Here is a 70,835-nt window from a genome sequence, read left to right as displayed (position 1 = left end):
CCTATAACGTCAAATTCAGTCATATAGCGGATGTCACCTCTGGTGACATCAATGCCCAAAGAGGACATATATGCTGTCAGAATGTGACAGTAGGGCATATGAACTCGCCCACTCGTCACGTATCCGGCTGAGTAAATAATGGTAGAAAATATATGCAGGCTAATGTTAATATCTAACCTATGACACAGGGCATAGAGGAGAAAAGAGTGGAATGGGCGCATCATCGCGATGTCGTGAGTGCTCAGTGGTAGAATGCAAAAGACTAAGACCCTATAAAGGGTGTAGTCCTCGACTCGAAGGGCAACTGACCTAAACTAGGTCACAGTGGGTACTCGCACGCCACAAAAAAAATACGCATAAATTGTATCAAGAGTAATATGCGAGTAGGAATCTCCAAATGGTAGCTCCTTGGGAGGATAGCACTGAAAGGGACAGGTGGATGACCGTACCTCCAAAAAGTCCCGGATGGTACTAGGGGACAACGTGATATCAGTGCCAACTGCCCTAGTAGTATAGGTGAGGTCGTCTACTTTCACTAGGTTGTTATAAAATTCGGCACACAAACTTATGTTTACTGGGCTAGTACATTCAACAAGGTTCTACAAGTTATAGTGGTTTATTGCCTCTATAGCTGGAATACAAGAGCATAAAAAGAATGCTCTATCTATACATTTAGTCCTAATGACCATGTAGATGGTTGAGTCAAACTTAATCCTAAGCTCATCAGTAGGAAACCTAGGGTCAATACTAGGAATAGAGGGCCCAACACCAGATTTAGAACGATTCCTAAATTATGAAACAAAATTATACTAATTAAAGAAAACAAACATGCAACAAAATTCTAAAAATTTAAACAGGAGACAAGAGTTTTACCGAGGAGCCATTGCCAAAATATTTTTAGAACTGACGACCTCAGTTGATTCGCAACTGCGTATTAACCGTAGAACGAGGAAAAATTTATTTTTGAACACTTTTGTAGTAAAGCTCGAAAGAAGCTTGGACGAAAGCGAATGGAGGAGGTGCAAGCGGAGGGGGCACCCCTGCCCCCCTATATATAGGGGACTCTGGGCGCCCGGGCTCAAGTGGGGCGGGGCGCCCGGATCCATTCCGAGCAGCCCGAGTCCGTATACCAGGGGTGCCCGCCCCTGGTTTTTGACTTCAATTTTGATTTTTTTTTTAAAGATAAAAATTTTTAAGTTAGAAAAATTTTAAATTTAATTTTTAAGATTTTTTTTAAGTAAAAAAAATTTGGTTTAATTTTTGAAATAATTTTTAAGAAAAAAATTTAAGTTTTAAATAAATTTTTAAGTTTAAAAAAATTTAAGTTTTAATTTTTAAAATAAATTTTTAAGATAAAAAATTTTAAGTTTTAATTTTTAAAATAAATCTTTAAGTTAAAAAAAAATTAAGTTTTAAAATAAATTTAAGTTTTAAATAAATTTTTAAGTTTAAAAAAATTTAAGTTTTAATTTTTAAAATAAATTTTTAAGTTAAAAAATTTTAAGTTTTAATTTTTAAAATAAATCTTTAAGTTAAAAAAAAATTAAGTTTTAAAATAAATTTTTAAGTTTAAAAAAAAAATAAGTTTTAATTTTTAAAATAAAAATTTTTAAGTAAAAAAAATTTAAGTTTTTAAAATAAATTTTTAAGTTAAAAAAATAAATTTTTAAGTTAAAGAAATAAGTTTTAATTTAAAAAAAATTTAAGTTTAAGTTTTAAAATAATTTTTAAGTTAAAGAAAAATATAAGTTTAATTTTTAAAACAATTTTTAAATAAAAAATTAAGTTTAATAATTTTTAAGTTAAAGAAAAATTTAAGTTTACTTTTTTTAAAACAATTTTTAAATAAAAAAATTAAGTTTAATTTTTAAAATAATTTTTAAGTTAAAAGATTTAAGTTTTAAAATAAATTTTTAAGTTAAAAAAAATTAAGTTTTAATTTTTATAATAAATTTTTAAGTTAAAAAAAAATTAAGTTTTAATTCTTAAAATAATTTTTTAAGAAAAAATTTTAAGTTTTAAAATAAATTTTTAAGAAAAAATATTTAAGTTTTAAAATAAAATTTTAATTTAAAAAAAATTAAGTTTTAATTTTTAAAGTAATATTTTAAGTTAAAAAAAATTTAAGTTTTAATTTTTTTAAAAAAATTAAGTTTTAAAATAATTTTTTAAGTTAAAAAAATAAATTTTTAAGTTAAAAAAAAATTTAAGTTTTAATTTTTAAAATAAATTTTTAAGTTAAGAAAAATTTAAGTTTTACTTTTAAAATAAATTTTTAGGTTAAAAATAATTTAAATTTTAATTCTTAAAATAATTTTTTAAGTTAAAAAAAAATTAAGTTTTAATTTTTAAAATAAATTTTTAAATTAAAAAATTTAACTTTTAATTTTTAAAATAATTTTTTTTTAAAAAAAATTAAGTTTTAAAATAAATTTTTAAGTTAATAAAAATTAAATTTTAATTTTTAAAGTTAAAAAAAATTTAAGTTTTAATTTTTAAAATATTTTTTTTAAAAAAAATTAAGAAATAAATTTTTAAGTTAAAAAGAATAAGTTTAATAATTTTTTTTAAAAGAATAAAGTTTAATTTTTAAAACTAATTTAAAAAGAATTTACGATTAATTTTAATTTTATTTTATTTTAATTTTAATTTATTTTAATTTAATTTTAAAGTTAATTTTAATTTTAATTTTAATTTTATTTTAATTTTAATTTAATTTTAATTTTAATTTAAAGTTCTTAGTCATCTCACCTGATCTATGTTTTCAATCAAGGAATCCTATAATTTTGTGATATGAATTAGGTTCAATTTTAGGGTTTGTTTTTAACTTGTGTTAGATTCAGGTTTAACTTTGAGTTCAACAAATAGGAGTTCTCTGGATAAACTTTTGGGCTATGGTGAGTCACTTGGACATCATTAAAGTAACCATGCCTTCGAGGTTTTCCAAATAGTCCTAAACTTAGTACAAGACCTTGGTCTAACTGGTTAGGGTCCATAAAGGGTAGCTTCGGTCAGTTCCACTTAGCCAAATGCACCAGGTCGAAGTCATATCTTCCTAGACATGCATAGACTAAGCTTCCCTAACGTACTATCATCCAAAATTTCACCAGTACCATTTTTCAAGTTAAACTTGAACCCTTTTAAATTAATCCTAATTACCCTATCGGGTAGGTTGGTTAGGGTTACCCTGCCGGGTAGGTTAGTTTTGGGGGTGCCAGCTATTCTGGAGCCTCCCCCTAAATTAATGGCCATTAATTTAATTTTTAGTTCTCGGTTTATGTCTAATTCACAGAAAAGCTCATCTAGTTCTAATTTTGATAGATTTTTAGAGATCTTGTAGGCATCTACGATTGATGCCCACAAGTTGTTGCGTGGAAAAGCGTTTAAGGCATACCTTATTAAGTCCCGGTTCTCCATCTGGTGTCCTATTGCGTGGAGTCCGTTGAGAATATCTTTGATTCTTGCGTGGAGTTGGCTGGCCGTTTCTCCTTCCTGCATTTTTATGTTAAATATTCTATTTAGAAGCAAGTCTCGTTTCGTTACCTTAGCGTCGCTCGTTCCTTCGTGCAGTTCGATCAGTTTATCCCACAGCTCCTTAGCATTTTTATGTGGTCCGACCCGGTTCAGTTCTTCTCTTGTTAATCCACACTGTAATGTGTTGATTGCCTTGTTCTCTGTTGATGCCTTCTTCTTTAAGTCTGTTGTCCATTCTTCAGGATCCAGTAGATTCCCCGAGTTGTCTACTGGTATTTTGTAGGCTCTTGTGGCGCTCAGCCACTAGTCGAAATCTGTCTTGAGATATACTTCCATCCACTTCTTCTAGTACAGGAAATCATCCCCATTGAAAAGGGAAGGTCACACTGTGCTGAAGCCCTCGATCTACGACATTTTTAATCTACACAAAAAAAAACAAATAGAGAGGTTCCAAGACTTGGTCTTGGATTAGTAGTACGGGAAGAATTACAAAAAATAACTAAATTGATGTTGCACCAATTTAGATGTAATTACGACGGAAGGAGATTTCCAAAAAAGGTAATTGTACCAATTTGGAATTTTATGAAAAAACTGAAATTCGAAAATAGAAAAGAAAATTTTTAAAACAAATCACCCCCTTGCTTGATTGGTGGTTGCACCAAATCAGAGCGGTACCTGCTCTGATACCACTTGTTGTATCATAGACGTTCGATAGAGGGGGGGGGGGGTGAATATCGATTATAAAAAAATTCGTCGATAAGAGTAAGCGCAGTGGAAGAATAAAACAATGCAATGCTAACACAAGAACCAATTTTACTTGGTTCGGAGCCTTTGACGACTCCTACTCCAAGGCCCGCACACGAGGGTGCTTTCGATGGACAATTCACTAGCAGTTCGAAAGATATTACAAACTAAGTACAAAAAATGCTAATGAAATAATTAAAGCAATACCGACAAAATAAGAGACTTAAAGAGAGAAGCAGCGCGTTTGTCGGAGCTTTGCAGCGTCGCAGGAGCACAAGAGAGCGATTTCTTCAATTCAAAGTTGTTGAGGCTACACCCCTGCCCCTTCTTGTATATTAAGCTCGGGGCGCCCCGGATCCCTTCCGGGCGCCCTAGTGTAACGTAGCAGGTCCAACCAGCGAGCTCCACGTGTCGACGCCGCGATCAGGATAGAATTCACCTCCGGGCGCCCGGACCACCTTTCTCCAGGGAACCTCTTTCCTATAAGACAAGGTTAGTCCGAGGCAAATAGATAATGTATATCCTGCAAAACAAAGTGTTAGCACAGTTTATAAGTTCAATATAAAAAGTATGCCTTAGATTCCGTCTTTCCGAGACCGGAATCTAGTCACGATCTCGACTTAGATATCAGAAATGGATCTAAGCCGGATCGACGCCTAATGTTCCCTTCCCGGGAACGCGTCCTCACAGTCACTCTCTTCCAGTAACTTACCTTTACTCACCTGCCAGACATCCGGCCAGCCCTTCGACCCGTCTGGACTTCTCGTTAGCTATCCGGTCAGCCCGTCGACCTAGCTAGACTTATTGCCAAATGTCCGATCAGCCCTTCGACCCATTTGGACTTCGTGTCAAGCGTCCGGTCAGCCCGTCGACCCGCTTGGACTTCTCGCCAAGCATCCGGTCAGCCCGTCGACCCGCTTGGACTTCGTGCCAGACATCCGGTCAGCCCGTCGACCTATCTGGACTTAGCCTGCACACTCGTTCAGAGTGTTAGATAATGACAAACCTAACTTAACCTGATTTGTCATTCATCAAAACCTGAGTTAGACCGTTAGTGCTAACAGCACCAACAATGTATAGAGTCCTCACTGCATGCATACTACCCATCACATCTCAGGACGTCCCGAAGATGCGACCGTTTCGTTCCTTCTTCTTGTACGCATTATGTCATCATTTAGAGATAGACATTGCATTACATATGTTCTTAAACATAGTTCATGCAGCTAGTCTTGTCACATCCAGAGTAGTTCATATGCCCTACCACCATATACTGACATCCATATTTTCGACAATTGAGGGCATAGATGTGACACGGGGGACGGTCCTTCCCCTTACTCGTTATGATGAGTTTGGGCTGGGTTATCTTAGGCTAGCGCATATAGATGTCACTGCTCAGGGGGTCCTAGCATGGCTGGGCAAGCCTCCGCCAGCCGACCCAGCCGAGGATGAGCCAGTTGCTTCGAGAGGGCCCGAGGCAGACGCCGAGTTCTTTGCCTTCTTTGCTCCAGCCGAGGGAGAGGACGTGTTAGAGTTCACAGCCAAGGATTTTCATGGACAGCCCTCTAGTTCGGCAGGGCCCTCGACCTCGACTCGACGATCCACCTCCTTATCTGTCGAGGACCGACTCACACGTCTCGAGGCTTACTCCGCTTAGACACGACGGCTTATGTTGGATGAGTTCCGCATGCTTCGCACAGACATAGCTTCTGGCTTTGCCTCTCTTCATTAGGGGCAGCCTGCTCCCGAGCAGCCTCTTGCACCACCTCCAGCTGACGACCCTCCAGCTGATGATCCTACTTATTGATACTATCGTTTCATGCGTTGTACTTTGGACTTTGGACACAGACACTTTCATCTGCTACTATTATCTAGTTAAACTTTTGTCGATTAGAGTTTAGTTACACAACCTAACTTTCTGCTTACTAGTTTTTTATTATAAGTTACTTAGTTCTGCACATCTAGTTAAACTCTTGCTTAGTTTCTTTTATAAAGTTTCTAGGAAAAATGTTGATTTCAAAATTCCAACTTTATTAGATTTTCAAAATTGGACTTAGCCTAGGAACTTACCTTTAGATATCATGTTCCCCTAGGTTTTAGCCAGAGCATCTCACAAGCACACTAGGCATAACTTGTTTGTGTTTGTAAAACTTAGAACGGCGTGAGATGCATAGGGTACAGCCTAGACTTCAGAATGCTTATTTTTGTGCATCGCAAGAAGTCTGGGCGTTAAATACCAAAAATACAGTAATCAAGTTAAGTGATCCTGACTTAGTCAAATCTAACTGAATTGTCAATTTAACTTGACTAGCCAAGTGAAAGCTGTTACCTTCTAGGTAAACAGTTAGTAGCTAATGGTTAGACATTAGACCCAGGAGATTAAATAAATACTCATGCTTGGACTTTAGGGCTACTTGAATTTAGATGAACAACCTTAATTCAAACTTTTACAAGTTAAGCTCCTCCCTCTATGGAGCTAAACTTAACTAAGTCTTTCAAACCAAATATTTCAACTTTCACTATATCTTCTAATAACTTCTCAAAGCTATTTTTCAAAAGGCCTATTAAAACTTAAGCCATTTTCAAATATTCTTGTAAATGCCTTTAAACTTAGCCAATTTTGAGAAAAATTCTATAAAGTTTTCCGAATCTAACTAACTTTTCTCAAAAAGGTTTTTCCTTCAAAAGTTACCTAAATACTTTTTCGAATTTTGCTTTTCAAAATAACCTTTCAAGATATCTTAAAAAAGATCCTCTCTGAATCCTTAAACATTTACTTAGCTAAATGTTTTACAAAAACCATTCTCTTAGTTAAATACTTCTAAATTTAACTAAGTATTTTATTTTTTCAAAGTATTCTGATTAGCTAAGTTATTTCTCAAAGTTGAAATAATTTATGACTTAGCTAAAAGTCTTACAAGAATATTTCCTCTAAAAAGCTAAGTATTTTTTCAAGGTATACCTAAACACTTTTTCAAAATACTTTTCAGATATACCTAAGTTCTATATTTTTCCTCTCCTTATTTTGATATATGGCAAAGGGGGAGAGTAGCATAAAATTCAAAATTCAAAATTTAAGCTCTAATTAAGGGGGAGCCTTACACTTTAAAGTGTTAGCTTAAGCCTAGATTGCGTCCAAAATTGTGTTCTTATGCTTACACTAAAACTTTAAAAAATTGTTGTTACTTATACATCTGTTTAATTATGCCTATTTTTTAGGGGTGAGCATTCGGTTAATTTGGTTAATTTGATATTAAGTTTGTATAAATTCTTTTTATTATTATTTTAAACAAATTTAGTTAATTCGGTGTTAATTGAAATAACTAATTCGGTTAATTCAATTTTAGTAAAACTTTGATTTGATTCGGTTAGCCAACACTAAATCGGTTTTCGGTTAATTCGGTTAATTTATGGACTGAATTAACCGAATGCTCACCCCTACTGTTTTTTACTTAACTTTGAATTTGAGTTGCTATAATCAAAAAGGGGGAGATTGTTGGTGCCGAAAGTATTCGACGATTGAACCTGTATTTTGATAATGGCAAAGGGTTCAAAGTTAAGTTGATTTGTGATCTAATAGTTTGAATAAGCTTGTAGGAAAGTCCTAAGTGTATTTAGGCAAAAGTCCTAACTGCGGTTAGGCAGGTGGAAACCCCTAGGGGGTGGTAACCCTAGGTCATATGGGGCGGTAACCTTATGCGGAAAGTCTTGGCGGGTCAAGAGCTCCAGGCAAAAGCCCTAGGGGTGGTAACCCTAGATGGAAAGTCCTGGTGTCACGAACCAGGTGGAAGACTGGATGGGTCAGGGAGCGGGCGTCCAGCAGAAAGTCCGGAAGCATCGAGCGTCAAGCAAAAGTCCAGTCGATCTGGAGGATCATGTTGGCATCAGGTAAATCTCCTGAGTGGAGTAGGTGAGGGCGCGCTCCCCGCAGAGGGAACAGTAGGCATCGGATCGACCTAAGGTTTTCGGTTGGAAATATGAAGTCAGACCCGGACAGTCCGAAGACTGTCAATATCTCATTTACTATGACTATTATGTGCTAACTTTGTTTTGTATGGTATGTGTTTGGGACTAATACATTTTGCAGGAACAAAGGAGCAAGTCACACCTCGGATGAACAGTGTCCGAGGCGCCTCCATGGAGGTTGGAGGCGCCTCGAGTGCAGAGGGTGAGCTGGCTGCACAGCAGGCTTGGAGGAGCCTCAGACGGAGATGGAGGCGCCTTAGACTAGAGCTTGGAGGCACCTTGGAGTGGCCATGAAGGCACCTCAAGCAGGATAAGAGGTGAACATTTCAGCACCGATCCACGCGGTTGACTCGGCGTATTGGAGGCACCCTGGATGGTGTTGGAGGTGCCTCCGCAGTGCATAAAAGGGGGTCTCGAGGCAGCAGTCAAGACAACAATTCCTAAGTGCTTCTACTACAACGTGCTGCTCCAAAAGACGCCCTGAAGTGCTGTTACAAGCCGCCGACGACCCGGAGCTCCGAGATTTTGATTCTGTCGTTGGTATAATAGTTCTTTATTGCACTTATTGTAATACAAATTTGTACTCTTTTCTAAGCTTATAGTCGTTGCCCACCGGAAGCGATGAACGATCGCGGGCCTTGGAGTAGGAGTCGTCACAGGCTTCGAACCAAGTAAATCCCTGGTGCCTTTCTATGTTTGTTGTCTTTTACTTTATTTCGCTGCTTTAACTCGATAGTTTTACGAATCCGAAATGCGAAATAGTCACGAGTGCTATTCCCCCCCCCCCCCCCTCTAGCGCTTCTCGATCCAACAATATCCAGTCTGGGTCTGGTAGGGCTTCGTCTATAGTTTTGGGTTCAATTTTGAAAATAAGGGCTATTTGACTTAGGTTTCTATAAGATGATCTAGTTCTGACTCCTAGAGTTGGGTCACCCAAAATTTGGTCGGATGGGTGATTAGTACTTGTTCTTGTTGGTCTTATATTTGGGTCAGTAACTGGTTCTTATAATTCTCTAGGTTTAAGTTGATTTCTTCATCATCTTCTATGTTTCTTGAGTTAATATTTTCTGTATTAATATTTTCATGTATTACATTGGAAAGATTATTGTCTTCATCGAAAATTGCATTTATTGTTTCTTCAACTTTTAGGGTGTTTTTGTTATAAACTCTAGATGCTCTACTGGTTGTAGAGTGCCCTAAAAAGATTCCTGTGGTTGATTTTGAAGTAAATTTCCCTAAGTAGTCTTTGGTGTTTAAAATGAAAATTTACACCCAAACACCTTTAAATAGTTTAAGTTAGGAATTTTATTATAATATATTTCATATGGTGTTTTATTTTGAATTTTATTAATTAAAATTATATTTTGTATATTACTGACTATATTAATTGTTTCAACCCAGAATTGATTAGATAGATTATATTCATTCAACATGGTTCTAGCAGTTTCTTGTAGGGTTCTATTTTTACGTTCTACTAGACCATTTTGTTGGGGGTTCTAGGGCATGAATATTCGTGTTTACATCCATTTATTTCATAAAATTCAATAAATTTGTGGTTTTCAAATTCTCCCCCATGGTCACTTCTAATTCTTTTTATTTGAGTGTTTTTTTTCATTTTCTATTAATTTACAAAAGATTTTAAAGATTTCGTAGATTTCATCTTTAGTTTTTAGAAATTTTACCCAAGTAAATCTTGAGTAGTCATCGATTATCACTAAACAATATCGGTTTTTGCTTAGTGACTTGGCTCTATGTAAATCAAACAGGTCTAAGTGTAGGAGCTCAAGTATTGAATTAGTTCTATTTAAGTTGGTTAACTTGTGGGTTGACTTGGTATGTTTACCCTGTTGACAAGCATTACAAATTGAACTTTCTATAAATTTTAGTTTGGGCAGACCTCTAACCAAGCCATTTTGACTCATTTTTGAAATAAGTCTAGTATGAGTGTGACCCAATCTTCTGTGTCACAACTTAGTTTCCTCTTGTTGTGTCAATAGACACTTTAGTGAAGAGGATTGTAAGTCAATTGTATAAATATTTTTTTTCCTAATTCCCTTAAGTGTGATTTCAGGATTTTTAATGTTTTTAATTAAGCATTCAGATTTTGAAAATGTGACTAAGTATCCTGAGTCACACAACTAACTAATACTAAGTAAATTAAAATTGAATTGATCAACCAGTAGAACCTTTCGAATATAGAAATTGGAACTTAATTGAATATTACTAAGGGTTCTATTGTTGCCGAATGCAACTGACCCTAGGTTCTTGAGTTTCAACTTAGTGAATTTCAATCTATTTCTAGTCATGTGCCTGGAGTATCCACTATCTAGCATCCATTGATCCAAATCTTTATGTTCCTACACATAAATATTTGATTTTGGTCAATTTAATGGATTCAAGAGATAGTTTGATTGAAATCAACTCCTTAATGTTCCATCTCACCTAGTCTAGATGATCAAACATGGTATTTCTATGGGTGATTGTGAGATGATTTATTAAGTTATTTAGGTTTAAATTATGAATTAGATTTAGTTAAATTAACTAGGTTAAGTTAGTTAATTTGATTAAGTTAATTAATTAGTTAATTTGATTCAGTTAATTAATTAGGTTAAGTTAGTTAATTTGATTAAGTTAATTAATTAGTTAATTTGATTAAGTTAATTAATTAGGTTAAGTTAGTTAATTTGATTAAGTTAATTAATTAGTTAATTTGATTAAGTAGTTGTAAAGTAATTTTAATTAAGTTATGTTTAATTAAGTTAAATTTGTTAGGTTTAATTAAGTTGATTAAATTGAATTAAGATTTAAATGGTATTGAATTGAAAGTTTAAATTGAATTGAATTAGGTTTAATTAAATTCGATTAAGTTCATCCTAGATCCATCTCACCCAATTCTAAGTTATCAATCAAGGAACCTTATGTATTCTTGTAAGATTGTTAACTTTAATTTTAGATCATATTTAAGGATTAATTTACATTTGAGTTAGACTTGAGTTTTTCAATCGATTAATTAAATACACATTTCGAAGATTGGCTTTCAGGTTGTGGCGAGACACTAGGCCTTCTTGGGTATGGGATCATCCACCATTTCTAGACAACCTTTCAAAGAAATTATATATTTAATTTTCGTTTTGAAACTCCTAGGATTAACCAATCAAGTGTAAGTTACGCCTGAGTCCTTAATCTAGCCTAATCTAAGCATATAATAAAAGCAGATTATAAAGAAAAGAAAATAACAATCATCAAACAATTCTATTTATTTATAAAGATAGTTTTTCTATTGGCTCCCCCTGGATCATAGCCTCGATATAGTCTATCAAGGTAATGTATCTGATCCTTGGGGACCCAATAATATCCAAGTCCAACTTGATTAATCAAGTTAGACTTGGATACCCATGCTTGGACTACCTTTCTATTTAGTCTGTTAACAAGTGATAGATATGAATGATATTTCCTTTTTGTCTTAAATCCTAGCCCGGATCGATTATATACGGCCTTCTGTTTTCCAATAATCAAATCAAGATTCTTGGAATCCAGTGTAAACCGTTCCAACGTGATCTTCAAATCCTTGACTTGAGTTTTCAGGCTGGAATTCTCTTCCTCAAGCTTTTGGACTTGAGTTGAGATTTCAGTCTGAATAGGGTCAGTCAAGGATTCGGAGTCAGTCACTTCTTTAAGAGTTGTTACCTCCTTTAGAAGTGATTTGATTCGAACATTGGATTTAGCTAATTTGTGCATAAGATAATTAACTAGATTATATAACCGAGAAGGACTTACAGCGGAGTTAGGCCCTTCAGAAACGGATACAGATCTGTGGCTTCTTTCTGATTCTGCTTCCGATTCGCTCTCGCTTCCGGATTCACGCTTCCGGATTCGTTGATTTGGTCCCGAGCCGTCAGTGCAAGGAAGCTCGTCTGTTCGAGCTCTTCATCAGACTCTTCTAATGAAGACTCGTCCCAAGTTGCCTTCAGGGCTTTCTTCTTTCTTTACTTCTTATCATCTTTTGTATTTGGACAGTTGGCTTTGATATGGCCCTTTTGGTTGCAGCCATAGTAGGTTACTTCGAACTTTACCTTTGAACTTGGTTGGACCTCCTTGGATTGGACTACCTTCTTGATATCCTTCTTGTTGAAGCCCTTCTTCTTTTTGTAGAGCTTTCTTACCAGATTGACGAGTTCGGCGACGATCTCGTCGTTGTCATCGTTTGAGTCAGATTCTTCTTCTGACTCCGGTTCGGTTCTACGTCTTGCTTTTGGTTCGCGTGCTTTACTTGTACCTGCAATCAAAGTCATACCCTTCTCAGTTGATCGAGCGTTAATTTGTTCATGTAATTCAAATTCAACAAACAATTCATCTAGTTTAATTAAAGATAGATCCTTAGATACCTTGTAAACATCTACCATGGATGCCCACAAGGTATTCCTCGGAAAGACATTTAGGGTGTACCTTAGGATGTCGCGGTTCTCCACTTTCTGTCCGATTGCGTGGAGTCCGTTGAGCAAATCTTGTATACAGGCATGAAGTTGGTTAGCCGTTTCACCTTCCTGTATTTTAATATTATATAATTTATTAAGTAGTAAGTCATGCTTACTTACTTTTGTGTCGGGCGTGCCCTCGTGCAACTCGATCAACTTTTGCCACAATTCTTTGGCGCTCGAGAACGGGTCGACGCAGTTCAGCTCCTCCTTGGTTAGGCCACACTAAAGTGTACAGGTTGTTTTGGCATTTGCTTCTACCTTCTGTATCAGAGTTGCATCCCAGTTCTCGCATGATATCAGTTTTTCGTTGTCGTCAGTTGGGAGTTCAAGGCCAGTCTTGACGATCATCCATACTTCAAAATGAGTCTAAAGGTACGATTCCATTCAGCCCTTCTAGTAGCCGAAGTCTTCTCCGGTGAAGAGCGGTGGGTAGGCGGTGTTGTAGCCTTCTTGGAGAGCCATAAAAACGAAATCTCGCACACAAAGAAAAACAGGAAAGCTTGTCCCAAGACTTGATCCTGGATTAGTAGTGTGGGTTAAAAGAAGAATAAACACGCGATCTCGAGTGGTGTTACACCAACTTTGAGGAAAAATTCGATTACGAAAAATAGATTGGAAGGCGACAATAATACCGATTCCGATCAACTCCCAAAAACTGAAAATCACCACGAAAAAATTGATTGACTGGTGGTTGCATCAAATCGAAGCGACCCCGCTCTGATATCAATTGTTGGATCGAGACGTGCTAGAGGGGGAGGCGTGAATAACGCTCGTGACTTTCACTTTTCGTTTCGGAAAATCAACAAGTAATGCAGAGGAAATAAAGTAAACAAGAACAATCACAAACACCAACGATTTACTTGGTTCGGAACCTGTGGCGACTCCTACTCCAAGGCTCATGCTCGTTGAGCGTTTAATTTGGGCAACAATTATAATCGCGCAAATATTACAAGAAGAATATTACAATTTAACTGAACTAAAATTATACCGACAATAGGAATTTGAAATTCGCAGCTTCGGATCATTGGGGTCTTGTTATGGCTCAGCCGGATCGTCTCGTTAGCAGCAAATAGTTGAAAGATGCTCAGAAAGTGATATGTCCATGCTACTGGTCGAGACAGGTATATAAAGCCTGTTGAGGGCGCCTTCAACCTCCTTGAGGGCGCCCTCAACTCCGCCGATTTCGTAGTGAAGATAAGGGTTGAAGGAGTTGCCGCTCATCCTCTTGAAGGAACCTCTAATGCCATGGATGGCGCCTTCAAGCCCATCCGAGGCGCCTCAACACTCCTTGAGGGCGCCTCAAGCTTGACTTCGTGTGCTCCTTCTTCCAAAGCATCCGAGGCATCTCTAAGCTCTATGGAGGCGCCCCGGGCACTCATTTGGGAATTTGAGCTCTTTCTTCATCCTGCAAGCTACGTTAGTCCACAAAACAACAATATATCCTGCAAAACAAAGTTAGCACATAATAAACATGATAACAATAGTATTTGGCAATCTCCGGACTGTGCGGTTCTGACTTCGGATTTCCGACCGGAAATCCTAGGTCGAATCGACGCCTACTATTCCCTCTCCGGGGAATGCGTCCTCACCTACTCCACTCAGGAGAGTATACCTGTTGTCAGTTTGATCCTCCAGATCGACTGGACTTTTGCTCAATGCCCGAGTTTTCAAGTCTTTCTGTTGGATGTTTGCTCCACGACCCGTCCAAACTTTCCACTTGGTTCGCGACACCAAGACTTTCCACCTAGGATTACCACCCCCTAGGATTTTTGCCCGAAGCTTCGACCCGTCAAGACTTTTCGCCTAGGGTTACCACCCCCTAGGACATAGGATTATCACCCCTTAGGGTTTTCTATCTGCCTAACCACAATTAGAACTTTTGCCTAAGATACCTTAGTGTTTTCCCTACAAACTCATTCAAACACATTAGATCACAAATAAACTTAACTTTGAATCTTTTGCCATTATCAACACTTAGGTTCGATCGTCAGATGCTTCCCACACCAACATATATTTGTCTATATTTTTTATAAATAAAGTGTAAAATCTATAAATTCAATATCAAAACTATTAGTTTTTTATTTAAAAGTTGATTCATGAGCTTACCAACGAGCATACTCATTAACTAACGGGTATTTATTTTAATAGATTTCATTAAACGAGTTCAAATAAATTTTTATCGAATCGAATTTTGAATATTCCTAATCAACCTGCTAAAACAGAAAATTAAAACACGGTACTATTTGAAACAGCGAAGTTTTAGGGTGCATTTGGTACGCGCATTTTTCATTTCTATTTTCTGAAAAACGCGCGTTTTCTAGAAAACAGAAAATGATTTTTTGTCATTCTCTATTTTTTTAGAAAATGCTATCTATTTTTTTAGAAAATAGGCACGAAAAATACAAACCAAACACCATTTTTCAGAAAATACACGTTTTTTAGAAAATGAAAATGAAAAACACGCATACTAAACGCACCCTTATGGTCTGTTTGGGAGGAGGTGAGAGAAGGGGAAGGGGAAATAAGGAGAAGGGAAACTTTGAACCTTGTTTGGGAAGGAGTGAAGAAAGGGAAGGAAAGGTAAGGAAGGGTAAGCTTTAACCTTCGTTACCCATGGAAAGAGAGATTTTCTTACACCCCGAATTGGGGTGCAAGGAAGGGGAAGAGAAAACAAAAAAAATTTTATTCCAATTTTATCCCTGTTCTTAATAGTTTAATAAATGTTCCAATTTCTAATTTTTCTATATCGTCGGAGTCCAATTTCCTCGCCTTTTTCATAGCTCTCTTGCTGCCAGATCATTAGAGGGGATTTGACACATCTTCTAACTGAATTGAAAAGAGAAATCATTTTTATCGTCAAAATTTAAAAGGATATCTACTATTTTTTAATTTTTTCATCAAAAATTAATAAATTTTTAAAGAATAAGAATTCTCGTCGTTATCTTTCAAATTTTTTTATTTAAGATTTTTAAAATTATTATTTTCATTATTTCTCATTTAATTATTTGATTATCGATAATTCATTATTTTATTATGAATAGTATAAAAAGATTAATTTTTTTTATTAAAAAATAACTAATTTAAATGATAATATAAAAAAATTAATTTTATTATTAAAAATATCTAATTTATATTTATAAAAAATAATAATATTATGAAAAATGTCTAATTTAAAAAGTGAGGATATTTTTATAACTTTATCTATTTATTTAAAAAGTGATAAGCGAATACCATGTTAAATTAGACATTTTTCATAAAAATATCTAGTTTATGACTATAGGCCCCTTGAAAAGTGATAAGCGAATACCATGTTCATAACAAAATAATGAATTACCATGTCTAATTTAAAAAATTTAATAACTTTATCTATTCATAAAAATATCTAGTTTATGACTATAGGCCCCTTGAAAAGTGATAAGCGAATACCATGTTCATTCGCTTTCCTTTCCTCCCCAATAAAGTAACACATGTTACGTTAATGAACCTTCCCTTCCTCCCAAACAAGGAGAAGTTAAATACTTTACTTCCCCTCACTTTCCTTTCCTTCCCCTCCCTTCCCCTTCCGTTATGAACCTTCCCTCACTCCATCTAAAAATAGAAAATAATTTTTCGTCATTCTCTATTTTTCTAAAAAAATATTATATATTTCTTTAAAAAATAAACATGAAAAATATAAATCAAACATCATTTTTTGTTTTTTTTTTAGGAACACGTATTTTAAAAAAAATAAAAATGAATAACGTGCAAAACGCACCCTTAGCTTTCCAAACCTGGACTTATCTGAAGCCAAGTTTTATCGCCTGCAAACAATTACCGCGTTAGATACCATGCAAGCGACCTTCCATCCACTATGGATCTGACGGCTCCTGCATCGTCATGGCTCCTTCAAGTCACCTTCAGTGTCCGGTTGGACGGTTGGCTGCTGCAATTGCTCCTTGCCGGAGTTGTCTGCTGAGGCAGTCCGTGACGAGGGCGACGAAGCGAGCGAGGGAGAGGATCCTCCGGTTTGTTGATCGCCGACGCATCCATGGAGCCGTAGAGGGCAGAAAGAGGAAGAAAGAGAGTCGATTTTTTGTGGAGTCTTTATTATATTCTTTGCGATCGCTTGATCTGGCCTAGATTTGGTCTGGCTTGTATAATCCAGTTGAAGGCTGTCAATTTTGTGCTTTCGTTCCAGCAGTTCGGAGTGTCGATCGCTTTCGCAGCTGGCTGTCCAGGTATGGTTTTCCTCCTTGCTTTCTTTTGGATGGGGATTTGTGATCCATAGCTAGGGTTTTCATTTTAATTGATCCGTGGTTACATATTTCATCGATTTTATGAATTTTGAACTTCTGTATGGTAGCAGATTCGTGTTGTCTTTAGGATCTGTGGTTCTGCTAATGGTAGTAGTTTTGTACCATTTGGGGATAATTGGAGCTCGAAATACCGCTTTTGGCGAAACAGGAAAAATAAAGCCTACGTTTTACCTGCTTATCACTTTTCAAGGGGCCTATAGTCATAAACTAGGTTAGGGGCATCTACTTAGTTACCTACTGTTAGATCTCCATAATAGGTCGTTTATCATGCTTCTTGTCAACCTTTGGCTTTCATGTTCATGTAAGGAGCTTAACTGTTCTCTGCTAAGAGAGAGTTAACACATTGACGGCTACTGATGCAAGCTGTTTCTTTGAGAGGAACTCCGTACCATGTAATTTACATGGTATTCCTTGAGCAGTATCCCTTTTGAGCTTGTTCCAAGAATTTTTTGGTTGAGCCTGTTATTATTGGAAAGAAGGCCCTTGTTCTCTGGAGTTGACGTAATTATATTGTAGATGTAGGTAAGTTGGAAGCTTCGACGAATTCTTTTATGATTTGTAGAGTTTGAATTGCCTTATACAAATTATGATGCTGCTAATAATGATTTTGAACCGTTAAAATGCTTGTTGATTATATTTGTCATATCTGGTCCCTGTACAAGGATATTATTAATTTGCAAATTAGGTCTAACAACTATCCCAAAATGCTAAACCTAAGTTAGAAGTAGATTACTCATCTAAAACATATAAATCTCTTTCTTTAGTCCATATTTGATGTAAGACTAAACTAAGATGTTGTGTCTCCCTCATGTTTTTGTGAAGATCTAAGGTTGATTTCATAGTTCAAAATCATCCATAATTGGTAGCATATACTGATGGTGGTCTTGACCATCATGATGGCTTCCCTTTCCAAACTCGTCAATATGCTGCCAAACTATCACAACTTGCATAGACAAGAGAACTAACCATAAACTTGTTAAGCTTGACCGTTAATAAGGTTGTAATGCTCATGAATAAACTCGGTGCTCAACTTGATAAGAGCTTGTTTATGTTTCTAATATTAAAAATAAATTAAATGAACAAGCTTGAACCCTAGCGAGCTCAATTCATTAAAATAAAGCTCGTAAACAATTCATAATAAATTTATTTATTAAGTTGTATAAAGTTTGATTACATTCTTGTTTAATATGCTCGCAAGAATGAAACTCAAAGGATAAGTTTTATATTTAAATATATTAAATATAATGCATATCTTATAAATTTTATGCTTTTATGGTATTTATAAAATACTACAAATGAGAAAATAACATGTTTCACTTATTAGAGATCATTCTTTGAACTTAATTATAAATATAGTAATGTCTCTTTTGAAGCTCAATAAAAATACTCTTTTACGAAGCTCGACAAAAAACTTGAGTTTGGTTTGAGTTTTGTTACATTTTTAACAAACAATCTTAAACAAGCTCGGTAAGATAAGTGAACAAGCTTGAACATAGTCAAGCTCTACACTTTTGAATCCCTACCACTAATTTAAAATGCTTATGATCAAATGAGTAGAGTTCATTCATCTAAGCCTTAAGACCCCTTTCATTAGCTAACAATTCTTTTTGTGGAACCAAATTATGATGTGTTAATATTATTTTCTAGTAAATGACCCATGCTAAGCATGAATGAATTACTAAAAATGCTGATCAAATGAATAGTAGTTCATTTATCTAAGCTTTAAGACCCCTTTCATTAGCTCACAATTCTTTATGTGGAACTAAATTAGAATGTGCCAATATTATTGTCTAGGAAATGACCGATGCTAAGCATGAATGAATTACTAAAAATCATTCAGTCAATCAGATTACATCTTAATGATGGTGTTGAAGTCGTGGTTTACCTACTCATTCTGAAAAGGAAAGAAAAAAAATGAATTAGTGGTTCCAAAAATGATAATATCAATTCTTTATGAGAAATTTAAACATAGAAGGAAGGCTATATAAAAAGGTTTGAACTTTGTACTTTAGAATTGAGACATTAACAAATAGTAGCTATTGTCTGTATAGAATTTAAATGACAATGACATGTTCAGTCCAATGTAAAAGAGTAAAAGAATTTCAATATTTTGTCATACTGATAACCGTCGAACTATTTTGAGATGACACAATGCGTCAATAAAATTTCCACCGGTATTATTTGGGATCTAAAGTAATTCTAGCAATTACTATAGTAGGAACAACATCAAGTGTGCTTTCATATATTATCCACTTCTCTTTATGTAATAATTGCTTATTTTGTATGTCAGATAACAAAAACAAATATGATAACTTGATCGTATGTGATTTTTGAATTGTTTTGTAGATATGGGATATCGATATAATTGCCATATCTGAATTGCATATTACACTACTTGATTATGAGGATTATTCTTTTCCACTTTTTTGCATTAGTAGTGACAAATGCATCAACTAATGTCTTTCTCAAGTATAGAGTTGGATTGATAGCAATTGGGTCTCTCAGGACCAACAATTAGAATCAAGTAACAGAACTATGGGGCCTATCACTGGTGTGAACAACCCCAATAATTTAGCTTCAAGGCAACGTTTAAGGTGGACAAATGAACTGCATGATCGTTCCGTGGATGCTGTGGCACAACTTGGTGGTCCAGATAGTAATTGCCTTCTAGACATTTTAATAAGATAATAACTGCAAGATTGATTTACCAGACTGAAGGTATATTAGAATTTTCCTTTCAGAAATTACTTGGCTTTGAATTGTTATATCAATGTTCTCAATATCCAGTTTTCTCTCAATGTTCTTATGTAAGTTCTTTTTGCATAGGCATTCTGAATTGCTAGATGTGGTTAATAGGCAAAATCAGGGAAGAAAAATTCTTCTACATAAATCACCTAGTTTAGGCACAACTGGGATATCCGCCTGCCATCTAGTCGGCCGTAGTATTGGCGTAGGGAGTCGAATGAAGAAGTATTTGTCTTTCCAGTCCATATTATGAGAGGGCATTTTATCGAAAAATGTAGTCCTCGGGCTGGATTGGAAGCGAAAAACCCAACTAGCTAGTTGTTTGCGGTAGTAGAAGTAATGGAACACCTAGGGAGTCAGAGGAATTTCACACAAACGAAACAACTTCACATAAAAGACAAATGGAGTTTGGGACTAATTGATGGAGTGGGATACGAAAATACTAGCTTAGTTTGAAGAAAAAAGTCGGAATGGGGAAATGAAGGCCATCTCAGACTTGGTCCTTTAAAAAGTCACATAACCGGTGGGGGGAAGATGGGGACGATCCTGATCACTTGGAATAATCATGTGCAAAGAGATGGGAACTTCATAGGTGAAGCAGACATGGTTCAGGTCTACCTCGTCAAACTCCAAGGTAATCAACGTGTACCACACCCCAGGAATATTCATGGTTGATTCGGAGAGTAGGATCCAAGGGGAACGAAGAAATAAGGAGGGAGTCTACAGGAGCTTATGGGAACAAGGAATCAGCTGACATCGTAGAAACAAGGAACGTAATGAGGATGAGTGGCGTCGTTAGGGCTTCTTAAAAAGAAACTCTACATACCTCTTTAAAATAGATCGTTTGATCGTGTGCGTAAAAAGGCGGGCTAATTGCTGATTAAAAGAGAAATGGACTATCATCCGTAAAGTCGTGCGTCAATTGTCACGTTTGGGAAAAGGAAGTTGATGGACATGTGGCAATAGTAGGAGAAGGGCCTTTACGATGAATGTAACAGGCAAATCATTATCTTGATGTGTCATCGCGCATATCAAATATCAATAAAAATCTCTCCCCTCGTTTATGGCGTCCGACGATCATCTAAGGCCGACCAACCCAAGAGTCGGTTGGACCACCGGGGCTACGCTTCCCATTTCTCATTGGATAACTCCTAACGTGCATCCAATCAGCCCAAGAGTCGGTCGGACACCTGGGAAGGGCTCCCAACATGCCACCTCAACTGATCGGATATAGGTTGGTCAAGTTCTTAACGGGACACAGTCGTCCACTATAGCGGTAGCATCACTACTTGATTTACCGTCTGATTAACCGTAATAATTTGTTGCTCGACACATAGGGGCTGCTATTCGTTAAGTATTTATGAAAATTGCCGCCTGTTCAGAGCGTGCCGCCACTCGCGAGGGTATGTCTGATTTTATTATCTACCCGACACAGAAAGGGACAAAAACTAGGCCATTTCTTCGCACATACACGCGAGTACTCACAAAGACTTAAATAAAAAAAAGCACAAAATGATAAGGACATAGAATGGGAGCTAATAAAATTTAGTGAACTTAAGTACATGTCCAAGGAAGTTTGTTGACCGCATTAGGGTTAAAATACAAGATTGAGTGAGCCGGGAAGTATTACTTAAAATTTGGGACGACGTCTTCAGAGAGCTCGTCCAAAAGCTTCTACCGGTGTAGGAAGTGGGTTGGGGGTTCAGATGCTAAGTAATCGGACTCCCGAACACAGGGGACAAGTTGCAGGTAGAAATCACGGGACTGAAGGTAGGCCACTCTCTTAGCTTCGAAGCACTTGTCCTCCCCTGTCTTATAATCCGCTAGCTTGGCCTGGGATGCCATCAGTTCATATACGATTCCTGGTTGCTCAGACTTACAGGCCATTAACTCGGACCTCGTGGCCTTTAACTCGGATCGCAGGGACTCCAATTCAGCTTTCTGAGCTTTATACACCAGCAGAAACTTGGCTGCCAACTGTGCATCTTTTGCAACCAACTCTGCATCTTTTGCAACCAACTCTAAGGCATGGGCAACTTCCAACTCCTTTAACTTGTCGAAGAGGCCTTGTGCTTCGATAGTCTTCTCATCTAAATCAGCTACTGCCTGGACCCTCCTTGTTATTTCCGATTGGAGTTTGGCTTCGCTTGTTTTCAGGGCGGCTTCCAGTTTTTACGCCTTTACCACCTTAGCGCTAGATAGTTCTCGAGCCTCTTGTACCTTCCTCTCCAGCTCACTCAGCAGGTCAGCTTGCGTCTAATCCCCTTGTTGGGTTGTCGCGTTGGGGATTCGGGCGGGAGCCGGAGAAGATTCCAATTCTATTATTCGCCTCCTCAGCGCCTAGTTTGCGTGTTCAAGCCCCACTATGGTTCGGGATGCGTTCATCCCAACCCCCCAAAGTTGAAGAGAAGTAGTATTAGTAGTGTTCCAGTTAAAAGGATAAGCCAGACAAAACTTACCGCCGTTAGTTCTTGGGCAAACTCATCTGCTAGCCTCATTATAGTACGGTCTTCCGTCCGGGTCATCGAGTCCTCCTAGTCCTCTGCTAACAAGCCCTATAGTTGTATCTGCCCGTAGATTGGAGAGGGATCCAAAGACGAGGTTACACCCTGAACGGATGACACATCCAACATAGCCAAGAATGGAAGAGACTTTGTGACTGGTGGGACGGGGTAGGTTCGGAGGAAGCTCTTGTAGGCAAGATGGTTGGACAAGGGGATGACGTTCGAGGAGTCAGGGCTATAGGAGACCCGGTCAGCTGCGAAACCATCTCCTCTTGGACCGGGCTGCGGGAGGGCAAAGCCGAGGGCGTTTAATCGGAAGATCAGGCCGGAGCGCCTTCCCTAGCTGGCATACGCTCGGAAGTTGATTGTTTGGTAGTGCCCAAGTGACATCTGTTATGCCTGACCCACAGTTGTGTTTCAGACTCAAGGAAGGAATTTCCTCCACTCTTGTTGTCATGAATATATGGCCTGTTTGGCTACTAGAATCCTGGTCGACTGATCTTCATGCTCGACCAAAAGGGCTTGGCCTCGCCAATCTAGCTCAGCCTCTTCCAATCGCAGAACCTTAGAAGTTAGCGCCTTGAACAAGGCTTCCGCTACACAAAATAGAAAAGATCTCAGTTAGTGATAACATAGAAACTAAGTTAATAATTCTTACCCAAAGAGAAGGGAAGCACAGCTCAAACTGGACTCAGTCCGAACATATAGAAGAGGCCCTCCTGTAACAGTTGGGGATGTTGAATTGTTGGCCAGCCAATTTTTCTGACACAGAAACGAAGGCGGTAATCTCCTAACTCAGGGAGGGGAGAGAGATTCGCCTGCCAATTAGTCAGCCAAGACACGGTATTGGACACTTGGATGAAGAAGAAATGGGATTTTCATCCCTTATTAGACGAAGACAGTTTCTTGAAGAAGACAGCTGATACGGGGCGTTAGATATGGACCCCAGGGGGGCGTTAAGGTTAAAGTCAAGGTGAGAGAGCGGTCAAAGTCAAGGGGAGAGCAAGCTCGCTTATAACTAAGCCCATCGACATGAGAGTTTGGTACATAAGTGCAAGAGCAAGGACTCTTATAACTCGGTCGAACCGCTCGAGAGTCCGGGACATAGGTGTCAGGGCAAGCACGCTTATAACTCGGTCGAACGCCTCGAGAGTCTGGGACGTGGGTGCGAGAGCAAACTCCCTTATAACTCGGTCGAGCAACACGAGAGTCTGGAATATAGGTATGAGGGCAAGCTAGCTTATAACTCGGCCGAGTGACACGAGAGTCTGGAATATGGGCGCGAGAGCAAGCTCGCTTATAACTTGGCCGAGCGGCACGAGAGTCTGTAATATGAGCGCGAGATCAAGCTCGCTCGCTTATAACTCAGTCGAGCGGCACAAGAGATTGGAATATGAGCGCGAGGGTAAGCTCGCTTATAACTCGGTCGAGCGGCGCGAGAGTCTGGATTATTGGCGTGAGGGCAACTTTACTTATAACTCGGTTGAGCGGCTTGAGAGCATGGAATATGGACGCAAGAGTAAGTTTGCTTATAACTCGGTCGAGCAACACAAGAGCTTGGAATATGGACGTGAGAGCAAATTCGTTTATAACTCGGCCGAATGGCACGAGAGTCTGGATTAGGACACGAGAGTTTGGAATATGGGCGCAAGAACAAGCTCGCTTATAACTCGGCCAAGTGACACGAGAGTTTGGAATACGGGGCGAGAGCAAGCTCGCTTATAATTCAGCCGAGCGGCACGAGAGTTTGGAATTTAGGGCTCTTGAGCTAAGTTTGCCTACATTTCCATTAAATGTAAATATTCAACGGTATATAAAAGCACGTCATTGGCATACTCTCAGGTTCGATAAGGTTGTAGATAATTTGCTCCCCACGACCGCTCCAAGTCTTCTTGCTACAAAGTAACTATAGTAGATTGTCTAATCTCCTCCATCTTCGCATTTTAGATTCAGGCAAAGTTCCCACAGACGGCGCCAAATTTGATTCTGTCTGAAATCGAGGAAGATGGGGCTCTGGGTAGGTGGCTCTGGTGTCGACCGTGAGAAGACTTTGAGCTAGAAGAAGATAACGCTGAGCGATCCTCTCTGCACACACCACAGAGAGAACAAATAAGAACGTTAGAGCGAGAACCAGGAAGGACCCAGTTGGAACCGTAGCAGAAATGAAGAAGATGAACAGTAGTGTTGATGAGTGTGCGAGTGTGCGTGCGCGTGAGAGCGTAATGGAGAGGACCCCTTTTTATACTGACCACATAATCTCCGCAATAATAAGGCGTCAGAGAATGTCTGGTGTCAAAATATGTTGGGTAACGGAGGGTGTACTACAACCTTCCCCCATAAGGTTTCATTGCCGGTATATGTCAGAATAGCAGAATATTGCTTGGTGAGTAGTTGTTATTCTCTGACGGGTAGTTGCGATTGTATGATGATGTTATCTTTTAAAAGGAGTTCAACCAACTTTGGAGCCGACTGGATGTATACTGGGGGGTCGTGCCCATTAAAAGTAGGGAGCTAAGTCTCAAAGGTTTGACCGGCTCTAGGGCCGATCGACTGTGTGCTGGGCGCCTTGCCCTCGAAGAGTAGGAAGCTAAGTCCTGAAGGTTTGACTAGCTCCAGGGCCAATCGGCTGTATGCTAGGTGCTTTGCCCTCGAAGAGTGGGGAGCTAAGTCCCGAAGATTCGACCTGCCCTAGGGTTAATCGACTGTATGCTGGGCGCTTTGTCCCTTAAGAGTGGGAAACTAAGTCCCGAAGCTCTTACCAACTCTGGGCCGACTAGCTATATACTGGGGCCGATATGCTAGGGCCACAACCACGAGGAATGAGGAGCTAAGTTCCGAAAGTCCGACTGGCTCTGGGGCGACCAACTGTATGTTGGGGCCATGACCACGAGGAGTGGGGAGCTAAGTCTCAAAGGTCTGACCGACCCTGAGGCCAATCGGTTGTATACTGGGGGCCACGACCAAGAGGAGTGGGGAGCTAAGTCCCTAAGGCCCGACCAGTTCTGGGGCCGATCGGCTATATGCCCTTTGAAGAGTGGAGAGCTAAGTTCCGAAGGTCCAACCAGCCTTGGGCCCAACCGGCTATATGCTGGGCACCTTGCCCTTAAAGAGTGTGGAGCTAAGCCTCACCTTCGAAGGTGAGTGGTTTGTCCGGCTACGTACACCTTGACCATTACCTCATCTTGATTTTGACTGTCACCTTACCACCTTACCTTGACTTTGACTATCATATCATCTTGACTATCAACCCCATGTTACCCTTTGTGCCACTCATAACGCGCCATATCATATGGTTTTGTTAGATTATTCACACGATTCATTCAACCCATTTGAATAGTTTAAATTGTTTCTTGGTCATGTTGATTTTGCAAGATTGCTCGACCTCCTATTTTCTGGTACTTAACATGAGAAACAGAAAAAGGAATAGGGCCATAATAGGCTGGAGTTTATGACATTGAGCTGAGAAGAAATTCCAGCATTCATAGGAGCATCAAGATTTTTTTTCCTCTTCACAGATGCTCTTCGATGCTCTCCTAATCCTTCCCTAGCATTGGGAATCTTGAAAGATGGCTGGAGAGTGTGAGAATGCATAGTTCTATTTAATTGATTGTGCCTAGGTTTGGTAATTGTATGTTGAGCATATCTTAGTGTTCTCATTTATCTAAAACTGCCACAGGTATGGATGATGACCTGGTTAGGACACCTATGTTTAATGACTCGAGTCAGTTTGATGACTTGAAGTTCATATCTAGACTCAGCACGATTCTGGTGGCCTCCATTCAAGAAATTAAAGATCGGGTGTCTCAAATAGAATTTGTCTTCTGTAGCCAGCTATTTCCAGGCTTCCAAATGACATCAAGAGTTCTACAGAAAAAAATAGCTGATATCAGGAAACTTGCTGAAGATGAATGGAAGGAAAAAGAACAATCTCTCTTACAGCAAGTAAAAGAGCTACAAACTGAAAGGCAACAATTTCAAGAAGAAGTCCAGCAATTGAATAATGCTCTAGAACAAACTAAGACGAGGTTGATGAGTGCTGAACAATCAGTAGACAGACATGAACTAGAGAAGGAAGTTCTTTCGACCAGGCTTGAATGCTTAATGAGGAACGAGGACATGCATGCTAAGCTGAAAATGCAGTTTGATCAGGAAAAAAGTGAATTGTCTGAGGCGAAGAAAATGCAGAAAAAATTATCAGAAGAAATTGAATTGAACAATCAGAAACTGCTGAATGAGCAAGCTAAAGGAAAAGATTTGCTTATGGAATTAGATAAAATGACAGCAATGTACAAGCAATTAAAGTCACAATATATGTTTGCTGTGGGGAAGTTCAATCACAAATCAGGAAATGAATGCTACTTGGACAGGGTAGATGTGGTGAACAATTCACCGTCGTCTCATCTAAAAAAGAGAAGACTTCAAGGTAACCTTCTCTTAGCATCATGAAAATATTGGTCTTACCAATCTGCAAGTCTTTTAATATTCTTGTTAATGTTGCTTTTACTAAATTGGAGTAAAATTGATGAATTTTTATTTGTTTCCTGTAGGATTAGTTTTGGTTTCACCTTTGAGAGTGTGATTCTATTCTACTCTTTTTTTATAGCATACTAAGGTACTGTGAATGAAATGTACAGATTCTGAAGAAAAAGAAGAAGAGGAAGTCACTGACATCGCTTCTCAGGTAGATGAATCAAAGACTGGGAGCGGTGCTCATGAAAATCCTGTGCTCCATCAAGATGTTGATGTCTTCAAAAGATCAAGAAATGGCTCCCACACTAATCCAGCCTTTCTCGACTCCATTTTACCAAAGCATGATGTAGGCACTTCCAAATTAGAATCAATAGCCTGCAGGAAGAAGTCTAGTTCATCCTGGAGGGATACTCGGGCTCATGAAACTAATGGAGGGGATCCACACGACAACTTTCTTGACACTCCTTTGGAGATTGCAAGAAACTTAAACAAGTTACCTTTTGAACCAGCTCAAGATCTTGCAGCACCTCCCCCACAAGATTTGTATTTCCACAATTCTGACGATGAAACACAAGATATGAACACCAAAACTATTCCACTCGAGCAGCATAACTCTGCTGGTCCAGCAAACAAGGGCGTCCGATACTGTGAACCCGTGAGGAAAAAGGCCGAGCGGGAGAATCTTGAAGGAGTGGAGTGCATGCAATGCAAGAAGTTCTATGATGCAGTTCTTCCAGGCGATGACAATAATCCGAATGAAAAGATTAGGCGCTGTGAACATCATGATGGCGTCTCAAGGCATCGTTACAGATATGCTCCTCCATTGACTCCTGAAGGTTTCTGGAATATTGGGTTCGATTCAGGTATGTAGTAGCTTCCTAAAACGATGAAGCTCAAGTAGCAACTGCACATTGTCAGCTGCTTTCAGTTGCCTTTTATTCTATTACAGAAGATTACCTCGAATGGATGAATCAACAGTTGTCTTTACAATTAAGCAGGCTCCTAATGGAGACATGACAAAAATCTTGCAAAGAGAAAAATCCACATCGTCAAAGTATTCTTTTTTCAGCAGATTTGAAAGGTTTGTTCCCATGTTTGACAAAAAACAGCAAGAATAATATTGTCCACTCTATTATATAATTAAATGGATGAAACATGCATACTGGCTACTGCAATCCTTAGGTACAAAGCAAGCATAGATATTAGAACGTCCTTTGTAAAATGGAAAACAATTCTTTAATTAAATTTTTGAATAAAGTTGAACCTACTCAACATTTTATTAAACGTGGGGCTTAACAAGTGAAAACAATCATTCACAGGAAAGGTAATTAATTATAACAGAACACCAAGGCACTGTTACTCAAATCAAAGTCAATTGTTGTTTGTTATGGCAATTTATGATACATATTTATTTTATCTATTTAATCTTTACATTAATTTTAAAAAATAAAATCTAATTTTATTTTATTTATACATTCTCACGAAAAAAATAGTTAAAATCCTTAAAAAATTTTTGGATTGCCATGTTAGGTAGGATTGATTTAGGGTGATGAATCGGGATTGGATCATACAATGATCTTCTGAAAATATTTTTTACAATGATTTTATGAAAAAATTTTAAAGTTTAATTTAGTACGAGAAGAGACAGAGAGAAGCGAGAAATGTAAAGCAGTTGAATGACACATTATTTTCAGTGCACACGTTATATGTGTAATATAATATATAATACGTGTAGGGCAACACTCAGAATCCCGTAGTAAACTTCTGACTTTTCCTCGTAAAAAAATTATCTTGATCTTAGCTAAAAAATCAACAAAAATATACTTTTTAATGTCGTCGGTCTATTTTAAGATGTGAGACTAAAGATAATCATGACAGTGTATATTTTTTTATATAAAACAATTAAAAAAATTATTAATAAATTTTAAAATTATATTCAATGGGAAAATAAAAAGAATATTAAAATAATTTAATTTTAGATTTCACCCAAATTAATTATTAAAGAGTCTAGATTCTTAATAAAATAATAAGACAATGTATTTATAAAAAGTTCTCTACTTACGGCGGTGTTATCAATCCAAAAATATAGAATTAAGAGAATCATGACATATTTTTTATACCAAAAGAATCAGAGAAAATTATTACTAAAAATACTTTTTAATTTTAGAATTCATCAAAATTAATTATTAAATAATCCAGATTATTAATAAAATAGTAAGATAATAAAATTTAATAGGATGATAAAATTAATTAATAAAGACTAAATTAATTTGATATTTAATTATTATTTAAAATAAATTAAATTAATAATAATAATATTAACATAAATACTAAATTAAAATTATATATAATAAATAAATAAAATTTATTTATAATTTAAAATAAATTTATATATATATATATATATATATATATATATATATATATATTAATGAGATATTGATTATGATTTAATTATGTTTATTTAAATTATTTTATAGTAAGAAATTAATTTAATTAATTAATTAAAATTTCAATTAAAAATTTAAAGTTCCTCCAACCTCACCAGCGCACCTTTGTTGCTTCCCTCACCTGCTGCTACTAGCCGTCGGTTATCTTTCTCTCTTCCCTGTCACGAGCATACGATTCTAGCGATCCTATTCTAATTTCATTGCAAAATTCGATTCAACTCATTACTTTTGGAATTGGAATCACTATAAAAAAAAACAAATAGATAAATGATAAGATCAATTTATAATAAAATTATCTTACTCTAATTAATTAGGTATCGGACAGATTTTCTGATTCAGATCGCGCTTTTACAAACACGGATAACTTAAAATTATTTTCACTGCTTCTTATTAAACTAACTGAGTAATTTTAATAATTTAAAAAATTTACTTCTATTGTTTTTTAACCGGTCGGTCTAGTCGGTATCGGATTGGGATGGCGCCATCGCGCAAAGCCTGGCACGTGCCGAATGGAATCCGCTTATGGTAGAGTCAAGATCGACGTGCGCTGCCAAACCTGACCTAGCGAAACCTGCTCCTTTGCTCTTCTAAACCACCAAGAGGATCGGCGAAGAACACCCTGCGATGATACTTGCGGGCCGCGTGCTTCGACTACCGTTGGCGAGCAGCATCTAAGCTGCAGGTGCTTCTCCGTTTCAAATTTTTTTTTTTTGCCTATACATATTGGTTGCAGATTCATGGGCTTTCTGATCTTTTTTTGCCCTTTTTTTATTTTACTTATTCAGCGTTTTTATATAGAAGATCTTTCCATCCATCGGAAATTTGGAATGTTTACATTTTGTCTTTAGGTTTATCGATTAATATGTGCGCTAAAGTTATATCTGTTCCTGCCATCGCACGCTAAATATGCAGGTTCTTGATTCAAATTGGGCCAGAAGATTTCACTCTGATCTTCAAGATCTATCTTCGATGTGATGGCCTCACTTTAATTTTCAAAATTATGTTAACTTCGTTTTGAACTTTCGGTGACTCCATTTTTGTGCGTGTTGACTTTTTTTCTTCTCCTCTGTGACTACTAACTTTTATTGCAGTTTTTATCCTTGAAATTGTAGTCGAAGCACGTCGTCTAACTCTTTAGTTTGTTGTTCGAGAAGTTGTTTAGTGTTAGGGTTACGAATGACTAGCTGCATAATAATATTATGATCTTGATATCGATCTAGATTGTCATGATTCCTGTCTTCACCATTTCCTTTTGTTTACTAAAGCCCAGCCATAATATGTTGTGTTTGCCTAAACATTAATGGCTTGCCAAAAGCTGTACCATTTTGGCAGTGATTGTGGTATTGAGTATCGGTATGAATTGGTACAGGTGGGCACCAATTAAAGAAGCGGGGAAAGAAGAAGTAGACGTGAAGCAGAAGAACTAATAAGCTTACTTGGTAAGGTTTTCTTGAAGACGAGAATCTGATTCCTAGTCAGAATGGTGCGTACCATTCCCCTTTGGGTGGCACATAATAAACTTTTGATCCATGATGAAAATACATGATATTTTACTACAACATTAATATCAATAAGTAGTGTCAACTAGGGTAAAGATTGCATGTTTTACTAATCAAACAAAATTTCACATTTCTTGGCTTGACTATTCAAAATTGCTCCAATTTTAATATAATAAACACACTTTCATGTTTTTCAGAGCTTGGAAAAAAAATCTATTCCCATTAGTGTTTTAAATAGCAGTTTAAATATCCATATAAGAAGTCACATTTGTTTTTTGGAAGGAGACCTCTTACACGACTCACATAACTGCATATGCCATCAAGTATTTGCACCTTTTCTAAAATGCCTGTAAATTGTTCAGGCTGTTTACTATGAAAACTGTCACATAGTTAATTCACTATTATACATATGTTAGGCATTTTTATACATATAAATGTTTGCAAACATAGATTGCATATTGATCAACATATTGCATACACATTCAGATAACACATATGCCATACTACATGTGCACATGCAATGAGTCCACAGTATACACTGTCAAAATCACAAATTTTGTTTCTAAATTCTTCACTAAACAAGATACTAGAGTTTCAAATTATATTTCTTAAAAATATTTTGGAAACAAGTGCAGTATTAATGTTGGGCTAGCTGTTGGCTCTTAAAAGTAGACCAAGACATCAATTTACAGATGCGACTATGAGAAACATAAGAGGTGTTATGCTTGTGGTAGCTTTCCTTTGCTCTAACCCTAAGATAAAAACAAAGTTGATTCTTGCATTTCTCTTTCATCTTGTTTGATCTGTTTCTCAGATCTTCTTATTCTTTCTTTATGGTAGTTGTGCAGGGTCTTGTTCTTAGGTATCTTGTGAATTGTAATGCTCTTTTAAGACAAGGAAAAAAGCATAAAAAAACTTCGAGATGGTTGATTCCTCTGATTTCACCTTTTGCCAGGTGAGACATTCATTGTTTGATGAAATATGCTCTGCAACCCTCAAAGCTTGTTCTACTGCTATGCCTATAACCTAATACTTCATTTTTCATAAAATGGATAAGTTCAGAATTTGAATTTCCAATCCTTCTGAATTAACGAAAGTTGTACAAAAATTTCTAAGCATCTTACCTGTTTCTCATTTGTAGGTTGGTTTAGAAGTTCAAGACGACAACATAGAGTCTCCTAAAGCAATTCCTGATATTAATAAGATTGTTCTTGAAGACAATCCTTCATGTGGTTTGAGAACAGACAGAAATCCAGTGCCAGGTGATACTTCTCGAGACAATGCAACTTTACAAGAGAAATCTGATGTGTCTTCATCTCATAATTCAAGTAAAACAGCAATTGCAAATGACAAGCTAACTAAACTAATGATACCGGAACAAGTTAGAGGGGCAAAAGATTTGGAACATGCATCACAGGAACAGAAACCAGTAGTGAAAAAACCTGTAGCGAGAGCTAAGGTTCCATTTGAAAAGGGGTACAGCCAAATGGATTGGTTAAAGATTACTCGTAGACATCCTGATCTTGCAGGTATTTCTTTCCCTTATTTTTTTTTATGTCTGTGCAGATCGTTATCCACAAAGCACTAGTGAGGGGATGTGAGAAGACAAAATCTTGGTGGAAAAAGATTGAAAAACCTATCATAGCTAGAGAAAAATACAAGAACAAATGGTCTTAATAATGCATTTCTTATTGCTAACTTTTTAGGCATGTTCATAGGCTAAAGTCATTTCAATGATTGCTACAGTCAGGGAACGAATGATACAGACACTCTGGACTCCTTGTCTGTAAGGAATATGAAGTGCCTTCCTTAAGTTGGAGTAAAAGGGCTTATACATCCTTAAGGTGGGATTTGCTTGCATTATCTCAATACCACTCATACTCCTTCCCCTAAGGAGCACTTGTTTGTTGTAACCATAATGAGCATACATTCCCTACTTCTTTGCCTAAGGACTAGGAAGTGTCTGTCTATTAAGTGCATCCTCTTAACAACCAGTTAGTAACCAAAGAAATTAAAAATATATTCTCATTTCTATTTGGAGGTGAATGGAAGGGAGAGAAGCCTCGCGCTGCCTTAATAGCATAAATGACTAGTAATATAAAGAGTGAGTAATGCTTATGGAATTTCCTACTTTGGTTTCAGGATATGCATTAAACTTTTTACAATGTAAAGATTTACTGAAGAATTTCTAAATAAAATTTTCTAGGAAGATTTTTGATGATAGATGACGCATTTACTACTCTTTTCTCACCATATAGCTCAATTTAAATCTAAACGATTTCAATTTCCAATCAGCTGGTGTCATCCATTGGCATGGATGCCTGTGCTTATAAGATAATTTCCGAGGCAAGATATATAATGGATTGAGACACCCTCCACCTCGGGAGGAGGCGAGCTATCTAGTTTCCTTTTGTCTTTTTGGATATTAGAGTTTTTGGTGATTTGGCCATGTCTTCCTTGATACAGGTGCCCTGCCCTCAAATACCATGCCTTACCAAGCATGTCATGCCACCCTTTATTGAATCAACACCATTGATTTTAGAACATCATGATCATCCTAATATCTTATCGTTCTTTGCTCTTCTCTCATTCTATTTATATTTTTTTATAGTTACTGGTGTTGAATTATTGGAACATAGGTGCTACCTTTTGGTGTATGCTCATAATTTGATACTACATATATTTGGTTAGATTTTGTTTTAATTAGCTATTTTCCATTGTCTTCCATTATTGTAATTTATGCAGCCCGTCATCTTCTATTCTTTGGCTGCACTATCTTCATATATTCTTGTTGTATATTCATCTATAACAAAAGAGTGAAAGGATCTTTTAGCACATTTTTGTTTTTTTAATCGGTTTTAACATGTCACTATCTGTTTAATTTTAATCTAATTCCGAAATCATGATCTGTTTTAATTCAATCAAATCTGTGTAGATGATAGGTAGCATACCTTTTCTTGTTGATCCAGTTCCATGATAAGTTGTTTTGAGGTACTTTAGGATGTTTGCCAACATTGTTAGACCACTATGTCTGTAGACTTTTGCTCGTGTAGTGTTTAGTTCGGTTCAGAATGATGATTGATGTTGTATCAATTTTCATCCCCCCATTTTGATATGCCAAACTAAGGATGAAAATCAGCCGAATCGAGCCGAACAGTATTAGGCTCGAGCTCGGCTCGTTTAAGTTATATTCGGGCTCGAGCTAGCTCGGCTTGAGCTCGAATCGAACTTTTATTACAAGGCTCGAGCTTGGCTCGTTTTAGAATTATCAAGCTTGCGAACAGTTCGAGCTTGGCTCGTTATTAACTCGATTATCATAGTTAACGAGCCTAATTCGTTAAGTGAGCTCGGGCTCGTTTTCAGACTCATTTTAGAGCTCGTTTTTTTTGGCTCGTTTTAAAGTTCGTTTTAAGGTTTGTTTTAGAACTCATTTTTTGATTCGTTTTAGAGCTCATTTTTGGCTCGATTTAAGACTCATTTTTTTTGGCTCGTGAGCCTACAAACGAACATGTTCGCGAGCTCACGAGCCGAATATCCTTAAGCTCGAGCTTAGCTCGATAAGATAAACGAACGAACTTGAACGAGTTTTTTACCGAACCGAGCTCCGAATAACTCACGAACTGTTTGGTTCATTTACATCCCTACGCCAAACAATAGCTGTTTGTTACTATTTAATGTACATTAATTGCAGATAGTCAGAGTCATATGGGCTTTGGTCAAGTCCAGATTCTAGTTTCCATGTTAAGTTGTAATAAGAGTAAAGGATATTGTTATGTTTAGGGAAAAATATTGTATTGTTTTCATTAAAGATACCTATTGTGTATATATGTATGGAGTTGATGATAAATTTCTAAATCTAGAAGTACCAATTTGGAATTAAACCCACTATACCTAATAATCTATTAACTCTGCATGTTTTCGACGAGGAAAGTTATCTAAGAAAGAAATAAGACTATAGAAACTCTTTTCCTAGTTTTATATTGCTTCCACCATATTTGGACGGAAAAGTCACTTTTGCCTGCAATGGGTGTGGAATGGTGCTCAAATTTCAACTTAAAAAAATTAAAATTATTTTTTTCTTTTCAAATCATTTTTTATTAATATTTTTATACGACTGAACCAATTTGGGGTTAAAAGGATTACATTTAGTCTGGGAAATTGCAGATAATATAATGGCCGAGTAATCAATTTTTGCACATGGATCAATATAGGCACGTGGATCAATACATTTCTATCAAAATGATGAACCAATAGAAAAGAATGGGATGATATCTCTCCTGAACAAAAAACACGAACATTATTAGAATTCATCCATAATGTTGCAGTGAATCTAATATGTATTGCACTTTGTAATTTAATGTTAACAGATACTGCTTGTTATGCATGCATAACCAATCTATGAAGTTGTTCTTTCATTTCTCACTTAAAATGGTTCCTCTACTGGTACAATTTCAGGCAAGCTTTCCTGGATGTTTGATCATGATAAATTAATCAGTCATATCCTTCTTTACTATGCTTGGGGGTATACTTGGGCAACTCTCCCTAGCATATTAGTTACTAGATAGCTTAGTTCATAGTTCACTACACAGTATATATATCTTTCTACTTTTCTCCCTAAAATGTTGGTTCTGAAATTTTGAAGTTGCACATATACTTTTATATGTATCTCTGCTCTGATGATTTTCATTCTTTTCTCTTAATTTATTTGTCATTATGACCATTTTAGGGCTTAAGGGACGATCAAACTGCAGGCTAATTACTCTGGATGAAGTTAAGCAGCATAAAACTGGTGGTTCTATTTGGACAGTTCTAAAAGGCCGTGTTTACAATATTTCCCCATACATGAAGTTTCATCCTGGTGGTATGCAACATTACTTGATTCTGCAACTTGTTATGAGATCATTTTTGTGTAATCTTATGTGAAATAGGTAGCACAGAACATCCTTATAGTAATTTAACATTATATTGCAGATTCTCTCAGAATTTCTCTCCAAGTTTTACTTCTTTGGGATGGATGCCTATTGATTATGACTTATCATGCACATATATAATATATTTAACTTCTACATTCTTCTTGCCATTTTTCAATCACTAAGTCTATGAAAATTGCACCATCTTGGTTTATGCCGATCTTCTTGAGGCTATATATTGGAGTAACTACTGACTGTTTGTCAGGACAAATTTGGAAACTAAAATGACTTGGAGATATTTACAGATTTACATACTGCATCCAAGTTAGGCCCAATAAGTTTACAAGTTCAACTCATGTTGAGTTAACTGAGTACTCTCCTAATAGTCATATACAATTTACACGAATCAACTATATTTTCTTCCCCCTTTTTCTTATTAAGTAGTAATAGATTTAGCTTATCATTTCTTTTGACAGGTGAGGATATGATTATGAAGGCAGCTGGCAAAGACTGTACTGCTTTATTCAGTATCCTTAGTTTTTATCACGTGTTTACTGGCTTTTTTTTTATCTAAATGAATTTAGACAACGCCATCAAGATCAATAAACTAGGAAGTAAACAAAGAAACAAGTACAAGTGTGACCGTGTTGCAAAATTTTCTTTTAGCCTAACCAGCACAAAGGTTGTAGCTAGAAGATACTTTAACAAATCCCAAAACAAAGAAACAAGTACGAGTATCACTATCTAATAATTTTTTTTTTTAGTCTAATTGACACAAAGTTTAATCCTAGCAATAAGTTATCTAAAGTAATCCCACCTTAGCAACAATTCAGTCTTCACCTTCCAGTGTGTCAAGCATAGGTCTTCACCATTCTATTTAGCACCAAAATAACATTTCTTACTCTTCATTTACTTATTCATCAGTCCACCGCAGGTTGATTTGCCTTAACTGTTATATTAGACAAATATCATGCATGGGTTAATGCGGAATTCTTACTGGAGAAGTGCCTTGTGGGAATTCTAGATCCTAACTGAAAACTCAAGCACAGATAAAAAGGTCATGCACTTCGGTGTTGCTTGTGTCTGACAGTTACAAGTAAATTTATTTCTTTAAGAAAATAAGAGCAGACGATGCTCTCAGCGCTTCTTGAAGTGGACCATGTTGCTTATGTACATTTCCTTTCATGTACCACTTAATTGATGATTCTGATGCGTTGTTAAGATTTATATATTTAGATTGCCATTGTGTAAATTCCTAGTGTATCATTGTACCTACACTGCGCAGCTAAAAGCATAGTTACTTGGATGAATATTCAAGCAAAGATTTTGTTCTACAGAAGCCAAAGATATTGTCTCCTCCATTAATATGTTCGAGGCGGTTTATATGGGCTGGGGGTCACCGGCGCCACAGATTTTACCTTTTGCAACATGGGTGATTTATGCGGGCCCGTAAATTGTTGGCGATAGTGGCAACTGCAATGAGCAATCAAGCTCTGTCCAATGGTTTGGTAGACATTTAGATTGTTAGAATAACATCGTCGCCCTTTTGCCCCAATTATTTTGGATTTATTGTAGGAATTTTATTTACTCCTTGAGCTCCATCCAAGGGAATATTAACTGATAGTCAATGGAAATTATTATAGAAATTTCCAACGTGAAAGATTTGGTATTTTCAAGATCATCAAAGCCGTCGGGAACAAGTGTATTATTTTGAACAGTAAATTATAGTCGTAACTATTATCTATGGCTCTCTAATGCCTTAGTTTTTTAGGTTGTATTTGGCCACTGTTGACTCAGTCGATTATATCATATGTGCCTTTCTTTCAGACTCACGATCGTCTGGTAACTATGTTAAGACTTTCCGATCCAATGCTATAAATATATTTCCTTATCTGGATAAAACACAAAGATCTCAAATAGGATTATAAATAAATTAAATATTTATGAACAATATATTTATCTAATAAAATTCTTATATATATATTTATTCAATAAATACAAGTGAATTAAATGAATAAATTTAAATACTTCATGAATATTTTTAAATATATTTGTGTAAAGTTTGTTATTATTTAGGAATAGAGATTTATTTTTATTGTGAGACTATAATACTGGATCATTTGAGGTGATCGATATTACTTTTAACTTTAATAAATAGAGATTATGAATTATTCATGAATAATATTCATGTGTTGTTTCAATTCCTCCTTGAATGTATTGTTATTGCTAAAGTGAAATCTCCTATGATTTATAGGGCCGTGCAAAAAAAAAAAAAAAAAAATTAGATTGGAATTGGTAGCTTTTTAGTTTTGATTAATCGATTTTTCCTTATTTAAGATTTTTTTTACAGATAAACCGGTAGAATCGGGAATTGATGAATGTTCTTTGGAAATTTTTTTTAACCATTCCTTTAGTTAATTAGTAAACAGAAATTTTAAATTCAATTCTCTAATCTTAAATTCCTCTGGCGGCGGCGTAAAACACATTTTCTATGCAATCTCTACTCTTACTCTTCCTTGATTGGCGGAAAAAACGGACCCCACAGATTGTCCTGGCTGACGTACACTACCTCTCATGGTCATGGGTATCGCGATGCCGTACAGATACAATTGGCTCTCCCCTGACCACGTGCTCGAGATAGAATCCGCTCCAAATCCGCCAGCAATATTACATGATCGGACGGTTATAACTCACAGGCCGGCGATGGGACGGATAAGATTTCTACATCTGGATAGGATCCACGTCCACGTCCCATGCCCAATCCATCGCTTCCCGTCTCCAGTCGCGACCAAATTCCTTTTTATTGCCGCCTCTTTCTTCCTCCCGAGTTAATTCGATTCCGTCGCGAGCTGAAACCCTTCAATTTCGATCCCCTTTATCATCTTCCTTCTCAGCCATGAGACGTCGGAGCTCGATCCCTGCTCCGGTGGCGTCTCCTAATGCCCCTTGCCTCGATCACCCCGCATTCTCCTACCTCCGCCAAATTTTACCTCGGAGAGTCAGCCAACTCATTGAGATCCTGCTGGCGCTGGTCGTGAGGAAGGTGTGGGGTTTCGACCCGGACTTAACGGAAACAGATCCTAGCCTAGGCAGCTGGCCAGTTTCCGCACACGATTATCAGCAACCGCTGTCCTTGGGCGATCTCGATCGGCTTCCTACCGATGTGATCGTGCAGATACTGAAGCTTCTCGGGCCGAAGGAGGCGGCCGGGTCAAGCCTGGTGTGCAGCTCTTGGAGGGTTCTGGTGTCGGATAATAGACTGTGGATCTTCTTCCTCAAACATGGGAAAGAGCCATTCGAGACGGTGATGTTTGCTGAGACGCAATTGAGATCGGGGCCAATGTAATTCCAATTTTTTTCATTTGTTTTTATTCTCTTTAGTTTCTTAAATTTCCTTTAGTTCTCTTATGTCTTTCCTAATCTCTTTGGATGTGTCTCCAGTAAGGAATTTCGATAGCACTATAACCTCCAAACCTGTATAAAAAAAATTAGAGGCAATGCTTGTTTCATTAGTCCAATCTCAAACCACCTATGCTTAGTTTCTTTAGTCCACTATTATATATGTTGGATGCCCCCACCCTTATTATCTCTATCATGCCTTCGCGGATCTTTTCAGCTCCTTGATGAGTTTGCTACAGAAATGTTTCATATAACTAAGTTCGAGCCTTCTCCCCTAATACCAAGCTCCTTAGAAGAGTTGATTTTACCCTTGAGTAAGGTAGAGATATATGCAGTTGTTCAAGCCCTGGGTAAAGGCAAGAGCCCTGGGCCTAAAAGAATTCAATGCTCACTTGAGCCTTTCCAGGAATTTGGGACTCTTGATATTCATTTGCCTACATTACCTTGTCACCAAATTTGTAGGAGTGTGTACAACCTTTGACTTCAGGCCTGTTGCTCTAGAGCACCTACTTATCAAGGTTATTTAGAAAGTTCTTGCTCATCTTTGTCCTAAGTGCATCTCAGAGTTGATCTATAACAGGTTGTGTTTATCAAAGTAAGCAGCACTGTCATTTGCCTCTTGTGTGCAACTGGTGAGGAAACTGTAGTTCAGAAATTGAATTTTGAGAAAACTTTTGAAAGCACTTGAACTGCCTTGGAGCAGCTTCTCTCCACCTACGGTCTCCTATTGGATCCATGCCACCAACATTACATTAGGATAGTGTGAATTAAAAAAAAAAATTGAACCTGTATGTTAGAACAAACATTATTAATGTAAACCGGATATGATACCTTGGCTTCATAGAAGAACTGTCTAATTGTCTAGTCTCTAACTTGTCCACGCGGTTCATCCTCACACATAGCAGCAGAGGTGCTAGTGTAGGATTTCCTACAAGAGATGAGAGGTGATCATCATCATCAAAGAGACAATGCTGACAAGAGGGAATACATGACATAGCCTTGACTATTCTCTCAGGCCATATTCGGATGCAAATTTTTGTAGGTTGACAGCTTTGGGTTTCTTCTCCATTATGTTAGTGTACTTTGCACTATCCTTCAGTGGTTGCTTGATGATCTAGTGTGGATACATGGTTCTCACTTCTCAATTGCTCTCCTGTGAGTTAAGTTTTCATTTCACTAGCATTGCAAATGAAGCTCAATACAAAGGATGTTCTTGGAAGACACAAAGTTCACATAAGCAATTTCTCCTGCTTGTGTCCATCGAATTCTTATAGCTGTGAGAAATTATCATTGCACCTCTTCTTCTACTATGAAAAGGTCAAGCTGTGAAGGCAGCTCATATTTTGAACTTTGGCGGATGACAGATCCAAATGTTGACTCTTGGAAATTTTGGTGTTCTTCTATAGCCACCAAGTTATGAAGATGTTAACACCTTCATCTTTGCTTCTGAGAATTGGCTGACCTGGTGTGAAGCAACCTTCCTAGATCAAAAGGTTTCCCCATCAGTTTCCTTCAAAGGCAGGTGGACCTGCTGTGATGTTGGTAGGTTTAGTTGTCCTTGCAATTTCTAGAACAGTACACGGGGGCTTTGATTAGTTTCATCTCCAAAATCACCCCAAGCAACAGCACTGCAGTATCCTTGTGCCACGGCCGTGAGCTTTCTTGTTGTATCTATTTTTTCCCTTTTGCTCTCTCCTTCTTTAGCAATTAAAATAGTGGATTTCTTTATTGTTTCCAAACTTCCAGCTTCACCTTATGTAATTTGCAGTACTCAACTTTCATCTTACTACAATTGGTGATCCCAGGTTCACTATTATCTCATCTTTGCTAAAAGGAAAAGTGGAAAACTATCGTGCTGTGTGTTCTTTCTCTAATATTTTTCTGTAAACGAGTAAATTTTTTTCTTAACTATGAATCTTTTGTGTGACAGGATGTACCTCCTTTATTCACATCAAGTGTCCTTCTTGAACATCTTTGCACGCCGTGCCATGGTTCCAGGTTCTATTATTGTGGATGGTATGTTTCGTCCATGAATTTTCTTTTTTCTGTTTTGATTTTTTTCCCAGAGGAAAAAATCGAAAAATTGGAAAGAAAATTAAAAAAGGCAATTTATCATCAACCTTTTGATGCGATTCTGCAATAAAATTTATTTGTATGCAGAAGGCGCGTTTCTTCCCCGAAAAATATAGAACTCTTTTAACTTCCGTACTAAACCTCCTAAATTGGTTTAGGAAAACCAGTAGATGTTATATCCAAGTGATTAGTAGTTAAATGAGTAGTCATGTTTGAACTTTTTGAACATTTTCTTAAGGATATATGAACTCTAAAATGGATTCTGCATGACACAGATTTGGCTTCATGCATGATGTAATAGTTTTTCCCAAGAAAATTGATTGGAGTTTTATATTATCCTCGGTAGTGTTTTTTCCTTTTCAAATCATGAAAATTTATGTCCCAATTTAATTTTTTTGTTTGTAAGTATTGTATCATGTACGTAGATGGATTTGGCTATTGCAAATGTGGTAGAGAAATGTGTGTATCCATCATTTATAAATTATTTTTCTCAGTCTGCAGCTTCAGGAAGCTTATTTCAAATGTTTTTGAGAAATGTATTTATGGATCATTTATACATTTTTACTCTCATTCTATGGTTTCTGGGAACCTTATATGAAGGTGGATCGGGTTATTGCAAATATGGTTGGAGCAAGTACGCTGCTCCATCTGGGCGTTGTGCTACATTTTTGGTAAAAAAATCTTTTACTATCCCGGTGAAATTTGTAATTTAATTTTTATATTGTGACTTGTGAGTTGTGATCTTTGTATGCAAAGTTCATTTGCCCATGCATTGTAATATATCTGAGTCCAGAAGATGCTTCCTAATGTAGTGACTCTGTTTCTCCATAGGAATTTGGCAACTTGGAGACTCCAACACATGCAAGGTTTCGGCATTTTTTCTCTACAATTTTTAGCAGGTTTTTTTTTTTTTCCTTCTGATTCATGGTTAAATTTATCTTTACTTTTTTTAATCATGAACTTATTTACCAGAAGCACTGATTCATGTTTAGAGTAAAACTTATGTGATTCTTCTCATTACAGAATGCAGGTTAGGTCATCATCTCACCCGATAATTGTGTCTCTTCCTATCTGCCACACTGAGGGTAGGTGCATCCATAGACAATGACAAGATGGAAAGAGATATTCTGATTCTTACAATAGGGGGGGTTTTTCATATTGGTGTGACTTTCTTGATTCTTTCTGCTGCTTCATGCATCTTGTTTCCAATTGGCATATCACTTTCTCAATTTGAATTTGAAATTCCTAAAATGCAATGGTTGACTCAAGATAGTGACTTCTATTCATCTGCTACAGAAAAATAATCCAACTTATAGTAGTTTCAAAAGCAAGTACATTAACACAAACTTTTCTCAACTTATGCCACCCACTATTTCTTCTGGATCATATCTAATTAATTACAATTGACGAAAAATCATTGGTCTACTTAATTCTCATACTGTGTGATTGGTCGAAATTGTTCAAGGGAATGAAAACTTGTAACTTCCTTTGGGAGAAAAGGTTTCCAGCAGAGGTGTAATGTTGGATTCACAGCTTCACACCTGTGATTGTTAAACCATGTCAGGCATTATGCAAACAGGGTTTTTATCATGGCTCTCACGTTAGTGTTGATTTATAGTTGACCTAGATTGAATTACCATGTGCTAGTGGTTTAGTTAGATTAGAAACTTCTGTTGCCAATTGATTTTTTAAATAAAATTTTCAATCTTTTTTGTGAACTAAGATGTTTCTAGATGTGGTTATAGTTTCCTCAATTTTGTATATTTGAGATTCCTAAATAGGTGAAGACCAAAGTTACGTAACGTGTTTTCCCCTTTCCAGATACTGAAGCTGCTCAAACGTCCAGAAGGCAACTTAGAGAGGCAATATACTCTGTCCTTTTTGATATGAACGCTCCTGCAGTTTGTGCAGTTGATCAAGTATGCATCTGAACTGGCTCCATTTTGTCTTCTTAATTTTATCTATTATCAATAGCATCCTTTGTTCCTGACAAAGTTGTCAAAGCTTGTTTCCGAAGGATATCAGTTTTAATGGTTGGTTGAGATGCTACTGCTCTAATTTTGTTTGCTGGCATCAAGTTGATTGTGGCATTGTATTTTGGGGGAAATAGAGAAATTAAATAGAGAGAGGAATCTAATAACTATTTGTCCTGAATTCTTGAGGGTTTAGCAAACAAAATGGGAGATTCTATGTCAGAGTTTGATGTACCTGCAAGCAATTTAAAAGTGACATTTTTTTTTCAACAATGACACAAATGAACATAGGCAGATATAAAATGTGCATTCACAATGGCTTACAGAATTATTATCAAAATGTTCAGTCACACATCATATAAGCTAACAAGATCACAAAGGGAAAAGAGTGAAAGGGAATAAGTGAATAAATCCAGCCACAGAGCAGGAGCAGATTATGACATTCATGCAATCATCAAAAATCGGCCGTGGATAATCCTTTGCACATTAACACTTAATATATTAAGTCACCATAGCTAAGCTTCCTGTGTTGCAGAACTAAGAAGCTAATAGTTGGAGATTTGTCCACGAAGCCTGGAAATTCTGTTGCTGCATTGTTCATTTTTTTTAAATCTCGAGTATGGGCCAGGGTGGATGGTTGATAGGAGAAAGGCGCAATAAAGCAAAGTTCAGGATTTTGATAGATACTCTCTAAAGAGATTCGATTTGGAACTATTGCCTTGGAATTCAATACTATTTTTTCAGTGTTCCAGATTATTATTTCTGCTTTTGATTGATGATTTAACTCTTTTCTTTTTTTTTTTGAATAAATTAACTCAAACATATGCATGCACGGTTGTTTCCTTTTAGATGATAATTTTAAACTTCTGTTGTTGTGAGGAATCCTGATTGATGTGTAATTTGTTTCCCCTTTATCCTTGTTCCAATAAGATGAATGCTAAACTACTTTCTTAATCTGAAACCTCAGGCTGTTTTAGCTTTGTATGCAGCAAGAAGAACTTCTGGAATAGTTGTTAACATTGGTTTCAATGTAACATCAGTTGTCCCAGGTAAATCTTCATTTACTAGTGTTTTTAAGTTCTTAGTCTTGTTTTCTACTATTTTCTATTATCGAGACTGTTAATTTACCAAACAAGAGCAAGGGTGGTCACCAGTACAAATAATAGTTGGGGTTGCTGTCCATCTTGTGTCATCTGTACTATTCATAGTTTTTTTCATACTGGCTGCATACAAATGCAAGCCTTCAAAAAATTTATGGCCTTCTTTATTTGGAGTTAGGACTAGCAAATAAGTTAGATTGGGCAGATTATAAGGTGAGTATGGTGATCTTCTGTGTTACTTGCTAGCTGCTGCAAAATTTGGAAAAGTAGCTTGTATTGGGACTTTTCAGAGTAGTTGTTATTTAATCTGGGAAGGTTTTTTCAAGTAAATTGACCTATTCAGCAGATGCCTTAATTTATAGACTAAGGTTTTATGTTCCATTGACCTAACAATGCTTGAAAATTTAAGATGTTTGAATAATATAACTCATTTGAGTCATTTACTACCATATTGAAAATTAGCGAATTGAAGAGTTATCTTAAACAGTTGAAATGTTCCTTGTATCAGAAACTAGTGATTCTACTCTTAAAAAAATGACTTTTTGGATTATATATACTCCCCCAAACTCAAATTATAATAAATATTAATTGTTTAACAGTTTTTAGAGGTGAAGTGATGTATGAATTGGGCATTGAAGTATTGGGATTTGGTGCTTCAAAAATCACTGCATTTCTCAAGGAACTAATGCAACAGAGAAATATAATTTTCCAATCTCTATATACTGTTCGAACTATCAAGGAGGTATGCTGCTCTATGTGAATTCAGTTTTCTAATGGACACTGTAAGACTGTATGAATTATTTTTTTTTGGACAACCTATCAAGGAAATTCGAACTATCTCCCCTACTTCTGTTTGATAATTGGGACTGTACTTATTTGGGCATGCCAACAAAATTTCTGTAAATAAAACTATATTTTATTGGTCTAATTCCAACTTAATTTGCTAAAATATCTAATTCTTATTATAGAAGAGGAAAAGTGAAAAACTAGCGTACATAAACTCAATGCTAAACAGACCTAGAATACTCACTCTCCTAGAATTTAAAGAGTATATATCTGTGATGCTCAACTTGTTACACAGGTGAAAAATGTCTTAAAAGAATTTTGTGAAGATATGCAAATTGATCTTATTTATTGTGAATGTTTTTGTTAATCTATATTGCAATCCATAATCTTCATATTTGGTTTGAATTCTTGATAGATTCATATATTCAGTTTGAAAATTTTGATTTGGTCTAAAATGTGCTTAGAACTGAAGCCAACTGAATCATTCATTACATGAAATATTGAAGTTAATTTGTTCAGCTCCAGCTAAAGATTCCACCTTAGCTTTGTTAAATTATTTCTTCAAGTTTGCCCCAAGAATAGAATCATGCTTTAGTTTCTTGTGTTGCTCTATGTGAAGTTTGAGACAAATAAACTTTCATCAAATTGAACTTGTTTATCTTCAAGCGCCTAAGTTAGTGCACACATTTATATATATATATATATATATATATATATATATAACCCTTGTAGTAACCTGAGACCCTTTCATGCCAGAAACTCTGCTACGTGGCCACTGATTATAATGCAGAACTACTTAAAGACTCCAAAGGATCGTGTGAGGTTGCATCTGAGGGTTTGTTCACTCTAGCAAAGGAGCGTTTCCAAACTGGAGAGATTCTTTTCCAGCCACATATTGCAAGAGTGTGAGTTTTGTTAATTTAATTCATCTGGATATGTATTCCTCTTTATTCATTCATGCTTATAGTTCTGGTAGTTCTCCTGTATTGTAGTGCTGTCCATTGTCTGGTTATATACACTTGTTTCTACTGACGAACAGTGATAATGCATGTGCCAGAAAACTTATTCTGCACTATTCCCTCTTCTCTTACATATTTTTGGTTGAGTGATATGTTAGAATCTCCACAACCCCTGAATCTATCTGATTTGGACTCTTGTAACTGGAGCACTTATGGGTAAAATCCTGATGTTGGAGTAATTTACTGTAATTGAAATCTTATCTGTGAAGATGATTCACTTACAGGAAAAGGTAAAAACAAGGATAAATAGCAATATGATTGTGTGATTGATATATTCTTTTGGTCTTTGTTGTTTCTAGGCATTCAAGGGGTTTGCATGAAGCTGTGGCTCAGTGTATAGATCATTGTTTCTCTTCAGAAGTAACAAGTGATGATGGATGGTATAAAACTGTGGTTTTGGCTGGTGGAACATCATGTTTACCCGGACTACCTGGTAAGCTAATTTGATATTTGAGTTTCTGCGAGGCTTATTCTTTATTTTGTTTCATCTTCAGCCTTTTTAACGGATTTTCTAACAATAATTTGATTTAGTTAAAACTATACTAAGACTTAGTTTGCTTCTCAGAAAACTATTTTGCAAGTACAAAAGCTATGGTCAACAAAAATGATTTCGGTCAAAGAGGAGTCATTGTCATTACAATAGGATGAATCATTGAGGTTGCTCATTTTATATTATTAAACAAACAAATGACAATAGCTTTCAATTATACACAAATGAACCCTTCAAAGTAAACTAGTTTTTTGTAAAATATTTTCCTTGAAATTATTTTCTCCTATTTCACTTGAACAAAAACAGCATCTTTTATTAATTTTTCTATTTGGTGTGGTGAATCTCAGAGAGGTTGGACAAAGAACTCCTTAACCTCCTTCCTCCGCAAATCTCTGAAGGAATTAAAGTCATACCCCCTCCATATGGCACTGATTCTGCTTGGTTCGGAGCAAAGATCCTCAGCAATGTAAGCCAATCTAATGTTTTAAACTGTCTCAAACTCTTTCTAACTGCAAATTACTATGATCTGATACTATCATTTCCATCACATGGTTGATTTACTTTCTGTTATTTTGTAGTATACTTGGAAGTGATTAGTAGGTGCCAGTTTACACGATAAAGTGAAAATGGATGAAAAAAGTCCAACGATTTTAAAATGTGAAGTCGCTGTTTAAAATCCTCCATTGCTAGTCATCTGGGGCAGCGATTGATGCTAATTACTTTGTTCCGTTGAAGGATTGCTTCTCCAATTACTGATCAGACTAGGGAATGCCCCTGGAATTGATTGAGCCCATATCAGACTCAAAACTGAATCACATCTATATTTGTCACGCCTCTTTAGATGCTTGTCGCTTGCAGCTACAAAATGTGCCACGTTAGTCCTATTGGCACTCTCAGCCCAAGTTTAACTGATAGAGTTCATCAAAGCCAAGGCAACTGAGTATTAGATTTCAATAAGTTAACTTTATTGTGCATTCACAACTATGTTTAGTAACTTTCGCAAAAAACCAATGGAAGTGTGTGTAAGATTAGTCAAGTTAATCGGTAAGCATAGCTATTCAACTAATAACTGAAGTTTAGTCAAATTCCTTGATTTTCATGGTGCACTTGCAAATTGTATTTTCTTCTGGTTGTTTTGACAACTTTCAGTGAAATATGGGCCTTTTTGTTGCTAGCTGTATCTAATTTTTGAATATGAGAAGTCATCAACTATGCTGAAATTGATTGATTGTAGGTGAGTACCTTCTGCGACGCATGGTGTATTACAAGAGATCAATTTGCCCAGAAGTCTCAACGCAACATATGATGAAATTTCCAGCCCTCTGTAGCTTATAGACAGACAGACATTCTTCTCGCAGGATGAATGATACACTTGCACTTTGTCAATTTGTTTTTTAATCTTTATAGACATACCCAAAATTTTAGGGGATTCAACAACATCCAAAAATACACAGTAGTCTACACCCATTTGTTATCAATCATCAGCTCCAAAAAGGCTTAATACAGATGTAAGCATTCTTTACGAGGGAGTGTGCTATTTAATAGTATATTTTGCAACTAATAAAGAACTCCAAAGTTCTAATAATGTGATTTACAATTGATACACATTGTAAACTGTGTGTTTTTCCATGAATACTTTCCTTTTCTCTTAGTGTGCTGGTAAAACATTGCTCTTATCACTATATTTCATATAAAAGTAGCCAGAGAATATTGAAGAAAACGTTAATATGTACTTTTTTTTTCATCTTCTCTTTAATTAGTATTGGCGTTAGCAATTGGTAGCCAAAGAAGCCTTAAGTTTCAAACGTGAACTAAACTAAAGTAGTTTCATTACTAAGCTACAGTCACAATGAAACAACCGTACACATCTCTGGACTGGTGCTGCTATTCTGAGAGATTTGGTCTGTAGCAGAACTCTCAGCTACTTGCCAACAATGTTGTGTTAGTCTCGTCAATGTCATCTCCATATTGAGTACCCCACTCTTCTGTTCCAGGACCCTGATGAAAGCTGAACAATCTGAAAGTTGAGCACATTCACGGGCAAATGATGCACATTGTGCACAGGGACGCCCAGCATTTTCAACTCTCTGATACAAAGTTACCATTCATTGAATTTTAACTTCTTTTTTTTACTCACGTTCAATTTTTAGGATCTAATTAATTTTTAAGACGACAGGTCCCTAAGAGTAAATTATGAAAGCACAATATCAATTCATCGGCAGTCAACCCGTGGGGACTTCGACCCACAACCGTCCAACCCAAATTTACCCTCTAATACGTCTTAACATCATGCCAAGCTAAGTTTTAGCTTTCCATTGATGGTTCTAGAAATATGTATCATCCTCTTCTTGAAACGATGTGATGATTAAAATATGAGATATTATCATATAAGATATTCGGTCAACTCAATGTGTTGAAATATATCACCCCTTATATTTTATCATTTGTATTAATAGCTAATAGTCACTCATAATTTTACCTTCTCCGTCTTACTCTAAAAATAAATTAATAGAAATACTAAATTAATAAAAATACTAGGACGAGCGAATGAAATGATTAGTGTTCCTTATTAGAAACAAATTAACGATTCCATAATCCGCAATAAAAGTCGCCGTCGGTAAACCAAACCTCGACTTATCGGAATCCAAGTTTTATCCGCCTGCACACGCTTACCACGGTGGAATCCCTGCAAGGGACCGGCCTCCCATCCAATAAAAAGATGGTAAGGAAAGGGGTACTTCTTAGGTTGGAAATGGTACTTTACGACTGTGGATGAAAACTCATTGCTTGATCATCAGTCGCCGTCCACTCTCGATCTGATGGCTCCCGTATCGTCATGGATCCTTCAAGTCACCTTCCTATTGGACGCCTCGAAGTCAAAGCCAGGAACAAGGAAGAGTCGACACGTGTCCGGTTTGACGGGTAGCTGCTGCAATTGCTCCGTGCCGGAGTCGTCTGCTGAGGCAGTCCGTGACGAGGGCGACGAAACGAGCGAGGGAGAGGATCCTCCGGTTTGTTGATCGCCGACGCATCCATGGAGCCGTAGAGGGCAGAAAGACGAAGAAAGAGAGTCGATTTTTTGTGGAGTTTTTTTTTTTTCTTTGCGATCGCTTGATCTGGCCTAGATTTGGTCTGGCTTGTATAATCCAGTTGAAGGCTGTCAATTTTGTGCTTTCGTTTCAGCAGTTCGGAGTATCGATCGCTTTCGCAGCTGGCTGTACAGGTATGGTTTTCCTCCTTGCTTGCTTTTGGATGGGGATTTGTGATCCATAGCTAGGGTTTTCATTTTAAATGATCCGAGGTTACTTATTTCATCGATTTTATGAATTTTGAACTTCTGTATGGTAGCAGATTCGTGTTGTCTTTTTTGATCTGTGGTTATGCTAATGGTAGCAGTATTTTTGTACCATTTGGGGATAATTGGAGCTCGAAATACTGCTTTTGGGAAAACAGGAAAAATAAAGCCTACGTTTTAGCTGCTTATCACTTTTCAAAGGGCCTATAGTCATAAACTAGGTTAGGGTCATCTACTTAGTTACCGACTGTTAGATCTCCATAATAGGTCGTTTATCATGCTTCTTGTCAACCTTTGGCTTTCATGTTCATGTAACGAGCTTAACTGTTCTCTGCTAAGAGAAAGTTAAAACATTGACGGCCACTGATGCAATCTGTTTCTTTGTGAGGGACTCCGTACCATGTGATTTACATGGTATTATTAACATGGTATTCGTTGAGCAGTAGCCCTTTTGATCTTGTTCTCAGAATTTTTTGGTTGAGCCTGTTATTATTGGAAAGAAGGCCCTTGTTCTCTGGAGTTGACTTAATTATATGGTAGATGTAGGTAGGTTGGAAGCTTCGACGAATTCTTTTATGATTTGTAGAGTTTGAATTGCCTTATACAAATTATGATTCTGCTAATAATGATTTTGAGCCGTTAAAATGCTTGTTGATTATATTTGTCAGATCTGGTCCCTGTACAAGGATATTATTAATTTGCAAAGTAGGTCTAAAAACTATCCCAAAATGCTAAACCTAAGTTAGAAGTTGATTACTCATCTAAAACATATAAATCTCTTTCTTTAGTCCATATTTGATGTAAGACTAAACTAAGATGTTGTGTCTCCCTCATGTTTTTGTGAAGATCTAAGGTTGATTTCATAGTTCAAAATCATCCATAATTGGTAGCATATACTGATGGTGGTCTTGACCATCATGATGGCTTCCCTTTCCAAACTCGTCAATATGCTGTCAAACTATCACAATTTGCATAGACGAGAACTAACCATAAACTTGTTAAGCTTGACCGTTAATAGGGTTGTAAATGAGTAGGATACTCATGAATAAACTCGGTGCTCAACTTGATAAGAACTCCTTTATGTTTCTAATATTAAAAATAAATTCAATGAACAAGTTTGAACACTAGCGAGCTCAATTCATTAAAATAAAGCTAGTAACAATTCATAATAGACTTATTTATTAAGTTGTATAAAGTTTGATTACATTCTTATTTAGTATGCTCGCAAGAATGAAACTCAAAGGATAAGTTTTATATTTAAATATATTAAATATGATGCATATCTTATAAGTTTTATGCTTTTATGGTATTTATAAAATACTACAAATGAGAAAATAACATGTTTCACTTATTAGAGATCATTCTTTGAACTTAATTATAAATATAGTAATGTCTCTTATGAAGCTCAATTAAAATTCTCTCTTATGAAGCTTGATAAAAAACTTGAGTTTGGTTTGAGTTTTGTTACATTTTTAACAAACGATCTTACATAAGCTTGGTAAGATATATGAACAAGCTTGAACATAGTCAAGCCCTACACTTTTGCATCCTTACCACTAATTTAAAATGCTTATGATCAAATGAGTAGAGTTCATTCATCTGAGCCTTAAGACCCTTTTCATTAACTAACAATTCCTTTTGTGGAACCAAATTATGATGTGTCAATATTATTGTCTAGTAAATGGGACATGCTAAGCATGAATGAATTACTAAAAATGCTGATCAAATGAGTAGTAGTTCATTCATCTAAGCTTTAAGACCCATTTCATTAGCTCACAATTGTTTATGTGGAACTAAATTAGAATGGCATTATTGTATAGTTAATGACCCATGCTAAGCCTGAATGAATTACTAAAAATCATTCAGTCAATCAGATTACATCTTAATGATGGTGTTGAAGTAGTGGTTTACCTACTCGTTCTGAAAAGGAAAGAAAAAAAATGAATTAGTGGTTCCAAAAATGATAATATCAATTCTTTATGAGAAATTTAAACATAGAAGGAAGGCTATATGAAAAGGTTTGAACTTTGTACTTTAGAATTGAGACATTAACGAGTTGTAGCTATTGTCTGTATAGAATTTAAATGACAATGACATGTTCAGTCCAATGTAAAAGAGTAAAAGAATTTCCATATTTTTGTCATACTGATAACTGTCGAACTATTTTGAGATGACACAATAAGTGTCAATAAAATTTCCACCAGTATTATTTGGGATCTAAAGTAATTCTAGCAATCACTCTAGTAGGAATAGCATCAAGTGTGCATTCTTATATTATCCACTTCTCTTTATGTAATAATTGCTTATTTTGTATGTTATATAACAAAAACAAATATGATAACTTGATCGTGCATGATTTTTGAATTGTTTTGTAGATACGGGATATCAATATAATTGCCATATCTGAATTCCATATTACACTACTTGATTATGAGGATTATTCTTTTCCACTTTTTTGCATTAATAGTGACGAATGCATCAACTAATGTCTTTCTCAAGTATAGAGTTGGATTGATAATAATTGGGTCTCTCAGGACCAACAATTAGAATCAAGTAACAAAACTATGGGGCCTATCACTGGAGTGAACAACCCCAATAATTTAGCTTCAAGACAGCGTTTAAGGTGGACAAATGAATTGCATGATCGTTTCGTGGATGCTGTGGCACAACTTGGTGGTCCAGATAGTAAGTGCCTTTTAGACATTTTAATAAGATAATAACTGTAAGATTGATTTACTAGACTGAAGGTATATTAGAATTTTCCTTTCAGAAATTACTTGGCTCTGAATTGCTATATCAATGTTTTCAATATCCAGTTTTCTCTCGCTGTTCTTATGTAAGTTCTTTTTGCATAGCCATTGTGAATTGCATATGTGGTTAATAGGCAAAATCAAGGAAGAAAAATCCTTCTACATAAATACCAATTTAGAAACAAAAGCTTTAACATAACAAAAATGTTTCCATATATTAGTGTTTAGTGAAATCAAATATAGTTACACTGGTTATAACTTTCTCATGTTTGCTAGATTGTTCACTATGGTTAACTCTCTCCATCTTGCCAAGCACAAAGGAAAATATTAAATAACTTTATGTATCTTATCTGATTAAGGGCATGATTAACTATGATATCATCCAGCTATCACTATGATCAACCTATTACTATGACTAACTTTATAGTAGAAACCCAATGATTATACAAAAACTGAAGTATTTAATCAAGTGAATTAGTTAGTTTAGTTTTATTTCTGACTAATATTTTGGAAATGCTTTTCAATTTGGCCAATGACAAGTGGATTCATGATAGGAGCAACTCCTAAGGGTGTACTCAGAATCATGGGTGTTCAAGGTCTTACAATATACCATGTGAAAAGTCATCTACAGGTACCTGTTTAGTGGTTGCTACATCCTTTTGTAGATCTTTGCATGCTACAGTGTTATTATATATCTTTTTTCTAATTTGTCTATTATTGTATGCCTAGAAATATAGGCTCGCAAAGTATGTTCCTGAGGCTTCAGCAGATGGTTGGTGACTTTTTTTACTACATTTAGCTGAGCATTTAGGATATTGTTTTGGAAGTTATATCTGTGTTCTCTGTTTACAAAATGATAAACACCATATATATATATTCACTTGTGCAGGTATAAAATCAGAAAAGAAAGATGATGGAAATTCAATTCCAGGCCTTGAAAGCACTTCGTATGTATAAAGATCAAGTTTTTTTCTTTTCTCTATATTAATATGCATGAATATAAGGCAACTAAATTCTATTCTAAATTTATGTAGTTCAAATTGATAGAGTTCACTTAATGATTATCAGAGTCTACGGGTTACTGACTTGTAAGTTTCAAGAAAAAGATATTAATCAGGGTCACATTAGAATTGTCAGGTCCTGCTTGTTGCTATAGTCATATAATTTTACGTAGCTTGCACAAAAATTTGAGAATATCATGCGACAATCATTTATAACCTTAGCTTCATGAAGGATGGCGATAGATCAGTGGTCAAAGATATGGGGTTAGGTGTTTGGGTTATACTCATATTGTAGGTTGGGAAGGGAACGGGGAATCAGTTGAGGTGCTGTTGTCTTAGTGGCCAGGACTTTACCTTTGAGCTTTGTAACATTAAACTGCTAAGCTTGTAAAAGATTTCATTGTCCTAAATTTTGAGTCAATGATTTAATTGCTACAGCAAAAAAATGCTATATGGAGATCTAAGAATATGTTTGATAAGTTGAAAAATGTTTTTTTTTCAGGGGAATTCAAATAACAGAAGCACTGAAATTGCAGATGGAGGTACAGAAACGACTTCAGGAACAACTAGAGGCAAGTTAATAGGGATGACAGTATTAAATGATTCTACCATTAGAGTGCAGTCCTTATTGTGAATTCTATTTTTGTCGTTTCAAATTTTGATGCTGTCTAGTTTCACAAAGGTATATAGTCTAGAATAGCCCATGTGATAATTTTGATGCTATATATATCAAATAACCCATGTGAGATTATTTTTAAAATTAATTGTTGTAGAATCTGTTGAGTTGGAGCAAAATTAGAACATAGATATCAATCATTTCCAGCTTGGAGCTCAAAATAGGAAAAATGTGCTAGATTGTTTAATGAAGAAACCACCAACTTGACAATGACTAGTAAAAAAGAGGTGAGAACTTCTTAGTCATCACGATTTCTATAATGAAATGACAATCTACTTTAATATGCTTAGCTTGCACATGATTGATCTGATCCAACAGCAATGTAGATAGCAACTTGGTTATCACTGCATAATTGTAGGACCTATATGCCTCCAAGCTCCTCCACTTGTAGCAAAAGATGATTGTGCTCACCATAGACCCCCTCATAGCCTGTCCCCAGGTTATGTGAAGGGAGGTAAATCCAAGCTTCCCCAAGAGTGAATGAACACATTCTTTCTTAAGTACATACCAGCATGACTATAGTACTTATGGTTTAATCTCCAATGTAGGCACGATCATACTGTAATCTAAAGATGACTCATCATCATTCTTTAGTAAATCAAATCCTTGTTTGGAGCAACTTCGAGATGAGAAAGAACATGTGGACCACATCACAATGACACTGTTGGTTTCCCCATAAAATGGCTGAGAATCTAACATCAAAGGTTTTTGATTTATAGGACTTTAGATCATAAACCACTTTCTGAAATTTGCACACTAAGAAAAGACATAAACCTCCATTCCTTACTTGCCTTGAATGTTCATGAACCCAAAAGGAGTATAATCACGGGAGAACAAGTAGGATAATTGAATATGACCATCTGAGATAGGATCTGGGATCCTAGTTAGTATAGCTGCAGTGATGCTATAACAGTGATGACGTGCTATTTCTGCAATAGGAGGTGAGGTGTGGCAGTTTGAGGAAAAGAATACCCGCTCTTGTCAGATAACCAAGTTGAAGCGAGGAATTTTGAGTTCTCTTTTCCTATTTCACCAAATATTTGTATCGTGTTGCTCGAAACTATTTTTTGTGAGCTCAAGTACAACTTTGAACTAATCTGCCAGCCGATGGCCATAACAAGAATAGAATCTCATGCTTGTGAAACTGATAACAGGTGCAAAGACAACTGCAGCTAAGAATAGAAGCCCAAGGAAAGTATCTTAAGAAGATTATGGATGAGCAGCAGCGCCGTAATGGCGCAGCACTAGCTGAACTGCCTGGATCAGGTAATCCTGCACTCACTTCTGGTGATCACTGCCTGGACTCCGAAAAGACTGATCCTTCGACCCCAGCACCAACTTCTGAATCCCCCATCCAAGATAAGGTTATCGGCGGGGGACATGGAGACACTGACGGGTTCTACAAAAGCATTTCACGTGATGACTCTTTCTCCTCTCGCTGTGAACCTCTGACACCTGACTCCACCTTCCATGTTAGCTCTCCGTCAGCGAGCCCCAAGCACGAGAGCACTTCCAAAAGGTTCCGAGTGGGGAGCATCGCAGGGCAAGGCAAGTCAGAACTAATGGTTCCTCACATATTAGAGTCGAGTTCGGGCTCAGATTTCCACCAATGATGATCGTCGTGCCGTTCCATTCATGTAAGATTACAACTTGGAAAATCATTTAGCTTTAGATATTTGTCTACGTCATCTATTGAAGATAATCCTAGAGATCCCATGAATGAATGATGTAATGACTATCTTGTTGAATACTTCATTAGGTCCATGTAGAGAAATGTGGTTGGGAGACGCTTCTTTATGCTTATAAATGGCATTGACACTTTGATTATCGAGAACAATATTACTAATTCAAAGATCAATTACAGAGGGCGAGCCCGGACTTTGAAAGGTTCAAAACTTAATTTATCTGAAATAATTATTTATCAAATCCTGTTCTTCCAATTTATCTGGACTGATAAAAGAGAATTTAAATGTCAGATTCTTATTTTTTTCCCCCACCCCTCCCTTCTTCTGGGATGTCTAATCCTGTGATGTTAATTAATAATATTCGATGTCATGTCGCTGTTTATCATTGACCAATCATTCATGAAAGTGACAAGATATGGCATGAATAAAGCCCTTCACCAAGAGAGGGACGGTTCCGGACCTTCGTGAAGCGACCTTTGTCGACTAATTATTCAGCTAAAACTCTTTTTTAATTTTATTTTTATCTTCGACAATTTATTAAAAAGTGCTTCTATATGAATGTCCAAAAGAAGCATCTAAATTTAGGAGATCGGATGCTCTGTCATTTTTTTTTTCCTATTTCTATATCCCATTCATTACCTCCAGCTCATTACTGGCCGTCTTTGATCATCGAACCGATCAAAATTATATCCTGAGAGGAAGATAAACCTAAAGGGATCATGACTGACACGATCGACGTCGAAATCTGACTGGATCTGAGTAGGAGCTCAGATCGACGACAGAAAAAAATCTGCTCAGATCCGACTAGATTTTGGCGTTGATCGCGTTGACTGCGATCACTCTGAGTTCACCTTCTCCCCGGATATAGTTCTGATCAGGTCGATGGCCGAAATAGACTGGGACAACGAGTGGGACACGGGGATAGGAGAATTTGAGGATAGAGGATCCGATCTCATTTAGGAGATCGGATTCTCTGTCTCACTTTTTCTCTGTCTCCGTGTCCCACTCATCACCTCCAGCCCATCACTGGCGGCTTGTGGCTGTCAAATTGGCCAAAACTATACCCTGAGGGGAAGGTGAACCTAAGGGGATTCCGGCCAGTGCGATAGGCGACGGAATTCGACCGGATCTGAGTAGGAGCTCAGATTGACGACATACGAAAGTCTGCTCAGATCTGACAGGATTGCGATGTTGATCGCACCAGCGGCGATCCCTCTGGGTTTACCTTCCCCCAGGGTATAGTTCTGATCGAATCGGTGACTGAAATAGACTGGAACGACTAGTGGGACACGAAGACAAGGGATTTTGGTGACAGAAGATCCGATCTCTTAAATGAGATTGGATCCTTTGTCTCACTTTAGGAGATCAAATCCTCTGTCTCACTTTTTTCCTGTCCCCATCTCCCATTCATCACCTCCGGCCCATCATTGGCACGCACCCTCTAGGAGTCGAGCAAGCCAAAACTATGTTGGTGCAATATCCCTCAGGTCAAGGTTGACCTGGGTGACCAAGCTGAGTCTTGGTTTGAGTTTAGATGTTTGACAATAAGAGATTGATTGAAGAAGAGTCAAGTAGGTCAAGGTTGACCGGATACTTGACAGGGAAGTCCTGGTGAGTGAAGCCAGGCAGAAGGAAAACCCTAGTGAGTGAAGCTAGGTGTGAAAGTCCTGGTGAGTGAAGCCAGGTGAAAACCCTAGTGAGTGAAGCTAGGTGAAAGTCCTGGTGAGTGAAGCCAGGTGAAAGCCCTAGTGAGTGAAGCTAGGCAGATGGAAAGCCCTAGTGAGTGAAGCTAGGCAGAAGGAAAACCCTAGTGAGTGAAGCTAGGTGAAAGTCCTGGTGAGTGAAGCCAGGTGAAAGCCCTAGTGAGTGAAGCTAGGCAGATGGAAAACCCTAGTGAGTGAAGCTAGGTGAAAGTCCTGGTGAGTGAAGCCAGGCAAGGGAAAATCCAGATGGATCAAGGATGATCGGACATCTGGTGTTGGGAAGTCCAAGTAGGTCAAGGGAGTGACCAGATACTTGGCATGGATAGAAAAGTCTAAGTGGGTCAAAGGGATTGACCAGACACTTGGTGGGAAGTCCTAGCAGGTCAAAGGAGTGACCAGATGCTAGGCATGATGTACCAACAGGTCAAGGTTGACCGGATGTTGGTTTGAGAGGCTTGGGACTTGGTTTTGGGCAAAAACCAAGTGCTGGATCGATCAGTGGATCGATCCAGGAGCTGGATCGATCGGTGGATCGATCCAGCCTTTCCCAGCGAACAGAGAGCCTCGGATCGATCCGTGGATCGATCCGGATGTTCAATCGATCAGTGGATCGATTGGGACGCTGCTGCTTCGCGCGATAAGCGCTGGATCGATCCGTGGATCGATCCAGGCATTTTTCCAGAGCACAGAGGCGCTCTGGATCGATCCGTGGATCGATCCAAAGCCTCCCCGATCGATTGGGAACATTCGAATCGATCGGGATCCGACCGTTGGCGTCGATAAAGGCCGCAGGCGTTCATTTCCTTCGGCATCTCTTCACGGTTTCATCTCAGATCTTCGCCAGCTCCTCCACAGCACTCTCAAAGCTCGTGATCGCCAGTTCTTGAAGGTTCTTGGAAGCTCTCCGAGTCAAGAGGCGGATCAAAGGCAAGAAGAGAAGCTAGGGTTAGGGTTTTCTGCATTCATTGTAAGCTTTGTGCTTGTATTTTGTTTCCCTTTCCTTCTTCTTGTACCGAGAGTCTTGTAGGGCTTCTCCGCCCTCGGTAGTTACCGAAAAGGAGTGTTTCATAGTGGAGGGTGCGTGCGTGGTGTGGATCCTTGGATTAGTCACCTCCTTTGGAGGTGGATACCAAGTAAAATCCTAGTGTTAGCGTGGTTATATTTGTTTCTGTATTTTCCGTTGCATATTCTTGAAGAAACAATCAACGCCGAGCAACGCCAAGCACCGAGCGAACGCGACGAGCTATTCACCCCCCCTTTAGCTACTTTTGGTCCTAACAAGTGGTATCAGAGCAAGGCCGCTCTTCACCGGAATCATCGCCGGAAGGGTCAAGTATAACAAGAAAAGCTAGAGGGTGAAGAAGTTGGAGCAAATTCTTCAAGTTCAAGACTTAAAAAGGCTCAACTTCAAGATGCAATTCCAAGATGGACTTGGATTTGACACAAGGGTGGCTCCACCATACACTTCTACGAGTTTCGATTCTTGGAAATCAAGAATCGAAAATTTTCTTATGATGGAGATAGAGCAATGGTTTGCTCTAATGGAAGGCTTCAAGGCTCCAAGAAATTCAAAGGGCAAAGTTCTAAAGAAAAGTAAATGGAGCCCGGAGCAAGTCCAAAGGTGCGAGGCAAATGACAAAGTGACCAAGCTTTTGGTCAATTTATTGCCAAGCACCATTCTTTGCAAAATTGGAGAATTTGAAGATGCAAAGGAACTTTGGAGCAAATTGGCTAAGCTTCATGAAGAGATCCCCTCCACTGTACAAGATCATGAAGAATCCAGAGAGGGTGACTCTTTGGAGCAAGACCAAGAGGAGGACTCCGAGGTTGAGAGATGCTCAACCTCCGAAGAAGAGGAAATCCAAGAAGCTTCATCCTCAAGGGAATGCAACGAAGGGAACAAGGAGGGAGCATACTCCTTGTTTCATATTCAAGATGACGAAGCCTCCACCTCTAGGATTGAGGGGGAGCAATCCTTGGTGACGCCGGATCAAGAAGAAGGAGAAGTTTCTACATCCGGGTCAAGAGATGAAGAGATTGAAGAAGCTTCTACCTCCACGAGTCAAGAAAAATCAAATGGAGGAGAATCAAGATCGGATCAAGAGGAAGCTTCTACCTCCGGATCCAAAGGGAAAGATGCCACCCCTACAAGCAAAGGTATAAATATTTCAATTAAAAATAAAAATCATATTATATGCTTTGAGTGTAGGGAACATGGGCACTACAAGAGCAAGTGCCCTAAATTGGCCAAGAAGAAGGGCCAAGTGGCACAAAAGGGCAAGGCGAAGCCCAAGGAGATCATCCCCAACACAAAGAAGAGCAAGGAGCATATTATATGCTTCTCTTGCAATCAAAAGGGGCATTACCGAAGTCAATGCCCCAAGGGGAAGAAGGTGGTCAAGGCTCAAGGAGGCACTAGTCAAGGGGGAGCCTCCAAGGTAAAGAAGAAGGTAACATTTATTGAGTCTACCCCTTTACATTATGGTAAAAAGCACGATAGTTCTAACTTTTATCATTTTAATGCAATTTACCATAAGAATAGAAAGCATGAGGGCTTTAAGGAAAAACATGTGGCCCTACATGCCAAAACTACCCAACCTAAGGTTAGGAAGGTAGATAGACACTTGGGAAATAATTCTAAAGATTTTAGATACAAGCCCAAGAACAAATATGCTCATGAATCAAATGAAAAATCTAAAACTAAGGACTTAGTGTTAGAAAATCAAGTCTTGAGATCAAGGCTTGATAAAATGGAAAAGACCCTAAAAAGGATGGAAAATATCCTATTAGGGCAAAATGAGCAATACCTAGGGCTAGGCGCACAAAGGTCATCCAATGGCTATAGAGGTTTGGGATACAAACCCAAAGCTAAAAAGGATGTGCCTAGTTATCATAGGGTTCCATATAGCTATGGAACAAATCCTAAGTCTAGAGGTCAAGTCAAAGATACAAGGGAAGATATCCCTAGAAGTATCTTTGCAACAAAAGTGACTAAGACTTCTAAGAAGTCTAAGAAAGTCACTAACAAGGTCACAAGGGAGGCTATCCCTAGAGTTGACCTAGAAAGTGTGACCAAGGCTTCTAAGAAGCCCAACAAGGTCACTAGGAAGGTATCTAGGGAAGTTATCCCTAGTAAGTACCTAGAGCATCCAAGGAGCATCAATAGGTGTTGGGTTCCTAGGAACATCTTCTCTACCCCATAGATGGGTTAGAGAGTGTCAACTCCGATTAGAAGGGTAGTTAACCCAACTTTGAGGAAATTGACACTCAAGGAGCATTTTCAAGGTTTTAGTTAACCTTTGAAAATGAAATGGAATTATTGATTACATTTGAGTAAAATATGCCTAATGGTGAAAAATTGTTTTTATCTTAAAATGGCACAAATTGGGAAAACCTTGAGAAATACCAAGTTGGGATTTTGGTATGTTCTTAGGCAATTTAAGGCAATCCGGGCCTTAATTTAAAAGTGCTACTCTTGAGGAAAAATGGAATATGCCAACATTTGAGGACATGTTTATTTTCAATTGGCATACATTAAATCAAGGAAATTAGAAATGCCAATTTAGGCTTTGGCATTCTCTTGTAGCACTTTAGGGCAATCTAGGTTTAAGGTGTAAGTTTAGCTAAGACTTTAAGGATACTTAGATAGGTAATCTAAGTATATTTTATTTATGCTAAACCTTGCCATGATTATTTGCCCATCATATGTCATGACATCATGTCTATTTTTACATTCATACCTTACTATGAAAATACAAAAACACCATGTCATGACATTCATACATCATGTAGTAATAGGATATTTTCTTTTGAAAATTATTTTCTTTTGATGTATGCCATAACATAATCATGCATTAAGTTTAATTCCTTGTAATTAAGGACGAATGGCATTTAACGACACTTATTGACAAGTGACATCCTAGGTGGATGTCTAATATCTCTAGAATGCCTAGATAGATATGCATGATCCCTAGATTAGGGCAAAAATCAAAATCTACATCTCACAAAGACTATAAGGTGACTTGTATGTGATTAGTGCACATTAGATACAAGTGAGATATTAGGATGATGAACAAAGCTCAAGATGTTGATTTAGTGCATTCTTTTGAGTTTTTAGGTTCATCAAAACACATAGTTATGTGTTTTCCCATCATTGGGAAAGCTAATGTACAAGTCATGTGCATTATGCCCAAGGAACATGATGGGATATTGGTTTTGAAAATGTTTTTAAAATATTTTTGGAAAACCTTGGTGAAGGCTATCTTTTGATAGTAATCACCATTGAATAGTTAGACACAAACTTGAAGAAAAACACTAAAGTTTTGCAAGTTTTCAAGTTTGTGTCAATCTTTGAAAATATGATGTATTTTCATAGAAAGCTATTTTTCCATGATTAAGTATGCCCTAAATAATGTCTACACGAAATTTCATGATTTTTGGATTTTTGTAGAATTTTCTAGGGGTTTCTGAAGTTGACTGAAATGGAATTTCAGCCACTATCGATCCGATCGATCTCATGGATCGATTGAGTGCCGAATCGATCCGTGGATCGATTCGAAAGACTACTGGCGCAGGAAGCTTCTGGATCGATCGGCCGATCGATCCAGATGAATCGATCGATGGATCGATTCAGAAAGGTTCAATCGATTGGAACCCAACTCCAATCGATCCAAGTTGCTGATTTTGGCTGGGAAGGCTTGATTTCAGCATCTTTGAACCTCTTTGAGTGTAGGTAACCATTCCAAACCCCTAAAATACATTTGTATACATACAAAGGGTGTTTTCATGTTGAAAACAAGGATGGATTGGTTAACGAAGACTAAGTAGAAGTTTAGGTTGAGGTTGTTTCAAATATTGAACATTTAAACCTCAAAACTTCTAAAAATTTGGGTTTCCTAAAATTTTAGGAATTCCAAGTCATTGTTGGTGCAATGACAGAAGTTACCACCATGTCTTTAGGGGGAGGGACTCTTTAAAGACATGAAAAATTACTTTTCATGAACCTTGGAAGGTGGTTAACCTTCTGTAAAGAAAATGCTCATGTATGAGCTTTTGAACTTGAAATGGGGAGTGGATATCCTCATTATTTCAAGTGGGAACTCAAGTGGTTAGATAATGCTCAAGGTTGGGTATTTGTCTACATTGAGGGAGAAGTTAAGGATAAATGAAGGGTATGGGACCTTCATTATCGTGTTGATCACAACGAGTGATGTTGTGAACAACGATGAGCAACTCTTCAGGGGGAGAGTTTTCAACAAATGGATTTGTTGATGTGTACCCAAAATTGGGGCATGGGTTGATGTGTGCCCAAAGATGGGTTGATGTGTGTCAATAGGGGGAGAATGAAAGGACCTATGAATGGGTGTAAGTTAGGCTTTCATTACCTAGAGGGAGTGTGCCCTCGTAGGGGGAGAATGAAGAGCTTAATTTATACGTTCATTACCTAGTGGCATGAAGATTGAGGCTATAGGATTAGCCTAACTTACATGTGGTATTGTAAGTGTTATTGTGGTATTGTCAAACATCAAAAAGGGGGAGATTGTTGGTGCAATATCCCTCAGGTCAAGGTTGACCTGGGTGACCAAGCTGAGTCTTTGTTTGAGTTTAGATGTTTGACAATAAGAGATTGATTGAAGAAGAGTCAAGTAGGTCAAGGTTGACCGGATACTTGACAGGGAAGTCCTGGTGAGTGAAGCCAGGCAGAAGGAAAACCCTAGTGAGTGAAGCTAGGTGTGAAAGTCCTGGTGAGTGAAGCCAGGTGAAAACCCTAGTGAGTGAAGCTAGGTGAAAGTCCTGGTGAGTGAAGCCAGGTGAAAGCCCTAGTGAGTGAAGCTAGGCAGATGGAAAGCCCTAGTGAGTGAAGCTAGGCAGAAGGAAAACCCTAGTGAGTGAAGCTAGGTGAAAGTCCTGGTGAGTGAAGCCAGGTGAAAGCCCTAGTGAGTGAAGCTAGGCAGATGGAAAACCCTAGTGAGTGAAGCTAGGTGAAAGTCCTGGTGAGTGAAGCCAGGCAAGGGAAAATCCAGATGGATCAAGGATGATCGGACATCTGGTGTTGGGAAGTCCAAGTAGGTCAAGGGAGTGACCAGATACTTGGCATGGATAGAAAAGTCTAAGTGGGTCAAAGGGATTGACCAGACACTTGGTGGGAAGTCCTAGCAGGTCAAAGGAGTGACCAGATGCTAGGCATGATGTACCAACAGGTCAAGGTTGACCGGATGTTGGTTTGAGAGGCTTGGAACTTGGTTTTGGGCAAAAACCAAGTGTTGGATCGATCGATGGATCGATTCAGAGCCGGATCGATCGCTGGATCGATCCGAGCTTCCCGGAAGAGACTCGGATCGATCCGTGGATCGATCAGATGTTCCAATCGATCGGTGGATCGATTGGGATGCGGCTGCTGCGAAAGCACCGGATCGATCCGTGGATCGATCCAGCGCTTTCGAGCGCAGGCTCTGGATCGATCCGTGGATCGATCCAAAGCCTCCCCGATCGATTGGGAATATTCGAATCGATCGGGATCCGACCGTTGGCGTCGATAAAGGCCGCAGGCGTTCATTTCCTTCGGCATCTCTTCACGGTTTCATCTCAGATCTTCGCCAGCTCCTCCACAGCACTCTCAAAGCTCGTGATCGCCAGTTTTTGAAGGTTCTTGGAAGCTCTCCGAGTCAAGAGGCGGATCAAAGGCAAGAAGAGAAGCTAGGGTTAGGGTTTTCTGCATTAATTGTAAGCTTTGTGCTTGTATTTTGTTTCCCTTTCCTTCTTCTTGTACCGAGAGTCTTGTAGGGCTTCTCCGCCCTCGGTAGTTACCGAAAAGGAGTGTTTCATAGTGGAGGGTGCGTGCGTGGTGTGGATCCTTGGATTAGTCACCTCCTTTGGAGGTGGATACCAAGTAAAATCCTAGTGTTAGCGTGGTTGTATTTGTTTCTGTATTTTCCGCTGCATATTCTTGAAGAAACAATCAACGCCGAGCAACGCCAAGCACCGAGCGAACGCGACGAGCTATTCACCCCCCCTCCCCTCTAGCTACTTTTGGTCCTAACAAACTATACTATGAGGGGAAAGTGAACCTAAGGGGATCGCAGCCGGCGAGATCGGTGTCAGAATCTGGCCGAATCTGAGTAGGAGCTCAGATCGACGACAGAGGAAAACTTGCTTAGATTCGACCAGATTCCAGAGTCGATCGCGCCGGCGACGATCCCTCTGGGTCCACCTCCCCCCCAAGGTATAGTTCTAATCAGGTCGATGACCAAAATGGACTGAGGTGACAAGTGGGACATGAGGACAAGGGATTTGGGGGGCAGAGGATCAGATCTCATTTAGGAGATCAGATCTTATGTCTCACTTTTTCCCTATCCTCATGTCCCACTCATCACCTCCAACCTGTCACAGGTAGCCTTTGGCCGTCGGACTGACCAAAACTATATCTTGAGGGGAAGGTGAACCTAAGGGGATCACGGCTGGCGCAATCAGTGTCGGAATAAGGCTGAATCTGAGTAGGAGCTCAGATTGATGGCAGAGGAAAGCCTACTCAGATCCGGCGCCAATCGCGCTGGTGACAATCCCTCTGGGTCCACCTTCCCCCTAGGATATAGTTCTAATCGGGCCGACGGTCGAAATGGACTGGGGCAACAAGTGGTACACAAGGACAGGGGATTTTGGGAAAAGAGGATTTTATCTCATTTAGGAGATCAGATCCTCTGTCTCACTTTTGTCCTATCCTCGTGTCCCACTCATCACCTCCAGTCCATCATTGGCGGCCTCTAGCCTTCGGACCGGTCAAAACTATACTCTGTGGGGAAGGTGAACCTAAGAGTATCGCAGCCAGTGCAATCAGTGCCGAAATTCGGCTGGATCTTAGTAGGAGCTCAAATCGACGGCAGAGGAAAGCATGCTCAGATTTGGCCGAATTCTGGCGCTGATCACGCCGACGGTGATCCCTCTGGGTCCACCTTCCCCCCAGAGTATAGTTCTGATCGGGGCGACAGTCGAAATGAACTGGGGCGACGAGTGGGACATGGGGACAAAGGAACCGATCACATTTAGGAGATCGGATCCTCTGTTTCACTTTTGCCCTATCCCCGTGTCCCACTCATCACCTACAACCATCACTTGTGGCCTCTAGTCGTCGGACTGACCAAAATTATACCCTGAGGGGAAGATGAACCTAAGGTGATCGTGATCGACGCGATCGGTGTCGGAATCCGGCTAGATCTGAGTAGGAGCTCAGATCGACGACAGAAGAAAGCTTGCTCAGATCCGACTGGATTTCGGCGCCGATCGCCGCGGCGGCGATCCCTCTGGGTTCACCTTTCCCCCAGGATATAGTTTTGATCAGGCCGGTGGTCGAGATGGACTGAGGCAACGAGTGGGACACGGGGACAGAGGATCCGATTTCCTAAATGAGATCGATCCTCTGTCTCACTTTTGCCCTGTCCCCGTGTCCCACTCATCACCTACAGCCCATCACTCGCGACCTCTGGCCGTCGGACCAACCAAAACTATACCTTGAGGGGAAGGTGAACCTAAGAGGATCACGACCGGTGCGATTAGCGCCGAAATCTAGCCAGATCTGAGTAGGAGCTCAGATCGATGACAGAGGAAAGTTTGCTCAGATTCGATCAGATTTCAGCGTCGATCGCGCCGGCGACGATCCCTCTGGGTTCATCTTCCCCCCAGGATATAGTTCTGATCGGGCTGATGGTCAAAATAGACTGGGGCGATGAGTGGGACACAGGGACAGGGGATTTTGGGGACAGATGATCCGATCTCCTAAATGAGATCGGATCCCCTGTCTCACTTTTTCCCTGTCCTCGTGTCCCACTCATTACTGTTGGTGCAACATCCCTCAGGTCAAGGTTGACCTGGGTGACCAAGCTGAGTCTTGGTTTGAGTTTAGATGTTTGACAATAAGAAATTGAGTGAAGTTAGGTGAAAGTCCTGGTGAGTGAAGCCAGGTAGAAGGAAAATCCTAGTGAGTGAAACTAGGTGAAAGTCCTGGTGAGTGAAACCAAGTGAAAATCCTAGTGAGTGAAGCTAGGTGAAAGTCCTGGTGAGTGAAACCAGGTGAAAACCCTAGTGAGTGAAGCTAGGTGAAAGTCCTGGTGAGTGAAGCCAGGCAGAAGGAAAACCCTAGTGAGTGAAGCTAGGTGAAAGTCCTGGTGAGTGAAGCCAGGTGAAAGCCCTAGTGAGTGAAGCTAGGCAGATGGAAAACCCTAGTGAGTGAAGCTAGGTGAAAGTCCTGGTGAGTGAAGCCAGGCAAGGGAAAATCCAGATGGATCAAGGATGATCGGACATCTGGTGCTGGGAAGTCCAAGTAGGTCAAGGGAGTGACCAGATACTTGGCATGAATAGAAAAGTCTAAGTGGGTCAAAGGGATTGACCAGACACTTGGTGGGAAGTCCTAGCAGGTCAAAGGAGTGACCAGATGCTAGGCATGATGTACCAACAGGTCAAGGTTGACCGGATGTTGGTTTGAGAGGCTTGGAACTTGGTTTTGGGCAAAAACCAAGTGTTGGATCGATCAGTGGATCGATCCAGGCTTCTCCTAAGCGAACAGAGAGCCTCTGGATCGATCCGTGGATCGATCCAGATGTTCCAATCGATCAGTGGATCGATTGGGACGCGGCTGCTTCGCGCGATAAGCGCTGGATATTCCAGAGAGCACGAGGCGCTCTGGATCGATCCGTGGATCGATCCAAAGCCTCCCCGATCGATTGGGAACATTCGAATCGATCGGGATCCGACCGTTGGCGTCGATAAAGGCCGCAGGCGTTCATTTCCTTCGGCATCTCTTCACGGTTTCATCTCAGATCTTCGCCAGCTCCTCCACAGCACTCTCAAAGCTCGTGATCGTCAGTTCTTGAAGGTTCTTGGAAGCTCTCCGAGTCAAGAGGCGAATCAAAGGCAAGAAGAGAAGCTAGGGTTAGGGTTTTCTGCATTTATTGTAAGCTTTGTGCTTGTATTTTGTTTCCCTTTCCTTCTTCTTGTACCGAGAGTCTTGTAGGGCTTCTCCGCCCTCGGTAGTTACCGAAAAGGAGTGTTTCATAGTGGAGGGTGCGTGCGTGGTGTGGATCCTTGGATTAGTCACCTCCTTTGGAGGTGGATACCAAGTAAAATCCTAGTGTTAGCGTGGGTGAATTTGTTTCTGTATTTTCCGCTGCATATTCTTGAAGAAACAATCAACGCCAAGCACCGAGCGAACGCGACGAGCTATTCACCCCCCCCCCTCTAGCTACTTTTGGACCTAACAATTACCTCCAGCGCATCACTGGCAGCCGCTGGCCATCGGACTAGCCAAGGCTATACCCTGAGGGGAAGATGAACCTAAGGGGATCGTGTCCGACACGATCGACGTCGGAATTCGGCTGGATCTGAGTAGGAGCTCAGATCGACGGCAGAGGAAAGCCTACTCAGATCCGGCCGAATTCTAGCGCCGATCACGCCGACGGAGATCCCTTTGGGTTCACCTTCCCCCCAAGTTATAGTTCGGATTTGGCATGCGGCTGAAATGGACTGAGGCGAAAAGTGGGACACATGGACACGGGATTTTTAGGATAGAGGATTCGATCTCATTTAGGAGATTAGATCCTCTGTCTCACTTTTTACCTGTCCCCGTGTTCCATTCATCACCTCCAACCCATCACTGGCGGCCTCTGCCCTTCGGACCGGCCAAACTATATCCTAAGGGGAAGGTGAACCTAAGAGAATCGTGGCTGGCACGATCGGTGTCGAAATCCGGCCAAATCTGAGTAGGAGCTCAGATTGACAACAAAGGAAAGTCTGCTCAAATCCGATCGGATTTCGGCGCCGATCGTATCGTGACGATCCCTCAGGGTTCATCTTCCCCATAGGGTATAGTTTTAATCAGACCAATAACTAAAATGGATTGGAGCGACAAATGATACACGGGGATAAAGAATTTTAAGGACAAAAAAATTCAATATCTTAAATTTGAGATCGGATCCCTTATCCCCAAAACCCCCTATCTTCATGTCCCGTATACCCTCACGTGAACAATTTGCCGTTACATTTTTATCAAAGTATCCGAACCACGATTCAAAAAATATATTTTTTTTATTTGGATGCAGCTAAACCGTAAACATATCTCCTTTGTCTCTTTCCTCTATCAACTTGCCTGTCGATTTTTCATATAAAAAAATATATTGGTGACTCGGATTTATTTTTTTTAATTTAATAATTAAAATAAGGAGAATTCTCTAAATTTATTCATTTTTAAAATTTTAAAACTTAAATAAACAATTAAAAAATACAAAATAATATATATATATATATCAAATTATACAAGTATAAAAAATATAATATAATTAATAATAAAAAAATTAGCCGAATTAGTTCAGATAAATTAAAATAATCAATTTGAACCGACTAAATTTAAAAATTCAATTCATTATTTGATTTTTTTTAAAATAATTATTTCAAATAATTTAGTTCAATTTCAATTTTAAAACTTGTAATTTGATTAAATCAAATAAATTAAAATTAAACACCACTATGTAGCACCAAAGTTCAGCACCACAGTGCAATACATCACGCCACATCTGTTCAAATCCAACACCACATTCAAATCCAGCATCACAGTATGTTAAATTTCAATAATCCAAAAAATTATATTTTTGTGCGAATGAATGATATTTTATCAGTTCAGTTATTCAATTTTTATTGAAAAGTTTGTTTTCAGTTGGTTTGCTTAGTTTGAAATTTTTTAATTTGTTTGATTTCAATTTAATTGATTTGATTTTACACCGATTGCTCAACTCTATTGGTAATATAAATATCTTTAATGTACTATCCTCCTTCATTATATATAAATTTTTTCAAAAATCTAAATCCCTTAGAATAATCAATAAAATTCGATCAAAATCTATTAAATAAACTTGCCGAACTTTGATTAGACTCATTCTAACTTATGTGGATTTTTGTAGTATACCGGAGTCTAAAATGTCCTCTCCTTTACTCTTTGAAGATCTTTCCAACAATGCTTAAAAAGTTTTTAAACTTTCATAACACTGTGATCCTGATCTTCAAAGAACAACACTATATTGGTCAGAACACTGTGATCCTGGTCTTCAAAGAACAACATTACATTGGTGTTGATCTTCGAAATCAGCACCAACCCCTATGAGAAGAACATAACCCTTTGGCGCTGGTCTTTCAAAACCAACACCAGAGTGTGTGTCAATTGATATGTAATCATAATTTTATTTTACGAGGATCTTGAGGTTTTCATACTATATCTACCCTTTCTACATGTAGCTCTTCCATTATATGTCAATTTTTTAGTAATATAAATTTAAGTCTATCAATGAATTTTGATCAAAATTTATTAATGGACCTCGAGAGCTTGACTAACCCATTCAAAGTGTTGCTAGTTTATGAAGTACTCCGAAGTCATGGGTGGATTCGGAGATAAATTTTAACGAGGGCAAACATAATATATTTTACAATATAATAAATATATTTAATAACAAAAAGTTCAATTTGGCATTATAAAAAGATAAAATACTAAATTAATAAATTACAATTAGACTATTGCTTATTGAAGTATTAATTAACACTTGGTGACATATTAGATGGTCGTTGAATAAGAAAGAGGAGGCAACTGTATCTTGCGGTTTTTCATCCTTTAAAAACGCTGCAATATTTGCTCATTTCAATTGTTGAAAAGATATCCTTCTCGATATATACGACTAGACTGTCATTCATCCACTCGTCTCCCATTCTTTTATGTAAATCAGTCTTTATTGTTTTCATCGCAGAAAATACTCTTTCAACAGAAGCAGTCGTAACTGGTAAAACTAATGTTATCTCAATCAGATGATAAACCAATGGATAAGCTTGATTTTTTAGAGTTTCAACAATTTTCTGAGCAAAACTTCCCAAATCTTCAATTTCAAAAAAATTTGGATCATGTCATATATTATGAATGAAATTCTGAAGTTGTTGTTCAATAATTATACAATCATTTGTTGAGAAGTCCTCATGATATAAATCACAAAGTCGAACTAGTTTCTGAATATTGAATTTAGAAAAAGAATTCCTTGGATGATTGGATCAAGACATGCTATACAACCAAACAATTCTGTGCCAACTTCTAAAAAACGAGTATTTATCTCTTATATAACTAAATCAACAACCTAACACTGTAATTTGTAAGAATAATCATTAATAAGTAAAGAAAATCTTATTGATGAATATAATAATAAGTTTCCTTTTTTAGAAATAATACCGGATAGAAAATCTCTACATGATAATAATGTAAATTGGATATTTTGTTATGTAAATAAGTCTTTATTGTCTTCATCACAGAAAATACTCTTTCAATAGAAGCAGTCA

The 70,835-nt window shown here is 37.9% G+C and overlaps 4 protein-coding genes across 15 annotated transcripts; all 4 read left to right on the top strand.

The window, feature by feature from the left end:
• The first annotated feature begins 16,484 nt into the window (after positions 1-16,484).
• On the top strand, positions 16,485-27,763 carry LOC121970356 (protein gamma response 1-like). 6 transcript variants are annotated; one of them, XM_042521018.1, is made up of 5 exons: positions 16,486-16,876; positions 19,460-19,672; positions 25,880-26,626; positions 26,838-27,536; positions 27,623-27,763. In XM_042521018.1, exons 3-5 carry the CDS (start codon positions 25,882-25,884, stop codon positions 27,688-27,690), a joined length of 1,512 nt encoding a protein of 503 aa, XP_042376952.1. In that variant the 5' UTR covers positions 16,486-16,876; positions 19,460-19,672; positions 25,880-25,881; the 3' UTR covers positions 27,691-27,763. The 6 variants fall into 6 exon arrangements, with proteins under 6 accessions (XP_042376954.1, XP_042376952.1, XP_042376953.1 ...); XM_042521019.1 differs by having other exon boundaries at positions 19,430-19,672; XM_042521020.1 differs by lacking the exon at positions 19,460-19,672 and having other exon boundaries at positions 16,485-16,876.
• Positions 27,764-29,653: 1,890 nt separating this feature from the next.
• Positions 29,654-36,784, top strand: LOC121970355 (cytochrome b5 domain-containing protein RLF-like). Of its 5 annotated transcripts, none has more exons than XM_042521013.1 (7): positions 29,654-29,805; positions 30,493-30,562; positions 31,471-31,577; positions 31,764-32,151; positions 35,349-35,483; positions 36,009-36,059; positions 36,494-36,784. In XM_042521013.1, the coding sequence occupies exons 3-7, from the start codon at positions 31,545-31,547 to the stop codon at positions 36,565-36,567; spliced, it is 681 nt and encodes a 226-aa protein (XP_042376947.1). In that variant the 5' UTR covers positions 29,654-29,805; positions 30,493-30,562; positions 31,471-31,544; the 3' UTR covers positions 36,568-36,784. The 5 variants fall into 5 exon arrangements, with proteins under 5 accessions (XP_042376947.1, XP_042376948.1, XP_042376949.1 ...); XM_042521014.1 differs by having other exon boundaries at positions 31,463-31,577; XM_042521015.1 differs by having other exon boundaries at positions 30,493-30,606.
• A 1,560-nt stretch (positions 36,785-38,344) lies between these two features.
• Positions 38,345-48,023, top strand: LOC121970354 (actin-related protein 8-like). Of its 2 annotated transcripts, XM_042521010.1 has the most exons (12): positions 38,345-38,874; positions 40,862-40,947; positions 41,605-41,675; positions 41,836-41,903; positions 42,028-42,089; positions 42,826-42,923; positions 43,945-44,026; positions 44,677-44,819; positions 45,620-45,768; positions 46,182-46,315; positions 46,720-46,838; positions 47,607-48,023. In XM_042521010.1, exons 1-12 carry the CDS (start codon positions 38,429-38,431, stop codon positions 47,676-47,678), a joined length of 1,530 nt encoding a protein of 509 aa, XP_042376944.1. In that variant the 5' UTR covers positions 38,345-38,428; the 3' UTR covers positions 47,679-48,023. The 2 variants fall into 2 exon arrangements, with proteins under 2 accessions (XP_042376944.1, XP_042376946.1); XM_042521012.1 differs by lacking the exon at positions 38,345-38,874 and having other exon boundaries at positions 41,499-41,675.
• A 1,230-nt stretch (positions 48,024-49,253) lies between these two features.
• On the top strand, positions 49,254-55,921 carry LOC121970353 (myb family transcription factor PHL7-like). 2 transcript variants are annotated; one of them, XM_042521009.1, is made up of 7 exons: positions 49,254-49,595; positions 52,215-52,352; positions 52,972-53,048; positions 53,147-53,189; positions 53,307-53,364; positions 53,921-53,990; positions 55,249-55,921. In XM_042521009.1, the coding sequence occupies exons 2-7, from the start codon at positions 52,232-52,234 to the stop codon at positions 55,705-55,707; spliced, it is 828 nt and encodes a 275-aa protein (XP_042376943.1). In that variant the 5' UTR covers positions 49,254-49,595; positions 52,215-52,231; the 3' UTR covers positions 55,708-55,921. The 2 variants fall into 2 exon arrangements, with proteins under 2 accessions (XP_042376943.1, XP_042376942.1); XM_042521008.1 differs by having other exon boundaries at positions 52,202-52,352.
• The last annotated feature ends 14,914 nt before the right edge of the window (positions 55,922-70,835 follow it).

This window comes from Zingiber officinale, chromosome 4A, assembly GCF_018446385.1.
Source record: "Zingiber officinale cultivar Zhangliang chromosome 4A, Zo_v1.1, whole genome shotgun sequence".
NCBI lineage: Eukaryota > Viridiplantae > Streptophyta > Magnoliopsida > Zingiberales > Zingiberaceae > Zingiber > Zingiber officinale.
Note: the sequence above shows the minus strand (reverse complement) of the source record. Positions and strands in the feature narration are given on the sequence as shown.

Excerpts from the sequence above, each read along its gene's own strand:
- LOC121970355 (XM_042521013.1), top strand. The coding sequence starts at position 31,545 with ATGGTTGATTCCTCTGATTTCACCTTTTGCCAG. Across the intron at positions 31,578-31,763 it reads CTGATTTCACCTTTTGCCAG|GTTGGTTTAGAAGTTCAAGA; the intron begins GTGAGACATTCA and ends TCTCATTTGTAG. Across the intron at positions 32,152-35,348 it reads TAGACATCCTGATCTTGCAG|GGCTTAAGGGACGATCAAAC; the intron begins GTATTTCTTTCC and ends TGACCATTTTAG.
- LOC121970354 (XM_042521010.1), top strand. The coding sequence starts at position 38,429 with ATGAGACGTCGGAGCTCGATCCCTGCTCCGGTGGCGTCTCCTAATGCC. Across the intron at positions 40,948-41,604 it reads AGGTTCTATTATTGTGGATG|GTGGATCGGGTTATTGCAAA; the intron begins GTATGTTTCGTC and ends CCTTATATGAAG. Across the intron at positions 42,924-43,944 it reads CAGTTTGTGCAGTTGATCAA|GCTGTTTTAGCTTTGTATGC; the intron begins GTATGCATCTGA and ends CTGAAACCTCAG.
- LOC121970356 (XM_042521020.1), top strand. The coding sequence starts at position 25,882 with ATGGATGATGACCTGGTTAGGACACCTATGTTTAATGACTCGAGTCAG. Across the intron at positions 26,627-26,837 it reads AAAAAAGAGAAGACTTCAAG|ATTCTGAAGAAAAAGAAGAA; the intron begins GTAACCTTCTCT and ends TGAAATGTACAG. Across the intron at positions 27,537-27,622 it reads GAATATTGGGTTCGATTCAG|AAGATTACCTCGAATGGATG; the intron begins GTATGTAGTAGC and ends ATTCTATTACAG.
- LOC121970353 (XM_042521009.1), top strand. The coding sequence starts at position 52,232 with ATGGGGCCTATCACTGGAGTGAACAACCCCAATAATTTAGCTTCAAGA. Across the intron at positions 53,190-53,306 it reads TCCTGAGGCTTCAGCAGATG|GTATAAAATCAGAAAAGAAA; the intron begins GTTGGTGACTTT and ends TCACTTGTGCAG. Across the intron at positions 53,991-55,248 it reads GACTTCAGGAACAACTAGAG|GTGCAAAGACAACTGCAGCT; the intron begins GCAAGTTAATAG and ends AACTGATAACAG.